Below are 72,089 nucleotides of genomic sequence, written 5' to 3'. Positions count from 1 at the left end.
ATCATTCAAGAGCTTGACAAATCTGTCATATAAATCAGTCAATGACTCATTTGGGTTTGAGTCAAAGTGTTCATACTCTTGAGTGAGTATTGTCTTCCTGTTCTTCTTGATTGAATCAGTTCCCTGACATCTTGTTTCCAAGGCATCCCATATCTCCTTTGCAGTCTTGCAGTTAATTACCCTATATGACATTACATTATCAATGGTACTATGCAGTAAGTGTCGTACCTTCACATCCTTAGCAATTGAAGCGATATCTTCAGCAGTGTAATCACTCTTCTCCTTTGGTACAGACTTTGCTGCTTTACCTGTAACTGCAACAGCGAGCTTTGTTGGATTGTGAGGTCCTTCCTTGATTCTGTCAAGATATTCTGGATCTGTAGCTTCCAGAAACATAGTCATCTCACCTTCCATATGGGATATTGAGACGGTTTCAATATGGGAACTCTAATAGTCTCATATCGACTATGGATTTGTGTCTTTGGTGGTTCTTCAGTTTTGGTGGGCTTGGTTGGAGTTTCTGCTTCAGACATGATTGTTTTTGGATCTTAAACTATTTGTGTGTTAACGGATAGGCTCTGATACCACTTGTTAGGTCACACACACTGTAGAGGGGGTGAATACAGTGTATAGCACAATCAAATCGAATTCTAATAACACAAGTAACTGGAAAACAGACTTTATTCAAAGCAATAAATTCTGTTACAGTATGGAACTATCCTCTCTCAGTGATGAACAAATATCACGAGAGCTGCTAGGGTTACAATGAATAATATTCTCGATGACAATAACACTTATAGTGTAAACCCTATGTTTGTGTTTATATACTACACAGTTACAAGATAATTGCTAATTGATATGGAATATAATTCTGCTTCCTAAAATATATCAATCAGATATCTTTTCTTCCAAGTATTCTATTCTTCATAGAATTCCTTCTTCATGCATATCTCTTCTTACGTTTGTCTTGATCTTCTTTTCCTTTCAATCAGCCGCCTTCCTTATCTGAACGTTTCCTTTAAGTCCTGATATTATCTTATGATAAATATCTCCTGAACCTTAAGTACTGATAACTTAAGTTCTGACTTCAGTATTGAAAGGCATATGCCATAGCCTATTTGTTTATTCGAGGATTTAACTCAACTCAAATAAGGATGTAACAAGTAAATAGTGGTTCTATCGTCAGAGAGATCTCTCAAAGTAACATATGTCAAAGGATTAAGTAACATTGTTCATCTACAGTCTTGAGGACTTGGTTCACTGGAAGAAGCTCAAGAAATTGATCAAGCCTCAGTGATATAAATCAAGATTGTGGATTTAATCAAGTGACAGAGATCTCGTCAGGGTATCAATTAATTACAAGGATTTAGTCTGAAGAAAATCAAGAGTATCAAAGTCAAGGCATGAAGAAACGTCACGGAAGTTAGTCACTCATGAACCAGACAGTACATCGAGTGTCAACATTGAAGTGTGGAATTGATTCATAATTATCAGAAGATTTTCAGAAGAATGGTTGTTGTTCAAGAGTAGTATTAATTCTCTATTAATTAATTAAGTCGTATAATTTAATTAAGAAAATAAATTATATATGTAAAGATTAATTTATTGATTAATTGAATTAATTGATTAATTAATTCTGAATTAATATTATGTATTTTCAGAATTGATTTTGAATTAATATTCTATATTAATTCAGCAAGACTATCTTTTGTATTAGCAAGACAATCGGTATGACAATCAATAGTCATACCGAAATTCATGCCAGTTCATTTGATTGTCTTGCCAGTTCAAATGGATTGTCTTGCCGAAAGTCTTTCCAGTTCAAATGAATTGTCTTGCCGAAAGTCTTTCTGGATCAAGTGGATTGTTTTGTTTACTTAACAACAGCAGCTGATTTTCAACATATAGAATTGAATACAGCCAACTACTCAAGAACACAGAAAGAAAAACAGAAAGCAGAGAACTTATTATTCTCAACTGCAATATCTCAGGACATTCATTTCTAGTATTTATTGTTAAATCTTAACCACTAGAAATCCTTTTCTTGTTCTTGTGTAACTATCTAGCGGATCAAAATCCCTAGAACTTAATCTCAAATTGCATTTAGCATTTGATCCTTTTTATTACAAAAATAGAAAAAGTTCATGTCGAATTTATTCTAGATTTGGAATAATTTATTTGAGATTAATCCCTTGTAAACGATACCGTTGTTGTAACACCTTTCAAGTTTAATAATAGTTTTATTTAACTTGAATTTTGTTTCACTTTTTTATTCCGCATTTTATTCGATTAAACGGTATTGTTTGTATTCAACCCCCTTCTACAAACATATTGAGACCTAACAATTGGTATCAGAGCCTTCTGATTAACGAACAAATCAAGATCCTAGACTTTTGTGATTCTTTACTCCTTGAATTTTTATTTACTCAAAAAATTCATAATGACTACACAAAAAGTTGGAACCGTTAAAATTCCACTATTCGATAAAGAAAATTATGTTATGTGGAAGAAGAAGATGATATTGTTTTTACAAGTTGCAAATTCCAAATATCTGGAAGTGTTAAAGAAGGGTCCAAAAATTCCGATGGTTATTGAACCAGAGGTAATAGAAAATAATGTGGTGATTACCAAAGCTAGAACTTATGTGAAAGATCCTGAGGATTTTTCTCCTGCTGAAAAAGAAGAAGCCTCCCTGGATGCTAGCCTTCAATTAATTTTAGTAGATTCCCTTGATCCCTTGATGAATAGACATGTGATGAACTGTAAAGATTCCAAACACATCTGGGAAACTATTGAGGTTATTAATGAAGGCACAGAGGAAGTTAGGGAGAACAAGTTAGAAATCCTAACCTCTGAGTATGAATACTTTAAATCCAATCCAGGAGAAGGAATTACTGAAGTGTTTGAGAGGTATAATGCATTGATCAACAACCTGAACATTAATGGTAAATACTATTCCATCAGGGAGGTCAACAAAAAGTTCCTTTTAACACTGCCAACTCATCTCGAACATAGAATCACTACCATAAGAGAAGCAAGAGATCTGAGTGAGATTTCTTTGGAAAGGCTCTATGGTGTGTTAAAGACTTATGAGTTGGAGCAGATTCAGCAGAAGGAAGTCTACGGGAAAGGAAGAGTGGTCAGCACGTCTACTGCTCTAGTAGTTGAAGAACAACAACAACAACAACCACAATATCAACAACAATCTCAACAGTCAGAAAGAATGGTACAGTCTTCCAAGGTTGAAGAAAATGTGATAGTAGCATAATTTGATCCTCCTACTACAAATCAATCAGGAGATGATTTTTATTCCTTGGAAGAATTGGAGCAATTGGAAGATGAGTCAATGGCCCTGATTGTCAAGAGATTCTCCAATGTCAGATTCAAGAGGAATCCCAAGTTCAAGTACAAGTCCAACTACAACAGATTCCAGAAAGGTGGATCTTCATCCTCTAACACCAGCAGTGGTGGGTACAAAACAGGGATGGTTGATCGAAGCACCATTCGATGCTTCAACTACAATGAATTGGGACACTTTGCCACAGAATGCAGGAAGCCAAAACAAGTTAGGAAGAACTCTTATGATTCTAATCAGAAGAGTAAATCTGAAAGGGCTTACCTGGCAAAGGGAAGAAGTTGGGATGATACTGACAGCGAAGATGAAGAAGTTGGGAATTTTACTCTCATGGATAGTGATGCAAACACCTCATCATCAAGAAAAGAGGTAAAATTTACTGATGCTGAATTAGTTTATCATCTAGGAGGTTCCTTAGATTGTGCTCGTCGTGATAATGAAATGTTAAATCAACAAATCAAAGACCTTGAGAAAGAGGTCAATGAATTAAGACTTGTGCACATTAATCAAGATAAATTAAAAGAACAAGTATCTTTTCTAGAGAATAGAGTTGACTGTTATAGATAACTCGAAACTATTCTCAAAGACAAGATCACCGGTCTTGAGGCTAAGGTTAAAGCTTACTTTAATTCTTGTTCGAAGTCCAAAGAGTTTTATAATAAGCAAGCTGTTAATCAAACATCTGGAATAGGTTATGATTACAATATTGCTATTGGAAAATTAGGCATAAAATCCCCTCCTCATGTCTGTGCTAAAGGTAGGGAAGTACCACATGTGCTTAAGGGTGTTGATGAACCCCTCTATAAAGAATCAATTGATGAACCATTTGATGAGACCTCATTTATTATTCAAGAAGAAATCCATGCTGAAGATCTTGCTAATGAGAAAGTTGTTTCCAAGTCAAGTGTGTCAAAGGTTCCAGTCAAAGTTGTGAAAGCAACTGAGACTAACTCAGACACACATGAGTTGGATTACATAAATGCCATGTCTACCATGCATAAGTTGCCTATTGTTAATCCCTCTCATAAAGCATGTGGTGTTCCTGATTGTATGTCTTGTGCTTTTAATTTGATGTATGCTTATTTTAATGGTAAGCATGTTTCTAATGATAAGACTACTCTTCGTCAGCATGTGAATAATAGGAAGCATGATAGGTCTAAGACTGCTAGTCCTCCTAAAGCTAGAAAGGAGACATTTGAGCCTAAGCCTAAACAGAAATTTGTCAAGGCTGTTCACAAGGTCAAATGTCCAGTCATTGAGAAAGTTGAGAACATTAAAGTTAAGAATGTTGTTTTGCCTGATAAAGGCCAATTTTTAAGTATGCCGGACCCAACCAAGCTTGGGTTCCGAAGAAGGTCTAATCCATTTGTATTGCAGGGCATTAAATAGGTACAACCGGTAGTGTGGATTCTTGACAGCGGATCGTCAAGACATATGACCGGAGATAGAGCCCTGCTATCAAATGTGGTTGAGAAAGTTGGCCCAGTGGTTACCTTTGGAGATAACAACAGAGGTTTAACTGAGGGATATGGCTGTTTGCTAGCTGGAAATGTTATCATTGAAAATATGTATGTTGTGCAAGGACTTAAACACAATCTGCTTAGCATTAGTCAGTTCTGTGACAACGGCTACAATGTTTTATTCGAAAAGCTGAAGTGTTAGATTCTGCACAAGAAAAATGAAAAACCCTCCTTGATGGGAATCCGGAAAGGAAATCTGTTCGTAGCTGACATGAACTCTGGAAGCAATCCTGAAGTCAATTGTTTCTATGCAAAGACTTCGTCAGATGAGAGTCGGCTATGGCACAAGAGACTTTCTCATCTCAATTTCAAAACAATGAATTCTCTTGTCAAAAGAGAATTGGTCAAAGGTCTGCCTCAGCTGGAATTCTCCCCAGAAGGACTGTGTGAGGCTTGCCAGAAAGGAAAGTCAAAGAAAGCAAGTCACAGAGGCACTGACACATCCTCCATAACTGGTGTTCTGCAATTATTGCACATGGATTTATTTGGACCAGTTAATGTTCTTTCGATGTCAAAGAAGTGTTACTGTCTTGTGATAGTTGATGACTATTCCAAGTATACGTGGGTTGTATTCCTTCACTCTAAGGATGAAACACCACAAGTTGTGATTGATCATATCAAGTTGATCGAGTTAGATTCTAATGTCCCTGTTAGAGCAATAAGGTCAGATAATGGAACATAATTCAAGAATTCACTTCTCAATGGATTCTGTACAGACAAAGGGATTACCAGACAATTTTCAGCTCCTAAAACCCCTCAGCAAAATGGAGTGGTAGAAAGGAAGAATCGTACATTGATTGAAGCTGCAAAAACGATGTTAAGTGAATCAGGTCTTCCAATGTACTTTTGGGCTGAAGCTGTCAATGCTGCATGTTATACTCAGAATCGAACTCTAATCAACAAAGACTTCATGAAAACTCCTTATGAGATTTTGAATGAACAGAAATCTTCTATCAAATACTTTCATGTATTTGGTGCTAGATGCTTCGTGCTCAAGGATGGAGATACCACTGCTACTGACGGAGAATCTTCAAGTCAACATGACAACAACTCAGGGGGAGATGCTAAGGATCAACTAGTAGGACACCACATCCCAATGAATTTCAAGGCGAATCATCAAGATCAAATCTTCCAAGACAGACTGTCTGGAATAAAGCTCATTATTTTGAGTTGATTATTGGTGATCCAGATGTTGGAGTCAGAACTAGACGTGCTACTCAAAATGAGTGTCTGTTCTCAGGATTTCTTTCTGAGATGAAACCTAAGAAGATTGAGGAAGCACTGACTGATCCAGATTGGGTGATTGCTATGCAAGATGAACTCAATCAGTTTGAACATCAACAAGTCTGGAAACTGGTACCTAGACCTACACACAAGAAAGCTGTTGGTACTCGGTGGGTATTCAGGAATAAACTAGATGAAGATGGTGTGGTTATAAGAAACAAAGCAAGACTGGTAGCTAAAGGGTATTCTCAAGCTGAAGGCATTGATTATGATGAAACCTATGCTCCAGTGGCTAGACTAGAGGCCATCAGGATATTTCTGGCATTTGCAACATTCTCTAACTTTAAAGTTTATCAAATGGATGTCAAGAGTGCCTTTCTGAATGGAAAGCTGGATGAAGAGGTATATGTAGAGCAACCTCCTGGTTTTGAAGATCCAGATCATTTGGATTTTGTCTACTTTCTTTTCAAGGCTATCTATGGACTCAAATAGTCTCCGAGAAAATGGTATGACACTCTCTCTGAATTTCTTATTGAAAATAGCTTTATTAGAGGTGTCATAGACAAAACTCTCTTTTCTAAAAAGCATAAGAATGATACTATATTAGTCCAAGTCTATGTGGATGATATAATATTTGGGTCTACTAATGATAATCTCTGTAAGAGATTTGCTAAGTTAATGCACAGCAAATTTGAAATGAGCATGATGGGAGAGCTGAAGTTCTTTCTTGGATTACAAGTAAATCAAAGGTTAGATGGAACTTTTATTTGTCAATCCAAGTATCTCAAGGAACTCCTCAAAAAGTACAATCTAGAGGATTCTGTATCAGCAAGGACTCCGTCAACTACAGCTGTCAAGCTTGGACCATGTGAAAACTCCATTAAGGTAGATGTCACAAGCTACAGAGGTATGATTGGCTCGTTACTCTATCTTACTGCAAGTAGACCAGATATTATGTATGTTACATGCTTATGTGCAAGGTTCCAAGCGGATCCTAGAGATATTCATCTCGTTGCTGTTAAACGAATCTTGAGATATCTTAAGGGAACACCAAATCTAGGTATTTGGTACCCTAAAGAATCTAGTTTTAACCTTGTTGGATATATAGATTCAGATTATGCAGGAAGTGTTGTTGATAGAAAAAGCACCTCAGGGAGTTGTCACCTAGGTAGCAGACTAGTCTCATGGTACAGCAAGAAACAGCAAACAATTTCAAATTCAACGGCCGAGGCAGAATATATTGCTGCTGGAAGCTGCTGTGCTCAGATCTTGTGGATTAGGAATCAGCTACGGGACTATGGCTCTGTATTGAAACAAATACCTATTCTATGTGACAATACAAGTGCAATAGCCATCACCAACAACCCTGTGCAGCATACAAGGACCAAGCACATTGATATCAGGTATCATTTTATTAGAGAGCACGTCATGAATGGTACCGTTGAACTATTTTTTGTTCCAACAGAAGAACAAATAGCGGATATTTTCACTAAACCTCTTGATGAATCCAGATTTACCAGATTAGTTGGTAAATTGGGTATGTTGAATAGCTTTAGTGATTAGACTTGTGAATATCTGAAATCTGTTCTTTAATGAATTTACAAATGAATTTTTAATAAATTAAAAATTCATTTGCAAATTTATTTTATCATATTTTTCATAATTTCTTGCTTATTTCTATGTAAGTTTTATTATCTTATCTTTTTTATTTATTCAACTTGTTAATTTTAATGTCTCGAAATATTTTATTTTCTCTAAAAATATTTTTCTACGAATTTTATTTGCTAAAATTCAAAAGAAATCTATTTTTGGACTGAAAATATAATTATCTCTGAAATATTTTAATTGTGTAAATATTTTCTGCCATATCTATATTAGTATTTATTGTAGTTTTCTGCAAATTTTTAATATGTTCTGTATTTGTTAAAAACTGTTTATATTTGTTTTATATAATATATATATATATATATATATATATATATATATATATATATTTCTTTTTATTCTATACTAGAATGACAATCGGCAAGACAATTGAAATTGTCTTGCTGAAAGTCATTTCAGTATATATATATATATATATATATATATATCTGTTTTAATTTTATACCTGAATGACAATCGGCAAGACAATTGAAATTGTCTTGCTGAAAGTCATTCCAGTACATATAAGTGTTTATTTTTATATATTCAGTTTAATTTTATAACTAGCAAGACAATCGGTATGACTATTGATATTCATGCCAGTAATAAAATTTATTTCAGATAATATTTGTTTTATTTAGTACTGGTATGACAATCGGTATGACTATCAGATTGTCATACCAGTTATATTATTAGTATGTTTGTTTCTCAATTTCCTGGTATGACAATCGGTATGACTTTCCTCGATTGTCATACCAATTGTTCTACTTATTGTTTTTTTTGTTTTTTTTTGTAATTCATTCAGTTCACTCTTTCAAAATTCCAACAGTTTTCTCTCTTATTTCTCTCTCTCTCTCATTTCGAACAGATCAAAACCGCCTCCATTGATACTTCTTGCTCGAGTTTTTACTCAGCAAACAAAACTTCACTCCTGTTATATATACATACACGTATATACATACAGAAGTGCTGCCCATTTTTTTTGTTTTTATACTTCAATTCGATTTTTCCCCAAAATCAGTTTTTTTTATGTATTTCTATTTGGTTTTGTGTCTTGTGATTTTGCATATCTGCTTTTGTGAGTTAAGAACTTTAACGAGATACATTACTTTCTAAATTTTTCAGATATAATTGATTTAATTCGAATTATTAAATTAATTTAATTAATTCGAATTTTCTTAATATTACTCTTAAAATTCTGAAAGTGTGTGTTTTATTATATTTTTTAATGGCTCTCAATTTCCAAATTGTCTCGCATAATCTTGTTGGTTATTTTAATCCAGATAAATGTGATGTGGAAAAATTTAAGCCATGGATTAGATTTTTAAATGACCATTCGATTGTTAGCTCGGCTATTAAATCAAATGTGATTTTAAATGTTGATCTGCTCAGACTGATTTGCACAACCTCTACTGTGGTCAATGATTTTAAATCTTTTTCATTCACCGTGGCAAACACACAGTATGTAGTTGATGAAACAGTCGTCAATCATGCGTTAAATTTTCCATTGGACAATTTCTGTAATTTGCCCTCTGAAAATGATATTTCAAACTTTTTCCATGTTATTCACTATCAGGGGGTGATTAACTTAACCAAGTTGTCTAAATCCAATTTGGTTTCTGAATGGGACATTTTCTTCGATACACTTTCTAAAGTATTTGCCAACTACACTAAATCCAACTTTCACAACATCACTTCCACTCTGCAGTATATTGGTCTTGCGGTTGTTTTCAATCAAAGGATCAATTTTGGCAAACTACTTTTACCCATTCTTCTGAGACGTCTCACTACTGCTTTACGTGATCATTCTACAAATCGTAGGGTTTCGTGCTACTACGCTCGTTTTCTCATGCTCATAGCAGAACATCTTCTCTCACCTGAGCATAAAGCTCTTTTTGCTAACTCTTCAGTAACCGAACCCCCTCCAGTAAGCAAAAAGATTTACACACGCCAAGACACAACCTTCAAATTCATGCAAGTTCCAGTACTTGTATCTGCTTTCATGGCCACTTACATTCCTTTACCTATCTTCAATCTTCCCGGTCATGAACAGCAAGCTCAACCTCCAGTGGTTCAAACCACCCAGGCTCAAACATCAGATGCTCTTCCTCTGCAGGTAATAATTCCTCAAACTCAAACTATTCCTCCTTCTATTGAAAGACCCCTAGTGGTTGATAGGACTGACCATGAAGTTGTAGAACCACAGCTTCAATCCCAGGTCATAGAGCCAAACACAGAGTCACAACCTATCTCAACCTCTCCCCCACTGTCTAAAATGTTGCCTAGAAGGTTAGTAGGAAGTAGTATGTTGTTGGATGTGAATGAACCCTCAGCTCTGCCTCCACCCAAGAAAAGAAGAACATTTACTGAGGCATCTGAAAGCCCATCCTTGTCCTCCCAACAGGACATGGACTTTGATATGGCCAGTGAACAGTTACTAGAGACATTCTATCAACAGGATGAATCTATTGAAATTCACCATAGGGCCATGGCATCTTGTACTGAGTCAAGCACACTTCGATTACTCACAATGGAAGCATACAGACAAATAGATGATACTCAGGACACGGAGCGAGGAGTGCACATTGAGTCGGTTACAGTGCCTGCCATAGTTACGGCAGAAGAGCAGTCACATGCTTCTGAGGGAAAATCTGACTCTCAGCCACCTTTAATAGAGTCATTTTCTCCCCTCCCAGACCCAAAACCTCTGGCTCCCTCACGGGATTCTCCACTCGCAGATTTATCTGGAGAAAGTGGAGGGCAACTCGGTCAATCTATCCCTGAAGCAATTCAAACATCTATTTCACATGAAAAGATAGGTTTGACTGAGGATCGGGACTCACGAATTCCCGTTGCACCACCACTGACCTCTCTTGAAGAGGCTAGGGTGATTTTAAATGCAGGTACAGAAGATCAGCATCAGAAAGACTCCTCACGAGCAATTATATTGAGAGATACACAAGCACGTGAGTTGAGTGAATCAAACAGAAGAGATATTCAGGTGAGCGCACACACAGACACAAACACTGAAAATCTGTTAGCTCAAATTGCTGATCTCAAGGAACAACTTGCAAAAAGTCAGGCTGAAGCTAAATCATTCAAAGCACAAGTGGTTGAACGGTCTTCTTCATCTACCTTTGTCAATAATCAGCTGGCTCTCATCAGGACTAAAATATCAGATTTGAAGACATCTGTTGTACCAAAGCTTAACTCAATCCAGGCATCTCCAACGTTATCAGCTGAAGACATTTCAAACTTCTGCTCTCTCCATACAAGAATGACTTCTCTTGAAGACTTGGTTGAAATGAATCATTCACTGGATTCCTCCAGATTTCTGAAGATAGAGACGGGTATGGAACATCTGAATGAAGGGATGAAGCACTTGTACTTCATGATCAAAAATTCTCACTGCCCTAATGAAGAACAAAGGACTTTCTTTGAAGGGCCGTCTGGTGAAGGCTCAGGCTCTGGAGGTCATGGAGGTCATGGAGGATCTAAGGGAAAGTCTGTAGAGGATTCCTCAACTAAGGGGGAGAAGAAAGGGAGAAGTGGAAAGGGAAAAGAAAAAGATTCTTCTACTGGAGGCACATGCAAGGCTGATGATGTCTACTATAGTGGAGAACATGATGACTTTGATATTTGTGACGTTCCCGCTGAATCAGTCTTGGGAGATAAAGATGGTTTCTTTGAAGCTGAGGAGGAAAGTGATTTTGGAGAATGGGAAGAGGAAGCACAAGTGGATCCTATTTTTGAGAAAGAGTTTCAGCAGCAGCAATCAGAGTTGAAAAGAAAAGAAGTTGAACTCAAAAAGGTATCCCAGATCATTGACATGAGAAAAGACATCCAAAGAACGGAAACTCTTCAAAAGCAACGTCTTCATGATATTAAAGCTAAAGAAAGGAGAAGAGATGTCAGACTGAAGATTGGTGAAAAATGGGATGAAGCTAGGAGAGTACTTGATATGCCTCAGCTAAGCACAAACAATGATAGACAGTTTCTACATCTTCTGGACAAGCTGGAGATCTCTAATCCAAACAATGACGTGTACATGAATGCTATAAAGACTGAAGTCTCAAGGATCACAGCTGCCTTTGACAGATCTCTAAATAAAATGAGCATATTTGTATATTGTCAGAGCGAAGGATCCTTCAAGGTGTCACTTCATCTGTTTGAGAATCGTTCTTTATCAGAGATTTGGGTTCTTCTCAACAAAGGCAAGAGAAGCTCAGAATTGAATGAAGTTCTTCGAGAAAGGCCAAAGAGTTTGCCAGCAGAGCTAGTCCTCAAGTGGTCAACAATCATCATCAGGTAAGATTCTTTAAGTCTGACTGTCTTCAAATCTGCCAGCTCGATTCACAATCTCTTAAAGACTACTCAGCTAGGCATCTTGTCTGGATGGAACATCACTTAAGAACTGCTGGATATTCATCCATGTTGAAAACTCAAGCAGCTGATCTGATTCAAGCTTATTGTGAAAAGAATATTAAAAGGTACAATCAGTTCAAGAATAAGCTAAAGTCAGTTGGAGTTCAACCAGTCAGGCCAGCCAGCTTCACTTCTGAAAAGGATTGTGTCTTTGACAAGGAGTTGCTTCAAGATTTGGAAGAAGGTGAATTCGGAAGGGAAGACAACTGAATTCAATTAGCTCAAAACTCAATGTAATATGATTAGAGCTTTATGAATCAAGATAGACTAATGTAGTTATATGTTCAGTCTAGAGGAACATCTATCTTGTATTCACTTGTAAATTTCTTTTGGAATCTGGAAAATATTAAATATAATCCAGAACTTTTCTGCTATTTACTTTGCATTATTGTTTATATCTTTTTCTTATTTGTTAGTTGAGTTATCCTCTAGGTATTTGTTGTTATTGTCTAACAAACAAATAGGGGGAGATTGAAAGGCATATGTCATAGCCTATTTGTTTATTCGAGGATTTAACTCAACTCAAATAAGGATGTAACAAGTAAATAGTGGTTCTATCGTCAGAGAGATCTCTCAAAGTAACATATGTCAAAGGATTAAGTAACATTGTTCATCTACAGTCTTGAGGACTTGGTTCACTGGAAGAAGCTCAAGAAATTGATCAAGCCTCAGTGATATAAATCAAGATTGTGGATTTAATCAAGTAACAGAGATCTCGTCAGGGTATCAATTAATTACAAGGATTTAGTCTGAAGAAAATCAAGAGTATCAAAGTCAAGGCATGAAGAAACGTCACGGAAGTTAGTCACTCATGAACCAGACAGTACATTGAGTGTCAACATTGAAGTGTGGAATTGATTCATAATTATCAGAAGATTTTCAGAAGAATGGTTGATGTTCAAGAGTAGTATTAATTCTCTATTAATTAATTAAGTCGTATAATTTAATTAAGAAAATAAATTATATCTGTAGAGATTAATTTATTGATTAATTGAATTAATTGATTAATTAATTCTGAATTAATATTATATATTTTCAGAATTGATTTTGAATTAATATTCTATATTAATTCAGCAAGACTATCTTTTGTATTAGCAAGACAATCGGTATGACAATCAATAGTCATACCGAAAGTCATGCCAGTTCATTTGATTGTCTTGCCAGTTCAAATGGATTGTTTTTCCGAAAGTCTTTCTAGTTCAAATGAATTGTCTTGCCGAAAGTCTTTCTGGATCAAGTGGATTGTTTTGTTTACTTAACAACAGCAGCTGATTTTCAACATATAGAATTGAATACAGCCAACTACTCAAGAACACAGAAAGAAAAACAGAAAGCAATGAACTTATTATTCTCAACTGCAATATCTCAGGACATTCATTTCTAGTATTTATTGTTAAATCTTAACCACTAGAAATCCTTTTCTTGTTCTTGTGTAACTATCTAGCGGATCAAAATCCCTAGAACTTAATCTCAAATTGCATTTAGCATTTGATCCTTTTTATTACAAAAATAGAAAAAGTTCATGTCCAATTTATTCTAGATTTGGAATAATTTATTTGAGATTAATCCCTTGTAAACGATACCGTTGTTGTAACACCTTTCAAGTTTAATAATAGTTTTATTTAACTTGAATTTTATTTCACTTTTTTATTCCGCATTTTATTCGATTAAACGGTATTGTTTGTATTCAACCCCCCTTCTACAAATATATTGAGACCTAACAAGTATAAGTGATGATTTCAGTTAAGTACTGATTTGTCCTGTTTAAGTAAGATCTGAAAACTAAACATAAATCATATTAGTCATGACATTATCAAATATATCTAACAGTTATTTATGCTCACTTCAATATCTCTGCAAATTACTAACTGCTTTATTCACCAAAATCCAAACAAGTTTTAAAAAACACAAAATTACTCAAGAAACACATTCCCCCCCCCCCGTCTGTGTTACATTCTGAGCATTTAATATCTAACAAAGGATTATAGATGCGGAGTTTGATAGTTATAAGTTAGAATCAATAGACTGTTTAGTGATTATAGTATTGTCTTATTCTCGTAAAGGATCCGGACGAGACGTGCAATACCGAAGACATACAGAAGGTCAAATGGTGTCACAAAGCCAATAAGGAGTAATTCGAGGAAGCAACAATGTGTTGTAGATAAAGTATAGTCAGAGGTTATCTGTGAATTATGATATGCATAGATTGTGGAGTATAAAGTATAAGGTTGAGTTGTGAGTTTGGAATCGAATTTAAGGCAAGTTTCCTAAATCATTTCTTATATATGTTGCACAGATTGTGATGTTTCTTTCAAGATTATTGTATCATGTTTATGTTGTGAACTACATCTGGTAAACCTTTACATCTGAGAATGAAACCCATGATTCCTTTCTACCTTCAAGTTCTGAAAAATCAAACACTTTATCACATTCTATGAGCACATACCCTACGATACGATACCACGTCAAAATCACCAAATACCTTTCTTTCGATGAATACACACCCTTGTATACCTATTTTCTTGTCATAAATACCAAACCTTTGTTATTACAAAGTTGAAACTCTTTCATACAGGATTTGATTATCAAATGAAAATATTGTTTTAGTTAAATGTTTTTATAACTGTTGATTATGATTCTGTTTATGGAAATGAATGTTTTTATTGAATTGAATTATTAGAATTGGATTGTATTTATAAAATATATGGACCAGATTCGTGGTCAAATGTAGGCCAAATTGTGCCTTGGATCAAGTATAGAGATCATGGTTGTGAGCCATGTTCGGGGTTAGTGCGTGACTGATCAGCAACCTAACCTTGGGTTTTTAGTTAAAACTAGCTTAAAACCCGTGTCATGCACGGATGGCACAAATATTTTTTTAATATTATATTATATTTAAAAAGCTATTTTGAATGAATTTTTAAATTTGTTTATTTAAAATTTTAAAAGATATGACTTAATGATAATTACATTAATATATGTATATGTTTATAGGTTTTTTTAGAACATTTATATCTATTAAAAGTAATAGCATCGGTACCAGGAAAAAAGTATTATTCTAGCGAGTTTATTACTTAATCGATTAACTATCAGAGCTATTTGAAAAAGATAATATTAATGTTTGAATGATATGAATTATGTTTTGTCTAATATTAGTGTGATTTATCCTGGATCAGTAGTTTACATTTTTATTTTATTTTATCCAGCGGCCCATTACTCCGGCCAAATCCAACTAATTATTTTTAGTTTAATTTTAGTCTTTTAAATTCCAGGTCAATAAGATATTTTTGTTTTACCACAATTAATTATTATATATGATTTTATTTTAGTTGGTCGAATTATATTTTGATTTGAATTTTTAATTTTGTGTTAGTTTGGATGAATTATATAATATATTTTTTTTCACGGATAACTAATATATATTATTTTATTTATCTTAGTTCAATAGTAAAAAATATTTAGCCGAGTCAGTAATATTTATTATTAATTTGTCTTAACTTGAGGCGCATTATATCAACAAAATCCAATATATTTAGTTTGCCTAAATTGATTTTAGTCTGAAATATCAATTAGAATAATATATGACTCAATTTGAATTAAAATTTAAAACTGGTAGAAGAGGTTGACTTTTATATCAATTATAAAGATATAAAATTCGATATGAAATATAATTAAAATTGATAGAGGAAGTTGATTTTAATATCAATTAGAATTAGAATTGACTACTCAACTAACTAATCAATTAGAATAATAATTATTAAGTAAGGGTACTTAAGTAATTTCAGCAAGTGCCGACGGACCAACTACCAAACGTTTAATGTTTCGTCTATTAAAATATAGTATAGATGAGTTTTATAATTCTTTTGAACGATTGAATTTCCTAGTTTTCAATTGATACAAAGATTGATGAATCATTTTGTATAATACCCCGCGTTTATGAATTCTTGATAAACTATTTCTGATTGTTATTGTTATATTGGTACTTGCTGAGCATTGTTGCACACCCTTACTTTTCTTCTAACCATTTCAAAAAGGCGTAAAGATTAGTTGTTCGAGTACGATAACATTTAAGGCTAAGGTTAGGCGAAGAGTATGAGTGGTTAAGTTATCCAGAGGTCAAATAAGGTATCCAGTGATATTGATGAGGATGGTTTGAGTTAGAGTTGTTTATTGAGATTCAATTGTAAATCAGGTTTGTAAATAGAGAAGTAGTGATTCTTCTTATCAAATATGACTTCATGTTGTAAAAGATGTTAGTTATTAATAATAGGGGTTGATTCTAATTTCAATGCTATAACCTGTATGCGATCCTGTTTTTAGGTGGTTAAACTGTTTTCTGTTAATTTTTTTACTAAAGCTTTCAAGTTTTCAATTCTTTGGTTTTATTATCTTTTCAAAAATACAGGTTTTCAAAAGTGTTTTAAAAGGATTTTTGTGGGATAACGTCAAATCCAGACACCCGAATTTAAGGGACGTCACAACACCGGTACAAAACCGTAAAACCAAAATCCCCTTACTCCAATTTATATTTTAAGAAGAACTAGCTTTACAACTCGTGCACGGGTCGTCATTAATATTTTTATATTATTTAAAATTATAATAAATTTCTTTTTGAATTATTACCTTGTCAGTATATTTATAATAATATAAATATTTGTTGTTGGGTAGGTTCGAACCTATGAGTTTTAGTATTGTGTAAATAATAATATAAATATCTGTTGTTGGCGGGGTTCGAACTTGGGAGCTTGAGCAGTGCATATTCTTAGTATTCGAATCTAATGGTTCTGATCAATTGATTAAAAAGATACAACAGTCATAATTGGGGATAACCAAACTAACCAAAAAAATACATGCAATATTATACCGATTCCGATTATTATAGTATAGTACAGATATAGTTTTGTTGAATAAAATTGAAGAAAAAATGAAAGTAATAATTCGAAAAGACATCCTTGTACATGCGGAAAAAGGATGATGAACAAGATTGAAGGTAGGTTGGTTAATTATCCTGGGTGGTGGCCTTATATGTCACTTTGACATAGAAAATGGTCTAAATTGTCATTTTCGAAAAAGATGACCCTATATGTCACTTCTTAACGGAACATCGTGTTCCGTTTTGATTTTTTTTTTATTTAAAGGTAAAACGGAACTTCGTCTAACGTTTTAGCACTTTAATTTTTTTTATATACGGGAAAACGGAACTTCATGTACCGTTTTAGCACTTTGATTTTTTTTAGGGTAAGACGTTAGATAAAGCAGCGTTTTGTAGCAAAACGTCACATAAAGTAACGTTTTTACCCTTTTTTTAAAAAAATATAAACAAAACACTATATCTTGTAATTTATTAATTCATAAATTAATAAAAAATATTTTAAATTATTTTCTAAAACCCAAAAGGGGATTGTTTAACACTAAAATGTTAAAAATTATTAAATTGAGTTACATCCTTAAATTTTATAATTATTTAATTCAAAATTAATATTTCTGCTTCCTAGGGTTTAGATTAAATTAGGGTTTAGGTAGGCCCTAAAACCTAAATCCTAAACCCTAAATCGGTGTAACATTTATTAATTTCTTTTTAAATGTTTCTAAAATCCAAAAGAAAATTGGTGAACCTTAAATATTAAAAATTGTTAATTTTATAATTATTTAATTTAAAATTAATATTTCTGGTTCCTAGAAACCCTAGATTAAATTAGGGTTTAGGCTCTAGGGTTTAGGGCCTAAACCTAAACCCTAAATCGGTGTAACATTTATTAATTTGTTTTTAAATGTTTCCAAAACCCAAAAGGGAATTGGTGAACTCTAAATGTTAAAAATTGTTAAATTATGGTATTATTTATAAATTCTAAAAATATTAAATAAATATAAATATTGAAAAACATAATATTAAATGATGTTTCCGGAACCCTAAATAATACATCAAAACAAGCTTAAAATAAGAAAACAAAACAGAAAATAAAGGAAATACAAAACGTGACTTGAAGTCACGTTGCTACTTTATTAAAAAAATAAGAGACAAAACGGAAGACGATGTTCCGTTTTGTATATATTAAAAAACGGAACATTATATATGAGATGACATTTTGGGTCTTTCTCCCGACAATTTGGGCATTATTAACTGAAATAGCAAGGGCCTTTGTTCAATCATCCTAACACACTGAACAGAACAGAGTTTGACTTGATTTCATTCGTTCAACTCCTCCTCGTATTCAACTAATCCTTCACTTCCAAGGTAATTTTTTGTGTCTTCTGTAATCTGTTATTACTATTGTGTTTGTTCTTTTGTCCCTCATATCTTGATTTCAATTTGGATGCTACAAAACCCTCATATTTATTTCCTTAAGAAATTAAAAATGATAGTAATTTGGAATGGATTTTTAGTAGGGGTATTGCGCAAATTATAGTGATTGCTTTTCTTTTTAGCATAGTTATACCTTTCAAGTTCACTGGATTTCGTACTTTGTTTCATGCCTGCCTATATATTAAGTTGCTGTTAAACAAGGTTTCTGTTCAAGAATATTGTTTTGCTAAGATTACAATTTGTGAAGAATGCCAAAATTTTGAGATTTTGTCACTTGCATTCTTTCAAATTGAATGCCACAGCCCTCTCTCGCACCATGTTGAGGTATTGGGTGTGTAGTAAGTTGCCTTTGAAAGTTACACGTTTAAGGTTAGAAGATACCTTTATATCTCCTACGCTCCCTGTGGGGTTGGGGTTGAAGGACTCCCTGCTAGTTTTTAGTGCTTTCTTAAGTACTTGCTCTCATTGCTTTATTCCTTGTGTGCTAATTTGCCATTTGACCCAACAAAGATCTTTTGGGCCACCTCCCCAAGTAAATGGGTAGTGCTGTCGGTAAAAGTTGTATGACTTTGTAATTAGTCCTATGTTTGTTAATAATTGTGGTGTAACCATCGTGCTTGTTCTTTTATCTTATATTTTTATTTAATCATAATTACTGATATGTTAGTTTTGAAATTCTATTATTAAAGTTAATTTTAAAGATGCAGGTGAATACTTTTAACTGTATTATCCTGACCATGTAGATTTGCTCAAATTTTAGAGTTGGAATCCAGTGGATGGATGATGGATCATACTCTTAAGTTGGCTTTGCTTCTGTTTATTGTGGTTGGTATGTACGAATTCCTTACTCCCACACTTCCCTTTAGCCCAAATATTAAATATGTAAAAAAAAAGTAGAAGGAAAGAAGTGAAATCATTGTAGCTCGTCAAGGTAATGATTAAAGTTTTTTAATTACAACTTTGTTGGAAAGTAAGCTATGAGGTTTTCTACATTCAGTGTGTTGATTAAAAATATGTAATCTTTTTCTTGGCATTGTATCTATTTTATGTTGCTTTGTTTTAGATAATGCAGAGATTGACATTGCACAGTTCTAGCCGCTTTAATATAGAGTTGACATTTTTCTGTACCCTGTTCCATTATCCTTGTTAAACTGTTCAATATCTAGGAAATGCTAACGTGCTTCATATAGCTATTATAATTCCAACTGAACTCTCTACTTATGGGACATGACCTACTTTCGCAGCTTGTGCCATAAAGAGAGCATCTTCCAGCGAAAATGATTTTGAGCATTGTGAAACTACTGTCAAGCAGTGGGCATCTGCTTCTCTAGACCCAGATGTTGAAGAAGATAAACAAATACTACGGGACTTGTTATTCTTCCTTCATGTTCCAAGAACAGGAGGGCGGACATATTATCAATGGTATATTATTATTTCCATGTGGAAATTTGTATCCTTATTTATAGGTACAAGTTCAAATAAACACCTTGAAAGAAATCTAAGTCATTATTTACACTTATATATATTGTTTACAGTTTCTTAAAAAAGCTGTACTCTAGCTCTAGCTCTCTGGAGTGCCCTCGTTCTTATGACAAGTTGCGGTTCAATCCCAGGTGACTTAAATTCTCATGTTTGTTGTTATTACTTACATGTTACGTTGTTCATTTTTATTACATGATACTGGCAGTTAGCTATTTTGTCAGCTAGCACTGCAGGCCAGGTCATTGAATTGACCATCAGCCTTCCTCAGTGTTCAACTTGGCCTTAAGTCGTCTTAATAAATAGTTTATTAAGAAAAACGGCAAAACAAAAGGTAATATAAAAATGAAGGTCTAAATTTAAAGTAAAAATTGGGAGCATGATTCTTCTTTCTTCCACAATTTTAGACATAGTAAGGAGTGATTTTAGTCCAAATCTGCATAATTTAACAAGGAAAGGAGATTAAGTTAAATACAGAATATGAATTTTGACTTGCTTCCATCGTGCATGGTTTCAACTTTTAAGTACTCAAAATAAGTTAAATTTACATCAAGGACCTTGAATTTTTATACATGACACTTGCAGATTGAGGTATTGATGTGAATAAATTGAAACTTGACCTTTTTTTATTGCGTCGATCAACCTATTACCCTTGAGGCCACCATGTCAAAAGTCAGGCACTAGGGAATAAGGAAAACATTTTTTTTGGCATGCTTTTCTAATTCACACTTTAGATGAGGTACCCTTGTTATGACATTACACAATACACAGTAAGAGGTTAAAATATATTATCCTCTTCCTACTGCTTTCTGTCATCGAGTCAGACACTGTCGAGTTGATGCATTTGAGAAATTTCAAGATTCAATGTATTATAATAATATATAAGATTTGCAGTGTACACATCCAAAAATATCTATACAAGTTGCAAGTATACAAGCTTTTAAACATCCAAAATATTAAACTTTCATTCACATATTTATAGCCGAACATTTAGAAGTGAACGAATTTTTAAAATTTTCAAGTGTTTGGTATGTCGACTTGTGTGAACCTTATATATTTTCATACTTCGTTCTTAGTAAAACCGAAAATTCTACCTTGTTTAGGGGTTTTACTACTTTCTGGAACAAGATTTTCCTCTTTTAACTATGGTTTGCTTTAAGTGGAGTTTGGAAAATGTTCTGTTGTGGTATAACCGTGACATTACGTCTTTTTATCTCATCTTATTGTTGTTAATGTGGGAAGGTGATCACTTTATGTAAACTAAAAGACCTTAAAGCTGATGATAGAATGTATAGTGAATGGACCACCTCATATGAAATTGTTATGTTACCCTCTTATTGTAGGTGGAGTGTTCTGACTCTTTGGTTCTTGCCTCACTGTGTTTCTTGTCCATAAAGGTTTTTGCTTTTTTTTTTCTTATAAAAAATAGATAAATACTTAGAGTTTTTCCTTAGGCTCCACTGACAAATAGAATTAAGTGACCCTTATTTTGAGTGCTCATTATTGAGTCCAAGATGGTGCCTAAAGAAGTTTTGCATATGTTTCATACAGTGATATGCTTGGAACTCTAGATTACAAGTGCTTGTCCTATACATTCGATGAGATTAATGAGATGCAAGCATATTATGATCAAGCTCTGCTGTGTTTTCTGAGGATTATAAAAGAACTTGTGAAGAGGCTCAGATTAGTAAAAATGATTAGTAATGAAAATTATTGTCTTCATTGTTAGTCTCTGCCTATGCGGATACTTTTATCGTTTTGTCCTTCCCAAATAGTCTTGTGTTTTATGCTTTATTTGTAGTTATATTTGGAGATTTATTCATTTGAATTTGGAAGATGCGAACACAGGAAATGCCTGGAAACATGTGATTTATTTCCAATATTGTCACATAATCAACTAACAGAGTTTTAAATGCCAGACTCTCTCTTTTACCACTATTGTTTCTGTGATCGTGCCTATGTTTTTCTCCTTGCAAGAGGTTTTGGATAAGATGCTCTTTCAGATATTCAATTTATTGGATAGTCTTTATATGTTAGCTTCAATTGTTATTCTGCTTAACTGTCTAACTCAAAATGAAATTCGTTAAATAAGTGTGCATGTCGTCCTTTAAATGTAAAGTTGTTTACATGATGTGGAAGTAATCTTCAAATAAACTTTTAATTAGAACAAAATGCTTCATTTGTTATTAGCATAAATTTTGAAATATGGACTCTAAAGTTCTGATGATCTAAACGATCTTGACTTTGTAAATTCTCTTAAGTTCCCTATTAAATTTTGATTATTTTCTTACTTGCAGAAAAACAGATTGCAGGTTGTTATCTACTCATGATGATTATAGCATCATGTCCAAACTTCCAAAAGATAAAACTTCAGCAATGACCATACTAAGGAACCCACTTGACCGTATTTTTAGCACTTATGAATTTTCAATAGAGGTTGCTGCTAGGTTTTTGATTCATCCAAACATAACATCTGCCACAAGAATGTCTGCTCGCATACGCGCAAAGAGAGCTGGAGTTAGCACACTGGACATATGGCCTTGGAAGTATTTGGTTCCTTGGATGAGAGAGGATCTATTTGCACGGGTATTTTTGTCTAGAATATTCATATATCTTACCTTGTTGATTCTTTATCTTTTCACTGAATTATCTGTTGTTACCCTATTTTTGAATACCTTGTGTGGGAATTGTTTTTATTTTGATTGACTTGTGAATGCTATATGCTTTACTGGTCTTCAAAATAAACAAAATTTCCTTGTAATATTTCAAAAAAGCAGAGTTATAATTTTAAAAGATTTGGTCGATTCCTCTGATTTTCTTGAGTTTCTCGAGGATAAGGGGAGATAAATGACAAAAGATGTTGCTCTTTATTTTATTTGGGGAAAGGTGTTCTCCTTTTTCATATGAACTCCAATGACGTTTAATTGCAAAACATTTCAGTCTTAATTTTAATTACCAATACAAGTGGAAAAAAAAATCAGTTTTCCTGCTGGAGTTAGCTGAGAAACAATGACTACATATGCATCATGTGACCTTAAAGGATTTTAACATCGAAGGTTTAGGATAGCAATATAGCATAAACTGTCGAAGGCTAAATTTTTGAAAAATAGCAATGTAGATTCATGAGGCTTCAATACATTGATGTGGTGAATAAAATTATGTTAATCTGTAATTTAAAGTTGAATACTCTTCTAGTCAGTAACGAAGAGATTTTAGATTTATGATTTGGTTTTGTGCTTCATGTACCCAAGGTGTTTTTTATACTTAGCAAAAAAAGTGATTTTTATAGAAAAAACTTATTAGAAAGGAAGAATCAGTTAAATTATAACTAATCTAGACTTTAGGGATCCTTGTGGGCAAGGATTTGTTCTGCGCTGACAAAATTGTGATTTAAGATTTAATGGTGACTTTCTGGATTAATGACCTCTTAGGGTTTAAATTTAAGAATGTAGTTATTCGTAAACTACGATTGATTTAAGATGTGTATCTTTTCTATCACAGTTTTAGCTATCACCCTCCCCCCCCTCCCTCCCTCCCTCCCTCCCTCCCTCCCTCCCCCCTCCCTCCCTCCCTCACTCCCTCCCTCCCTCTCTCCCTCCCTCTCCCTCTGGCTAGTATTTTTTTATCTGATTTAATATCCTACATCGTCTGGAGAGTAATCATTGACTGTGGCTTGTGATTCGCATTTTAGAGTCGCTCTTTACTTGATTAAGTTAAGTATATATGTGTACGCTTTTTTAATCCTTTTCTTCGTTTTCTTTTTTAGGCAATTAAACTTTTGTTCTACTCTGTCATGAACTAGATCTTTTGGAGTCTGTAATTTGATTTGAATACAATATCACTTTGTTTACAGAACTCTAGGTGAAGACTCACTCAACCCAGAAAACTCAATAAGTGTCGATTTCCCCATCGTGCTTAAAAAATTATGCCCATAGTAACCTCATTTTAGAAGTACAAATAACTATTTGGCACATCTGTAGCGTACAAAGAAGTAGTTAAAACTATTTTGAGTTGGCGATGTCTAGTGTAAATTCAGTATGAGCTCAGTGGAAAAGTGATATTGGACCTGATGTGATTTTGATACTTAAACATATTTTACTTGCCCATTCTGTTCCTTCCCAGTGCACCATTATATTAGCTCATCCAATTCAATGTAAGTTAAAATAATTGGTGAATGGATTCTTTTATGTTGAAATATTTAAGAGAATTCATAACTTGCATTGTTATCACGAAGACGATTAGTCGACGACTAGTCGACGACTAGTCAGCGACTAGTCGACGCGAAGGTACTCAGGCGCCGAGAGTCTCAAAGCCCGACTTATCGTCGTCTAGTTGACGTGAAGGTCGCCCAAAAGTCTCGTAACCCGACTTGGGGTCTTCATAACAATAATTGTGGTGTACCGTGCATATTTTGAACTTACTATTCTATTACTTTTGATTTAAATTATAAAACTAACATGTTCAATTATATTATATATTAAATCAAGTAATTATATGTATAATGAACATTTTGTCGACTTTTTACGACTAATCGGACGACTTATCGACTAGTCTTCACGAAGGTACTCGGGCGTCGAGGGTCGACTTGGCGCCGTGATAACCTTGGTAACTTGTTACGTTCTTTGCTTCTATTTCACTATCTTACAATAGATGTGATCTCTCTAGTTTATTAGCTTGTTGCTTCATAAATATACATGTTGAATTTCACCCTTGTTTTGTGTCCATTATACAACTGCCTTAAAAAAAGTTCAAAAAAGTTTCTAGGTGGGAGCCTACGCTCTAGGTGCTTGGCTTATGGAAGCATAGAAATTGAGATCACCATGCGTTGTCCTGGTCATTGTACAATAAGTTCAGTGCTAAAGGCTACATTTAAAGTTTAGGTTTACAAATTACGAGGGAACACCTACTCTCCAAAAAAATATATAGTTGCTTCTCGGATATTGGATTGCAATCAGGTGCTGGTATTAAGACAGCACTGAAAAGTCAGGTCAAGTTTTGGGTCTGTATGAGACCAAGGTTACCTCGACGCCCGAGTACCTTCGTGAAGACTAGTCGATAAGTCGCCCGACTAGTCGTAAAAATTCGACAAAATGTTCATTATACATATAATTACTTGATTTAATATATAATATAATTGAACATGTTAGTTTTATAATTTAAATCAAAAGTAATAGAATAGTAAGTTTAAAATATGCACGGTACACCACATTTATTGTTATGAAGACCCATGTCGGGTTACGAGACTCTTGGGAGACCTTCACGTCAACTAGTCGACGACAAGTCGGGCTTCGAGACTCTCGGCGCCTGAGTTCCTTCGCGTCGACTAGTCGTCAACTAGTCGCGGACTAGTCGTCGACTAGTCGCGGACTAGTCGTCGACTAGTCGTCTTCGTAATAACATTATGACCTTGCGTCGGTAACACTGGATGAACTAACATCAGACTGGTATTAGTGTTAATAATCATGGCCGGAATCTCTTATGTTTTTCAATTGTATTTTTTTCGTGGAATCCTATATTCATAGCCAACGGTTCTGGATCTAGAAGTTGAAGTTTATAGGAAACGACCATAGATCATTATATATTGGAAGCATAATAAAGTGTCATCACTAATTTAGTATGATATATAACATTACGTATTCCGTTATAATGAACTGACTAAAATAATGTGCCATTTGCTTAACTTGTACCTATATGGCTCTATAGTAGTGTGCCGCTTGCTTAACTTGTGTTCATATAGCACCATAGCAGTGTATACTGTTAGTATACATTTCCGGTACTGTTTTTGGATTATATATGCCTAATGTTAATTTTGCATGACAGCGAGAAGCCAGAAAGCTCAAGGGCTCAGCTTCTACTTTAAGTAACCAGTCATACAGTATGAAGGACACAGTAATGCCGTTACTGGAATACATACATAATCCAATAGCTCAGGACATTATTCATAATGGAGCTACATTTCAGGTATCATAGCATATGCCTGTATTTCAAGGCAGACCGTCCCAAGTTTTTTAAGTTTCTTACTCAGTTTGCCATATACTTGAAAATGTTTGACTGTAAAATAATGGTAGCACTGGTAATACCACCCATTAGGTCTTCATGGTTATTTAACATCATTCAAACCATAGCGAAAATGTCATAATAATGTGTGTAGAGGCACAAACATGTAATGGTTCTCTTATAAGAATGAAATGAGTCGTGATTATGATCTCCATTTTGTTCATCAGCCAAAATTCTGGTCAACTTTTCGTGGCTATTGTATCTTTATATATAGTGCTACATTGTGACAGTCACAGAGGACAACAGAAGAACAATGAATTTAATTGCACATAGATCTTATAGGATTGTGATCATAAGTATTAATCACTTCCACTGTTTTCTGATTGCAAATTTGATTCTTAACAGAGAGGAAAAATGAGTAATATTCCATACGTAACTGTAACCTGATATGTCATATTGTCTGACGTATATATATAAAAGGTAATAAATTCAACAAGACAATTATGTGTCTGGTATGTTGTGTGACCTGAGTTCTGAAGCCAATGTTGTGTGACCACCTCTCCCAAAGGCTTAAGATTTTAGCAGAAGCCACTAATTAGATATATACTTTTAACAGGTCTTATTTATTGCACTCATTGATTACTAAAAGATTAACTTCTTTCTCATATATAAGCAGTATATGTTGCATTGTTTCGCTAACTAATATTGTAATAAGATTGCAGGATTGACCAATAACTCTAATTTAGAGAGTTCACATAAAGTACGTGATTGCGTTGTGAAGTATCAAAGTCTTGGTGAACATGTACTCGTAGTTGCTAAGGTAACAATGTGATGCTATGTTACATACATACAGTTAGATGATAGTACGCTAATTTGCCATGTGCCTGCATGATGTTAGATTCTTCCAAATCTTGCAGAAGAGGTTGGACAACATGTTGTTTGTTGGACTTACTGAGAAACACAAGGAATCTGCCACTTTGTTTTCGAATGTGGTTGGTGCACAAGTGATTACCCAATTGATGAAATTAGACTCAACTGCTGAGCAGACGATTCACAGTGATTCAGGTACATATAGCTAGTGAACAGTTTGCAAGCAAACAATTCCCTCTATAATATACATAAGCCAATTAATATTATATATAAGTATTCTTCACTTTTGTTCCCCATCTTTGCTGCTCTAAAAACTTTTGCATGTGTGGAGATTGGAGATGTTACTGCTAACAATTTTCAGTTACCACATTTTGGGTGCATAAGAAAATTGTAAGATATAATCCTTGGTTCCAAGGATCATTCTAGTTGACTGGCTTATTAATTGTTAACTATGAAACTAATCCGTTTTGCTGCATAACAAATACTCTCACTTCCAGATTCAGAGTCTGACACTTCGCTTCATCAGGTAAAAGCTGTCAACCTTTTGCTCTTTACTGGGATTTGTTTAGATAATTGTCATATGCGATTTTTTTTTTCAATTGAAAAGTGGTTAAGATTCCTGCATGATGATTTTTTTTTGTGCATTGCCTTTGTAACAGAATAGTAGTTCATACCGAATGGTGAAGAAGATCTCTCCTGTTACAACAGTTGAAGTCACAAATGAAAATGTAAGCACAACACCCTCCTTTGTTCTAATGTGCTTGCTAACTTATGACCATTGTAATATTAAAGTTCCACTCAAGAGCCCTCTGTGACCACGTCAGATGACTGTGGAGGACCTTATGGAAGCTTATGAGACCTGTGTTTCTAACTTACGTAAAACCCAAGCACAAAGACGGAATATGTCATTAAATAGAATCTCTCCTGCAAACTTTACGAAGGAGGTGATATTTCTTTTCGTCAAATGGTCACAATTTCAATTTCTATGGATCATACATATTTTTTGTAAGAGAAATGGTCACTAGATTGTATCATCCTAAATAACAACTTATGTGTACCACGGTTGCTATCTCTATTGGATCCACCTGTTATGGGTTGTTCAATCTGTTTCGCTTTAGAGCAAGTCTAATAGACTATCTATTCATGCTCCTAAATTGAAATTTAAGGAATGAGAGTAATAAATGTGCTCCAACAATCTCCAAACGGTTCATCAAATCACTAAGAGCATCGATTCACTGCTTATTTTTTAAGTAACATCCTGCTCCTGTTAAGGATCTCCTAACCAATATTTTATAATAAAATATGAGAACCACTATTTTCGTCTCTCTTATAGATTGTACTTTATGTGAAAGAGTCCACTTTTGATGATAAAGTATTAATTAAGTAGGGGTATAAGGAGTTTATTTGGAGACTAGAATGCTTGTTTGTATCCTAAACTATTATAGCATCTTCAAGACACTCTTGGTTTACTCTTTACAAATAATATAAATTATTGGCTCTTAATGATTTAGTATTTGTGCTCATTTCCAACAATTCTCTTTATATTCACTCCTCAATTAATATTTTATTTTTAAAAACATTTTCAATTCATTAGAGTATAAAAGGAAGTGGAGAGAGAAAGATAGTGTAGCTATGAATATATAGTACTCCCTCCATACCACCCAACTATTAATATATGGGTGGGGCATGGTAATTAAGAACGGTAAAGAAAAGTGCGCAAGTTAGTGGGACATACTAAAATTAGTGAAGAAAAATATATTATTTTAAGAAATGTTAACAATTGGATGGGACATTTCAAAAAGAAAAGTGTTAACAATTTGTTGGGAGTAGGACGGGGTGAGTGTAATATTAGTTTTTAGTTGAATTATGCTCTTATAGTTGAGAGGAGAGGTTTAGCAAAAAAAATGTTGAGAAGAGAAGAGGTTCTTAGTCATTTTAAGAGTCACTAGGAGCCTCTTGGAGCAACAATTTTGTTCACCCTCTATTTTTGAGTTAAGAATGCATAGTCTCTTGGAGATGCTCAAAGAGCCATAATTTATTATTTTATATGAGTGAGCTAAGAGACATTATGACTTGCTCTTAGGCATGTGGGCTTGGTCTCACAAGATAATTGCAAGAAAATCTTAATTATGTTGTACCCACATCTCCTGGATGAGCTGCGAAACAGCTATTTATTTAATTAAAAATTAAGGCTATGGTTTGAACGGGAACCCCCTTGGCATGAGAACCGCGAATTTTTTGGTTTATACTGTATTCTGCAATATTTGATGCCAAAACGTCAAACTATATTTTGAGAAAAACATAAAATTTATATTTTAATAACAAATTTGCAGAACCAACCACCGCAAATTTGTTATTGCAAATTTGTTATTGAAATTATTGTCAAGGATTTTTTTTCTCAAATTATAACTTTAATGAATTTGGATCAAATACTGCAAAATACAATATGAACAAGTGCAGAAGGAAAAGGTCGAGACCATGCAGCTAAGCCTCGGGAGAATGCTTAGTCAGATGACTTTAGTTGGTACTTCCGAGATGAGAAGAATTTCCTAACAAATTTAAGTGTTGATTAACTCAGTACTTTACTTGCAAATTGATTTTGAGATAAAAAGCATAGCCTAGCAGGAAATATATATTACAGTAGAAGTTAAGCTTCTGCGTCAAGTTGCTGTTCTTGTGGTTTACATAGTTCTTACGAATTCTTACACCAAGGTGGTTCACTGGATCGGACTCTGTAAATTAATTCCTCCAGAAAGAATTTTCCTTTTGAGGAATGCTTGCGCTAGCTTACACAGGATAAAGTTTACCTAGAGGACTTGGCAAAAATATGAAGCTTGATAATTTCCACCAATTCTAGTATTGCAAATCAAACTTGAAGAGAGTATGGGTCAACAATATTGTTATTCGACTTTCTTAGCCATTCACTTGCTAGAATCTTCATGTTGATGTGCATATAAAAAGCATTATAAAACTTAAAGATGAGCAAGTATGATAGAATGATTATAAGGGGCCACGGTTCTTGAGTTCACACTCATCACTTTATATATGAATCTAAGCATGCATTTATCTTCTATGATCATGTTAGATAACAGATTTACCCTTCATATAAAGAATTTCAATTAAATTAATGATCCACTTAATAGTATTATTCAAAAATTATCATTATTTACATCTAAGACCATCTAGAATGTACGATTTAATTATTTGGAAGGTAAGGAGGGAGAGATCTAGGTATGGTTCAGTGGCAACGTTGTCCACACAGCTGCAAATTGTTTTGTAGTGGCAACTGGGAAGCTGTACATTTTCAGACTTGATTTTCTATATACAAATATGTTCAACAGATAAAATATTATTTCTATACAAATATCAGAATCCTAATTTTTGAAAATTGTCAGGCGCGTCTGCATGTTCCCAAACTAGTACTCGAGGAGATCATGTCACTTAATATTCTAGACATGGAACTGTACAAGTATGCACAGGGCATTTTTGCAAAGCAACATAGACATATGCCGCTAAAGTCGGCTGCTCCAGTAAGTTCCTCCTTTCTCAAACTCTACATAAAAGTCTTAGTTTGTGATTCAAATTCTTCTGCCTACTACAGTATGACTACAAAAGTAGATTGCATATTAATTTATTTGCACTTTGGCAGCCAGAATTTATTTTTTATCAACTAAATGGCCCAACAATTCATCCCCTTACATGTAACGTACTTCTGTCAAATTGCTTGGACAGCAACGAAAATTAAGGGCGGAAAGTTTATCTATTTCTCTAAAGTGTCATCACTGGAAGTCTTTGGATGTCATTAAGATTGCAAAAGAGCTCCAACTAACCCTAGTTCGTGCTTAAGCATCTTCAACCATTTGCCTGTTGATCATCGGAATCCATAAATTTCCTCCAGATTAATCTGTTCTTGATCAAAGTCATCAAGTACGTGAAATTAAGATACCAGTTAATATTTGTGAAATTCAGGAATAGTTAAGTTCAGTTGTCAACGTCAAAAATGAGTTCCCGAGTCAAATTTGTCAAGGGAGGGGAGGGGAGGGGAGGGGGTGAATGAAATTTATGGTTTAGAGGGTTTAAAATAGGAGGTAGGGAGAAGAGACCGTGGAGTGTCAGTCTATAGGAAAAAGATATGGAGGGGTTTAGAGTTGGAGAACAAGGAGATAAAGAGTTAACAGTATGGTTGAGAGAACAAAACTTACATCACAGTTCATAGTTGATTGTAGAAAATATGATAATACATGATCGCTTAGCTGGTCTGAGATATAACATAAGCTTTTAGGTTTTCTAGTTATTGAATTTTTGATGTTGCTAATGACAAGTTATCTCGATCAAAAGTACATGTGTAATTTAGGTGTCGGTAAGCATTTATCATTACCATCACCAGCCATAGACCGAGTATATATGTTATTTTCGTGTTTCCTTGGTTGCACTAAATTAATATGTACATGTATTGTTGTTTAATGTTTTGAGTATCAAATCTTATGAATCGCAGGACACAAAGGAGAACCGGTTAATATCTCCACTTGGTGCCCTTCACTGGAAAGTAGCCTTTTTATCCAGCATTTCGCTGCTTGTGTTTGTTTCACTAGTTGTAATTGCTAGAAGAAAAAAATTAAAAATCAAAGTATGACATTAAAGTTTAAAGTGATGAGAATGCAAGATTTAATGAGAAAGGAATGGAAGGATACGCCTATTTTTAATATCCCCTAGTATTTAAAGCCACTCATGGCAATTTTGTTGAGAATGGGGTAATCCAATTATTGTTGTAATAATATATGGTCATGCTTTATTAGTAGTACAGTATGTAGTTATTGCTTCGTGATTGTTTATGTATGTAATCAGAAAACAGTGACATGATCTAAGAGGGTTGTTGATGGAGAAATATATTTTATGTGAAAATATAACCAAACTTCTAAATTTCTCTCTCTCTCTCTCTCTATTCTTATCTCTATCTTTCTTACTATTTTTCTTAGTTATTCTCTTCAATTCTTTGTACTAAATCACTGCAATTTGTTAGTATAATTAGCTTCCCTGCATCAATGGTATCAGAGCTAAAACAACGCATCTTATTTGCGTAATTGTGAATTCTGACTCCTAATAATACTCGGAAAACTTACGCGGCTGCTGTGAATATGGAGGAATAGTTTAAGACGTATTCTTATTCCATTGACAGTAAGATCGAGGAGCAATCGCGTGTAATCGCGAAGCGTTTAGAGGAAAATGATAAAAAGTTTGATGAAATGATAAATGATGTGTGAGATGAGTGTTAACCGTTTGATAGAAGGCCTGAGAGATGATACTACTCGTTCAACGGCCGAAACAATCAGAATTGATACTACTGGAGATAATTACTTTCCGAGAACTCTAGGTTTTACTCCTAAAGTTGAATTTCCTAAGTTCGATGGCAGTGGTGCAAGAAATTAGGTTAAAAAATTGTGTGAAGTACTTTTCCTTGTGTAAAATTCCTATATATGTGATAAGGCTGAAGTTTGGGTGTTTAGTTATCTGTCAATTAAACGAAATGTGGATTGGTCTGAGTTTGTAACCGACTTGAGCGCCAGGTTTAGAGATGAAACAGGCCTCATTGTTGTGGAACAATTTAATAAAACAACAACAAACTGGTTCCATTGAAGAATACATTGATGAATTTGAGAATTTACGATCTCTAATGGAAGAGTTTAATCATGTGTTACCTGATACTTATCTTCTGGAAAGTTTCATTGGAGGACTTAAATCAACACTTAAGCCCTTCGTTAAGGCCTTTAAACCAAGTACTGTTAGTGAATCTATCATATATGCTAGATTGCAGGAAGAGTCTATTCTGGCAAATACACAAAAGATCCCTAAAATGACTTATTCATCATCTGTTCAGAAATCTTTTTCACCTTCTATTTTCAACTCCAATGTTAATAAACCACCTTTACTACCAACTCCTCAGTCAAAACCTATACAAACTTCGGGGTTCAAGAGTAACAACAAACCTTTTAGATTTATTTCAGCTGACGTGAGAGCTGAAAAGATAGCCAAGGGTTTGTGTTATTACTGTGATGAGAAGTATGAAAGAGGCCACAAATGTCAGTTTAAAGAGTCTCAGTTGTTTACAGTCGAAATTCCAGGGGAAGTATCAGTTTGTGTTGAAGTTGACAGTGAATTAGATGATGTTGTCTTTGATATATCTGAACCCTGTATTTCTGTGAATGCATTGGCTGAGAGTCAAACTTTTTCTACAACGAGGGTTAAAGGAATGGTAACCAATGGAATAATGACAAAACAGGCATTACATATTCTCATTGATTCAGGAAGTACCCATAACTTCTTGAATATACATTTGGCTTCAAGTTTAGGATGTAAGATTGAGAAAATCCAGGATCAACAAGTCACTGTAGCTGATGGTAATCACCTAGTTTGTCAACATGTAGTTAAGAATTTCTGTTGGAAATTAAATGGTCATGAGTTTTCTGCTAATGTGTTGTTGATAGATCTGGGCAGTTGTGATATGGTATTAGGTGTACAATGGCTTAGTACGTTGGGTACAGTGAGATGGGATTTTAAGAATTTGATCATGGAATTCATGTTAGCAGGGAACTTGTTTAAACTAAGGGGAATTTCCCCAAAGAAACTCAAAGTATTGAAAGGTGATTATTCTTCCAAATTATTCAAAAATGCTGCTCAGTTGTGTTTTGTGCAAATCAATGAGATCTCTTCCCTTGATGATGAGTCCAGCAAAGATTCTATTAATGTTGGGGTTCAGGGAAAATCAGTGGAAACTATTAATGCAGATCAGGGTCCTATCAGTGATCTCTCCAAGTTAAAGGAACAAGATGTTGATATCTTTAGGGAACCTGATGCATTACCTCCTACAAGAGGGATATTTGATCATAGGATTCTTCTGCAGGAATGGGCTAATCCTGTGAATATTAGGCCTTATAGATACCCATTAAAACAGAGGGATGTGATAGAACAACTCATTGAGGAAATGCTGGAAAGAGGTATTATCAGGAATAGTGCTAGCCCATTTGCCTCTCCTGTTGTTTTAGTAGGAAAGAAGGATGGTACATGGAGACTTTGTGTGGATTACAGGGATTTAAATATGAAAACAGTCAAAGATAGATATCGTATTCCAGTAGTTGATGAATTTATTGATGAACTAGCATGGGCAACTATTTTCAGCAAGATTGATCTGAGAGCTGGGTACCATCAATTAAGAGTGCATGATGAGGATATTTTCAAAACAACTTTCAAGACTCATAGTGGTCATTATGAGTTTTTAATGATGCCTTTTGGGCTTACTAATGCACCGGCTTCTTTTCAAGGATGGATGAATTCTATCTTCAAACCTTTGCTCAGAAAGAGTGTGTTAGTATTTTTTTATGACATTCTTATATACAGCAAATCTGTTTCTGCTCATTGTCATCATTTATCTTTAGTATTTGGTTTGATGAGGCAACATTCATTGTTTGCAAAAGAAAGCAAGTGTTGCTTTATGATGGAGAAAATTGAGTACTTGGGACATTTTATCTCTGCTATGGGAGTTGAGACTGTTCCTAGGAAGGTGGAGTCTGTTGTTATGGATTAAAAACTAATATATATAATTGCTGTATTTAATATTAAGGAACGTGAGCTTTGAGGCTCGATTTGACTGCTCTTGTGTTTCGTGACTCAATCTGTCTTAACAAGATGCCTACGTACCTTGCTGATTGCCAAGGATCAAGTCAAAAAACGTAGTTCTGATTTGTGGGGTGAGGCCCCTTATATAGATGTTGGTGGTCCTTGAATTGGACTTGGTATAGGAGACTTGGTGGACAAGCCTCTGAATTAGGATAGACTTAGGATACCTAGGAAGTAGGAAGCTGATTCCTTATCCTTTTAGGTCCCTTTGAGGCTAATCTATAAGGATTTATATCCTTATCGGGACTCTTCTCAATAGCTGATTTTTCCCTTATTAATTAATTACGAAATTAATTAATAATCAGGGCTTTTGGGCCTTTTTTATTCCACCAGGCCTGATCTGGTCCATCAGGCTTAACCTTTCTGGTCTGAATATTATACATCTTATTATTGGGCCTAGCAGCCCACAGTTTGTACAATTAATGCAGTATTTAATTATACAATCATAATTTATTTATCCCTATCATTTGCCCCCCAACTTTTGGGAAACATTGATTAGGTTTCGCAGAAGTTAAGTCTATTCGTTCCCTTACAGGGTTTCGTTTTTGCGTAAAGTGTGGAGCGACCTACACATTTACAATGAATCTTCCTTTTATTCAGAAATTATCTTAATTTCCAGGAATTTTTCCCTAATTTTCTGGGATTTTCCCTAATTTCTGGATTTTTCCCTAATTTTCTGGGATTTATCCTTAATTTCTGGATTTTTTTTCTAATTTTCTGGGATTTATCCTTAATTTCTGGATTTTTTCCCTAATTTCCGGGATTTTTCCCTAATTTTCTGGGATTTTTCCCTAATTTCTGGATTTTTCCCTAATTTTCTGGGATTTATCCTTAATTTCTGGATTTTTTCCCTAATTTTCTGGGATTTATCCTTAATTTCTGGATTTTTTCCCTAATTTCCGGGATTTTTCCCTAGTTTTCTGGGATTTATCCTTAATTTCTGGATTTTTTCCCTAATTTCCGGGATTTTTCCCTAGTTTTCTGGGATTTATCCTTAATTTCTGGATTTTTTCCCTAATTTCTGGGATTTATCCTTTATTTTCTGGATTTATTCCTTATTTCTGAAAATATTAACATTTTTCAGAAATTATTTTAAGGAATTTCCTTATTTTTTTATAATTTTCCAGGATTTTTTCTTCCTTTTCTTTTTTTCTTTTTTCTTTTTTTTTTTTTATACAATTTTCGACCAGGAATCCATTCGACCAGGATCCTGGTCGAATTAGCCTTCAGATTGCCCTGGTCGACAGGGTTTCGAGCAGAATGCTTTCGACCTCAATTCCTGGTCGAATTTCGGCCAGGATTTTTACCCCCTTTTTCCCTTTTTTTTTTTTTTTTTTTTGTCGACTAGGAATTTTTGTCCCTTTCGGTCAGGATTCCTGTGTTTCTGACCGAATTAACCATCTTTCTTGCCTTGGTCGAAGCTATTTCGAGCAGGATTGGTTCGGCCAGGATTCCTTCGTATTTCTTGGTCGAATGGGTCTAAATCCTGATCGAATTAAGTCTGGTTTTGAGCCTTGATCGAATTCTATTCGACCTTAAGTATTTCGATCAGGAATTCTTTTGATTTCTGGTTGAGCTGGGTCAAGAAGCAGGGTTAAAAACTATTCCAGTATTTTCGACCAAGAATTTTGGTCAGAATTCTTTTTCTTGACCGAATTAGCCCCTTTTTTCAGCCTTGGTCGAAGGAAATTCGACCTCAATGCATTCAGCTAGGATCTTGGTGCAAGTCCTCCTCGAATGGGGTCAAGAGTTCAGAATATATTTGTTTTGACCTTGACCCATTTGACCTGGGCCCTTAATTTGGGCTGAATTTTCTGGGACCAACCCTTCAATGGGTTTTTAGTTGATTGGGCCCCTCCCTTATTGGGCTAACTTTTGTTTTTAACTGGGCCTAATATAAAGGCCTTTTTACCTGGGCTTTTTAAACACTTTGGGCCCTTAACTGGGCTTGATTTTTTCAAGTTTTTCTAGAATTGGGCCTTATTTCTGAGCCCAAATTCCAGGTTCTTCTAAGGGTTTTCTGGATTCTTCCAGAATCTTTTTAAAAATTAAAATTTTTCACTTGGTTTTTCCAGGAATTTCCAGGATAATTCCAGAACCTTCTCTTTGTTGGGCCCAAATGGGCTTTTTAAGGCCCAAATCACCTCTTCTTTGGCTATATAAAGGTGGGTGGGGGGAGTGTTCCTACTCACACTCTTCACTCCTCATTTCACATATTTCCTCCAACTTCCTACTCTCTCTCAACCTTCCTCCCCTAGTTTTCAGCCTCCTTCCTTTCAAAGTTTCCAGGCTTTTCCCAGCTTTACTAATGGCTGACAAGAGTTCTGAGAGGGCGGCCAAGATAGCCTCTGCTTCAAAACGAGGTAAGGATATCGAGATCCGCTCTTCATATATGTCTTTAATTGATATGATTAACACTAGGGGGGATGAATATCCCTCCACTGCACATCTCGACTCTTTTAATCATTGTAATACTTGGCACAACATAGATTTCAATAAACTAAATGCTCGTTATAACGTCCTTCCTCCTCTTAGATTAGTTCCAGTCTCTGGTGGTGATCGTACTTGCCACTGGAGACCCGATACTCTCTTCATTTACACAGATGCCCTTAATGCTGGGCTTAGGTTTCCTTTTCACCCCTTTATTCCTCATCTTTTGGCTGATTTACAAATCAACCCGTGTCAGCTTCCTCCAAACGCCTGGAGGAACATTCTATGTTTTATGGTCTGCTGTCTTAGGGAGGGCTTTCCTCTTTCTGTAGCTGTTTTTAGGAAAGTCTTTCAGTGTTACAATAGTTCTTCCAATATCTGTGGCTGGGTCTATGTCAAGCAAAGGCCCAAAAGCAAACATGTCTTTAACAGCGCCTCTATTCCTGATAATAATCAAAATTGGAGGAATAGTTTCGTTGGGTTACGTTGGGAGAATGATGACTGGGGCACACTTTTTCGATCTTCCTTTGGGAAGGTCAGTGATGGTAGCCTCAAATCCATTCACTTAACTCCTAAAGAAACTATTATTTATAATGGGCTTACTCAGGATGATGGCACCACCACCAGCTGGACTCTCTTAGAGGAGTTTTCCCTGATTCATGTGGGACTATCCTCTGTTTCTCAACAGGGTATTTTTCTTCCCTTCTCAATTTTACTTCATTTCATGCATTATTAACATCACTTATTTTGTCCTTTGCTTTGTTTCAGCTGCTAAGGAGATTAACGAGGACAATGTTCATTTGGTTGAGGAAACAGCTAGGATGAAGAAAGCTCGGCTCGCAGGCCTAGACACCCGGGGAAAGGCCACGGAGCCTATCTTTTTGAAGAAGCACAAAGAGCCTATAGGGGAGGTTTCAACTGAAGGAGCTGGAGGCCATGGTGCTCCTATCACTGCTGCTGCCCCTACTGCTGCTGCCACAGGCGCCTTTCAGCCTCTCTGGGGATTCCGCCGAGGGGACACCGTAGTTGGTTCCACGAAACATGCTTGGGATTGGTCCTACCATAGCGTGACTCCCAAGGATTTTACTGATGTGGTGGCCACCCCTGATCTTGAGAGGATTAAGCTCATGGGAGCTCAGTCTCTGGCTTCGGTATGCCTTCTCTTTTTTAAACTTATTTTTCATTCTTGTAGCATTTTCTTGCCTTATACTTTGTTAATTGCTTTGTTTCAGTCTAACGCCTATTTTCAAGGCGCTGTGAGGCAAGCCGAATCATGGAAGCGGGCTTCTGATAAGGCCGATAATGCCCTCAGGAGGCAACAGAAGAAGTACGCTACCCTGGAGAAGAAGCTCAAGCGCAAGGAGGAAGAACTCGGAGAGTCTAACGCCGAGCTGGTGGTACTTCGGGCGGAGAAGGATAAAGCTATAGACAACTATCTGGACTCGGAGGAGTTTGCCCAATCCATGAGGATTAGGGATGATTCAGTCTTTCCTGGGTTTTTTAGGACTGGTTGGGACACGGCCCTTGGGACCGTGAACGAGGCTTGTCCTGATATTAACCCGGCGGACTATATCTGCATTGATGACGAGGCTTTGCTACAGAGGTTTCGTACCCGAGTAGTTGTCTCGGACCATGTTCCTCAGGATCCACTCCTTCCTCCTCCCGAGTCTTCTTCCAGACCTGCTGAGGACGACAGCTCTTCCTCCTCCTCCGAGACGACAGAGACATCCAGCGAGAGTGGAGAGGACGATGATATGGATGCCGAGGGTACTTCAGCTCCTTAGAGCTTTTTCAGCCCTGCGTGGCTTGTTTTTTTTTTTTTTTATTTTCGAGACTTTATTTATCGAACTTTTGTAACATCTATCAGATCTATTTCATTTATCACCTTTTATGCTTGCATCCATGCATTTGATTTTTATTTGTTAGGCCACAAACATACTTTGAAGAACTCATGAATTTCATAAAATTGTCTGGGATTCGTCCCTTACACAAGTCTTAATAAACTCCGTAATAAAACTAAAACATATAAATCCTAAGCAAGCAAAGCTTCAAGGTGCTTTTCAACCTACTCGCCATCCTGACGAGTGAGAATCGTATCCGGCTTCCCTACACATAGTAAACCTTCAGGTTTTGTGCATGCCAAGTTCTCGGGACTTCAAAACCATCCATAGTCTCTAGCTTGTAGGTTCCTCTACCTTGAACACTCTTGACTTTGTACGGCCCTTCCCAATTCGGGGCAAGCTTCCCTTTTTGTCCTACACCAGATGCTTCTATCTTCCTCAAGACTAGATCGCCTTGTTTAAAAAACCTTTCTTTAACCCTTAGGTTGTAGTAAAATGAAGCCTTTTTCTGATATTCTACTATCTTTGCATGTGCCTTATCTCGCACTTCATCGATCAGATCCAGGGCTAACCTCTGCCCTTCCTCATTTTCTTCTGCGTTGAAAGCCTGAATCCTTGGAGAGGAATGTGATATCTCCACGGGAACTACTGCTTCTGCCCCATATGCCAACATGAAAGGAGTTGCTCCTGTCGTGACTCTACAGGTAGTCCTATAGGCCCATAATATGGGAAGTATCTCATCCACCCAATTATTTCTTGACTTCTCGATCCTCTTCTTTAGTCCATCCAGGATTATCCGATTTGCTACCTCTGCTTGCCCATTGGCTTGCGGGTGAGCCACAGAGGTGAATCGTAATTCAATTTCATTTTCTTCACAATACTTCTTGAATTCCTCATTGTTGAATTGTGCTCCATTGTCAGTGACGAGGATACGTGGAATTCCATATCGGCACATAATGTTTTCCCACAGGAATTGTGCAACCTGCTTAGTAGTGATTTTGGCCAAGGGTTTGGCTTCGATCCACTTGGTGAAATAATCAATGGCTACAATCAGAAATTTCCTTTGTGCCGTGGCCATAGGAAAAGGCCCTAGAATATCCATCCCCCACATGGCAAAGGGAATAGGCGAGTTGATAGAGGTCAGCATCTCGGGGGGTTGTCTAACAACTGGTGCATGCTTTTGACAGCGATCACACTTTTTCACATATTCTTTGGCATCAGCCATTATTTCTGGCCAATAGAAGCCTAAACGGGTTATCTTATGAGCCAAGGCCCTGCCCCCCAAGTGCTGCCCACAAATACCTTCATGTACTTCCTCAAGAGCCAAGCGTGCCTCGTCGGGCCTGAGACACCTCAAGTAAGGAACCACGAAAGATCTCTTATACAGAATTCCATCTATCAAGGAGTACCTTAGTGCTCGAATAGTTAACTTCCGTGCCTCAGTTGTATCACTTGGCAACCAACCGGTCTGAATGTGAGCCTTGATGGGATCAATCCATGACGTCCCCAAGCCTATGGGAGCCACAAGCTTAACATCTATGCTCCGCAAAACACGGAAGTACACACTTCCTGAACTTTCTTCAATCTCAGACGAAGCGAACTTTGATAGCGCATCTGCTTTAGCATTTTCTTCCCTTGGAATGTGTTCAACATGGCATTCATTAAATTGGGTCATCACAGCCCTTACTAGGCGAACATACTTAGCCATCGTATCATCCCTTGCCTCAAATTCTCCCTTTACCTGGGATATGATCAGTTTCGAGTCTCCACGGACCTTTAAGTTTTTGACTCTAAGTGTCCCAGCTAGACCAAGGCCAGCAATCAGGGCTTCATACTCTGCTTCATTGTTTGTGGTTGGGAAGTCTAGCTTCATAGCATACTCAATTAGGAATCCATCAGGGCTTTGCAAAACCAACCCTGCTCCACTGGAATTTGTTTTTGATGCTCCATCAAAATAGAGAACCCAATATTCTTTCTCCTTGTCCCCATTGTCGACTCCCTTGTCTTGAGGTATGGTATCTTCCTGCCCCCCGACTTCTTGGTTGGGTATGGTACATTCCATCACGAAGTCAGCTAGTGCCTGGGCTTTTATGGCCGTACGTGGCCTATACTTGAGATCGAACTCTCCCAACTCTATTGCCCACTTAATCAGTCTCCCACTTGCCTTAGGACTGTGAATGATGTTTCTCAGCGGCTGATTTGTTAGCACTTCAATCTGGTGAGCTTGAAAATAAGGACGCAGCTTTCTTGAAGCCATTACCAAGGCTAAAGCGAATTTCTCAATAGTTGAATAATTCAACTCTGCACCATGCAAGATTTTGCTGACATAGTATACGGGTTTCTGGACTTTCAGTTCCTCCTTAACCAACACCGCTCTCAAGGCGCTTTCTGAAACAGCCAAGTACAAGAATAAAACTTCACTCAGAACTGGCTTGGCCAACAACGGGGCCTGGCCCATATACTTCTTTAACTCTTCAAATGCCTTCTGATTTTCCTCACTCCATACAAAGTCTTTAATGTTCTTTAATGACTTGAAGAATGACAAGCACTTGTCTCCTGACTTGGAGATGAATCGTCCTAGCGCAGCAACCCTTCCTGTGAGTTTCTGAACATCCTTGACAGTTTTTGGGGGTTCCATGTCCAGGATTGCCTTTATTTTATCGGGGTTAGCCTCAATTCCCCTCTTTGAGACCATCAGTCCCAAGAATTTTCCAGATCCTACTCCGAAAGCACACTTCGTAGGATTCAACATCATCTTGTGGTACCTCAGGACCTCAAAAGCTTCCCTTAAATGGGCTATATGATCAGTCTTTACTAGACTCTTGACTAACATGTCATCAACATAGACTTCCATAGTCTTACCAATAAGATCCTTAAAAATTCTATTCACCAACCTTTGATAGGTGGCTCCTGCATTCTTGAGACCAAACGCCATAACAAGATAACAATAAACACCAAAGTCAGTGATAAATGATACCTTTGGAATGTCATCCTTATGCATTTTGATCTGGTTGTATCCGCTAAACCCATCCATGAAACTCAGCATCTCATGTCCAGCGGTGGCATCAATCAAGGTATCAATTCTAGGCAGCGGAAAACAGTCTTTGGGGCATGCATCATTCAGATCGGTGAAGTCTATACACATCCTCCACTTTCCATTAGCCTTCTTCACCATTACAGGGTTTGCTAACCACTCCGGAAATTGAATCTCCTCAATGAAACCAGCCTCTAAGAGCTTTTCCACTTCCTGCCTTATAGCCTCTTGTCTTTCCGGGGCAAAATTTCTTTTCTTTTGTTTCACTGTCTTCCGGCTTGGATCCACGTTTAGCTTGTGAGTAATTAACTCCGGGTCTATGCCTGGCATATCAGCTGCTGACCATGCAAACACATCACTATTTTCTTGCAAAAATTTCACTAACTTCCCTCTAAGGGGCTCCTCTAATGTGGCTCCAATGAAAGTCATCCTCTCAGGATTCTTGGGATCTAAAGGAACCGAAACCAATTCTTCTGCTGGCCTTCCTCTATTCTCATCATTTTCTCGAACATCCATATCTTCAATAGGAAGAACCTGCCCCCCGACTCCATCTGCCCTCAAAGAGGCCACATAACAGCTTCTAGCCATTTTTTGATCTCCTCTTTCTTCTCCAATCCCGTTTCGGGTGGGAAACTTCATGACTGAGTGGTAGGAAGAGGGGACTGCCTTGAAGGCATGTATCCCTGTTCTTCCCATGATAGCATTATAAGTCGAACTAGCCTTTACCACCACGAAATCCAGCATCTGCGTTGCTTGCCTTGGCTCCGTACCTATGGTGGTTGGCAATTTGATTATCCCTTCCACAGGACATTCTACTCCAGCAAATCCATATATCGGCATGTCGGTTGGTGTTAACTGGGAGTCGTTATACCCCATCCTTAGAAAGGTGTCGTGGAGCAAGATATCCACAGAAGCACCATTATCCACAAGGACCCTCTTAACCGGGCTATTTCCTATTATTGGTGTTATGACCAGCGGGTCGTCATGGGGAAACTTCACACCCTCTAGGTCGGAATCATCAAAAGCCAATGTTACTTCTGTCCTGGCCCTCTTCGGGGCTTCTCCAACAATATGCATAACCTCTCTAGTATATGCCTTTCTGGAATTTTTGGACAATCCAGCAGCAGTTGGACCTCCAAAGATCGTGTTTATCACAGGCCCTCGAGGTCTCGGCCCTCCATAAATGGTGTTTATAACTGGTCCTCTAGGCTGGGGGTTTCGCCCCTGATCGTCTTGGTCCCTCCTACGATCTTCAAAGTTCTTCCTTCCATTATTATTTCTGTCCCCTCCATCTCCAGTATACTTGTTCAATCTTCCTTTTCGAATCAAAAACTCAATTTCATCTTTCAATTGCCTACACTCATCGGTGTCATGGCCAACATCTTTGTGAAACCTGCAATACTTGCCCTTATCTAGCTTGGCGGGATCAGCCTTCAAGGGCTTAGGCCAGCGAATATCTCTGTCTTTCTCAATCTCCATCAAAATCTGACTTCTGGGAGCATTCAGCTTAGCGTATTCAGTGAACTTTTGCCTAGGTCCTCCCTTCTTGGGGGTTGAATCAGGATTTTGTTTGGTTCTAGGATATTTGTCCTTAGCGATATACTCCAAATCAGTTTTTCGTTTCTTGCCTCCAGTGGGCTCATTACTTACTACGGTCTTCCTCATACTTTCTTCAACCTTGATATACTTCCCTGCCCTCTCTTGGAGCTGCAACATGCTCTCAGGGGGTCGTTTGGCCAAAGACATCTTGAAAAACTCATCCCTAGTTCCTTGTTGCAGTGCTATCATGGCTACCTTATCATCAAGGTCTGGGACTTTTAAAGCCTCCTTTGTAAAACGATTCAGGTAATCTCTTAAGGATTCCTTAGCTCCCTGCACAAGACTCATAAGAGATGCTGAACTTTTCTCATGGACTCTTCCACTGATGAATTGCTTAATAAAAGCCTGACTTAATTCTCTGAATGATCCAATAGAATTTGGGGGTAGGCGACTGTACCATCTTTGAGCCATACCCGACAGGGTTTGAGGGAAGGCCCGACATTTTATAGCATCATTCACGGGTTGCAGCAGCAGTGCATTAGAGAATGTCCTAACATGATTAGCGGGGTCTCCCGTGCCATCATAGGCTTTGATAGTGGGCATCTTGAATTTCCTTGAGATATGGGCATTCATTATCTCTTCTGTGAAGGGTGGAGTTGGATCGTCAGGATCTCCAAGGGGAAGGAGATTGCTTGGATCAGTTCTTGGGACAGCAGCCCTTCTTCTTACCGGACCATCCAGGTCTATGATAGGAGGAGGATTTCTCCCCCTAGAAGGTATGTGGGGTCTGGTGGCTTGGTGAGCCTCCAAATCACGCCTCAGCCTTTGGATTTCAGCCTCATGAGCCCTGATCTTTTCCTGCACTTCTTGGGGATTCGCCCCTGGGGTGCTTTGGGGGCGTTGCCTTCCATCGGCCATTGACTCTTTTCCAGGACGCCTCCTTCTCGGGGCCACTTCATCATCCGAAGATTCGGAGTCTCTCTCAGTGTATGGACCAGAAAATTCCCGATCCTCAGGGATAGGATCCAAACCTCGTATATAGGGGGGCGACCGCCCTCGTGCTTCGCTTCGCCCAGCATATCCGCTTCCTCCAACCTCAGGGTGAAGGGGCATCCCATAAGGGGGATTAGTAGTAATAATAGTTGAATATTCATACCCGACGGGTCGAGAATTCACAGGTATATGTATTTGTTGAACTTGAGGATTCGTACCTTGAATAGTCGGGGGAGTTGTCCCTTGTGGCTGAGGATGAGTTGCCCCTGTCTGGGCTTCCCCCTGAGTAGATGCATAAGTTGAATGGGGAGGAACCTCCACGGTTGATGAAATCACCTGGGTTGTCTCTAATGGTGTTCCTTCCTCTAGAGCTCCAATTGTTCTCCGTGTTCTCGCCATGGTTGTTGTTGTTGTTCCCACAGACGGCGCCAAATATTATGGATTAAAAACTAATATATATATATATATATAATTGCTGTATTTAATATTAAGGAACGTGAGCTTTGAGGCTCGATTTGACTGCTCTTGTGTTTCGTGACTCAATCTGTCTTAACAAGATGCCTACGTACCTTGCTGATTGCCAAGGATCAAGTCAAAAAACGTAGTTCTGATTTGTGGGGTGAGGCCCCTTATATAGATGTTGGTGGTCCTTGAATTGGACTTGGTATAGGAGACTTGGTGGACAAGCCTCTGAATTAGGATAGACTTAGGAGTCCTAGGAAGTAGGAAGCTGATTCCTTATCCTTTTAGGTCCCCTTGAGGCTAATCTATAAGGATTTATATCCTTATCGGGACTCTTCTCAATAGCTGGTTTTTCCCTTATTAATTAACTACGAAATTAATTAATAATCAGGGCTTTTGGGCCTTTTTTATTCCACCAGGCCTGATCTGATCCATCAGGCTTAACCTTTCTGGTCTGAATATTATACATCTTATTATTGGGCCTAGCAGCCCACAGTTTGTACAATTAATGCAGTATTTAATTATACAATCATAATTTATTTATCCCTATCATCTGTAGCTAAGTGGGCAACTCCAAAATGTGTTAAAGATTTGAGAAGTTTTCTGGGCTTAGTTGGATATTATAGGAAGTTCATCAGGAACTATGCTGGAATTAGTAGAAGTTTGACTGATCTGATGAAGAAGAGTATTTTTCAGTGGAATGAGCAGGCACAAGTAGCATTTGAGACATTAAAGAATGCATTGGTTTCTGCTCCAGTTTTAGCTCTTCCCAACTTCACCAAAATGTTTGTGTTGGAAACTGACGCCTCTAAGGATGGAATAGGTGCAGTTCTGATACAAGACAATCACCCTTTGGCATTTTTAAGCAAATCTTTGGGGCCTAGATGGCAGAAACTTTCAGTTTATGAAAAAGAACTCTTGGCTATTGTTACTGCAATTCAAAAGTGGGAGAAATACCTAAGTGGAGCTCATTTTATTATCAAAACTGATCAAAAAAGTTTGAAATGGCTTTTACAGCAGAGGATCTCTACTCCATTTCAACACTTCTGGCTTTCTAAGTTGATGGGTTTTGATTATGAGATTCAATATAAAGGAGGAGTTGATAACAAGGTTGCAGATGCTTTATCCAGAGTACAAGGATCTGAAATTTTATGCTTAACCATCTCTGTTGTGAATTCAGATTTAGTTCAACAGATTAATGCTAGCTACAATCTTGATTCTGAGTTGGCAGATCTTGTTGTTAAACTTCCACAATGAATGGTTCATGACAAGTTCCAATGGCAATATGATTTTTTGAGAAAGAAAGGGAAGATTGTGGTGGGTCCTGATGTTATATTACGGAAGAAAATTATGGAGTGGCACCATAAAACACCCGAAAGAGGTCATGTAGGGAGGGATATTACTTTACAAAGGGTAAAAAGTTTGTTTTATTGGACTGGTATTACTCAAGATGTCAGATCTTTAGTCAGGAACTGTGTATTGTGTCAAGCCTCAAAATATGATATTAGTGCCTCACCTGTTTTGTTGCAGCCTTTACCAGTTCCAACTGAGGTTTGGGTGGATATTTCTATGAATTTTATCACTGGTCTACCTAAATCTAATGGTAAAGAAGTGATATTTATGGTAGTGGATAGATTAAGCAAATACTCACATTTTATGCCATTATCTCACCCTTTTATTGCTCCAATGGTAGCTCAAGTGTACTTAGATCAGGTGTTTAAATTGCATGGTTGGCCTAGATCCATTTTCAGTGATCGTGATCCAATTTTCTTAAGTCACTTCTGGAAGGCATTATTCACCTTGCATGAAACTGATTTTCTGCTGTCATCTGCTTATCATCCTCAGACTGATGGCCGACAGAGGTGGTCAACATATGTTTGGAATCTTACCTGAGATGTATATGTGCAGATTCGCCCAAGAAATGGTCTATTTGGTTGCCTTTAGCTGAATGATGGTTCAATATTCACTATCATTCTTCTTTATTGCTGACTCCTTATGAAGTAGTGTATAATTAGACTCCTCCCCTTCATTTACCATACTTACCGGGAGAATGTGATGTTGCTGTGGTGGATAGGAGTATGCATAAACGACAAATGATGATTTCTGTATTAAGGGAGAATTTGTTGAAAGCTCAAGTCAGGATGAAGAATTTAGCTGACAAGCATAGATCAGATAGAGTTTTCCATCAAGGAGAATGGGTTTGGTTGAAATTACAATAGACAATCATTATTACAAGTAAGGTCCAATCAAAAGCTGTCTTCTGAGTACTTTGGACCATTTCAGATCGGTGAATGTGTGGGCATGGTTGCCTATAAACTAAAGCTGCATGTGGATGCTAAGATACATGATATTTTTCATGTATCTCAATTGAAGAAGTTCAGGGGAAATTCACCTGTAACTATCAGTTGTCCTGATTGGATCACTGTGTCTGGTACAAATGTGGTTCCAATTCCTTGTGCTATCTTGGATACTAGGATGATCAAAGTTCATAATGTTCCTCAGGTTCAGTATCTAATTTAGTGGTAAGGACATTCTATTCATGAAGCTACTTGGGAGGTGGCATCTGATTTTATTTCCAGATTTTCGCTGAATTCCTGTTATGCAGCAGACTTGAGGACAAGTCTGTTTTGGAGGGGGAAGATTGACAGAGTCTGTCAACTATAGTGAATAGTCAAAGTCGGTTAAATGGTCGAAATTACTCTATTAGTTAAAGTATTACGAAAGAGCGGGAAATTCTGTACGATTATCAGTGTATAAGAGGGTTATTAGTGAAGAAATACATTTTATGTGAAAATATAACCAAACTTCTAAAAATCTTTCTCTCTCTCCTTATCTGTATCTTTCTTACTATTTTTCTTAGTTATTCTCTTCAATTATTTGTTCTAAATCACTGCAATTTGTTAGTATAATTAGCTTCCCTGCATCATTCAGACTTGTCTTGACATGAACATTGCCAAACAATGTAAGAAGACTATAAACAAATTGTAAACAAAATGATATGAGTCAAGAGGAGGGGAAGTATGGTCGTGATTGTGAATGGGATCGAACGAATTCATCAGATTTAGATTATTCAGGATGTCCCTCCCTATTTATGGAGTGGAAGGACTTTTTAATGAGGGCTCTCGATCCATGGACCATGATCCAAGAGTTTCACACCAACAAATATGGGCCAACCAATCTCAGGTGTAATTTATTTTCCCGCCAGTTCAGTCTATTCTTACCCCTCGGGCCTAGGCCCATTGCCTCTCTTCCCCAAAAATCCCCAATTTTTTATATTCATCAGAGTCACACACTTTTGTATACGTGGACAAAAGAATTAATAAAGTGACACTACATTTGTCCCCCCCTCTCTCTCTCAATCACTTTCCACCAACATTTTCACTTAAATTTTCATTCATTCACATCACAGTTGGGGTTTAAAAAGGGGTTTTTGTTGTGATGGCCGCCACCTGAAGTAGAACCCCTACTATTACAAGTTTCCTTTCTATCAACCATAGCCTACACTCTCAAGGTTCTCTCTCTCGCTCCCTCTCTCCCTCTCTCTCTCTCTCCCCCTCTCTCTCCCCCTCTCTCTCTCCCCCTCTCTCTCCCCCTCTCTCTCTCTCCTCTCTCCCCCCCTCTCTCTCTCTCTTATCTCTCTCTCCCCCTCTCTCTTATCTCTCTCTCTCTCTCTCCCCCCTCTCTCTCTAACACTCCCCCGGACACACAAAGCTTTTGACTCAAGGTTTACTCCCCTCTTCCTAGACCCTCTATGTACACACACAATGGTGTTATTACATTAATATCCACACACTCTCTTTTATTTTATATATATGCTCTCTCTCTCTCTCTGTTTTGCTACTGAATAAAAAGAATCAAAGAATGAAGCATGGAGGGGGTTTCACAATTTTTAGCTTCTGGGTTTTGTTATACTTGAAAAACTAACAAACCCCTTCCAACTACACAACATTGTTTTTACACTCCTTCAGATTATCCCAATTTCTCCGTATGTATGTATATATGTGTGTTTGAGCAGCCCAAGGGTTTATGTAATGTCGGTTACATTTGTGTTATCTCAACTCAAAGTCTGTTTTTTAAGGAGGGAAAAAACTAAAAATAAAATAGGAGGGAGTATTAGTAGGTTTTTAGTCAAACAATGTCGTAAATCACGTGCTATCAGCTTTCTTAAGCATGTCTTAATCCCCTATTATTAAGAGTTTTGATTTACCTTAATTTTATCCACAAAATTTAATTAGTCACACGGTTTTGACTACTTTGACCCTTCTAGATCCTTCTCCAACATTATATTGGATAATGTTATCCTCTTCTCTTTTTTTCTAATTGTAATATGAATATATAATTAGGGATTTTTTGTGAATCCTATTTACACGCGGATAATAATAAAATAATGGTATTTTTTTTATTTTGAATAAGATAATGATTTATTTTTTTTGAAAGTTGAATAAGGATAATGATAATTTTATATAAAGATTCCTTACTCAAATACTTTATTAATAATTCTACTTTTAAATGGATTAGAATCTTAACTTGTAAGTATTTACAACTGTAAATTATACAAGTCAATTTCCACAAAACTTAATCGAAAACAAGTCAAAACCGCGTTAAATTTTATGGTGTGCGTCTATAAATACTAAGTTGTCATAGCCATGTTTGTGTTAATTTGTGTCTATAATTTGCATGCTGTGAATTCAAGGAGCAAGTGTTGAAAACATTAAAAAAAACAACCTATTCCTGATAATCTTTTGATTTTATATTCAGAATTGTAACTGTAGTATGGGTGGATGCACTAATGATGGCATGATAGATGGTGATGATGATATTCTTAATTTGCTTTCGGATTTACCCGAAATTTTCGAAGAAGGAGAGAATAATATTGATGCAGAAGAATGGGAGTCTTTGTTTCAACGCCTTGGGCCAATCCCTTTGGATATCCTGCAGGGGACTTGCCAGGTCTGGGCCCTTTCTTTTTTCTTATTAATGCGGCGTTGTTTAGTTTTGTTTCTTTGGCATGACAAGATAAAGAATTTAAAGAATTTAAATAATTTTACGGACAATTTTGGCGTATGTTGTAAGGAGTAATTATCTGACATGTGAAATTGTGGTAATAGTAACGTAAGTTCTTATCACGTAGGAATCAAAGTAGGCTCGGGTCCTCGGTCAGTTAATTGACATGTTTTGGTCTTACAGATATAGTCACTGAGCACCTCAGATATAGTTACTGAGCACTAAGCTGAATAGAATTTGTTGCTTTGTTACACTTTAGTGTTATCTGTATCCATGCTGCTCAAGTGTATGATATATCAAGTATGTACCTGCATTATGGTGTTCTTTTAGACCATATAGTGTATGTTGCATCCATTTGCATCTATGGGCAATCTCTGAAATATATTGCAAAACCAGAGGTCCATATATATAGGTCATGGTTTTGTTTGGTCTTCTCATATCAGTATATGCATATTGCAATAGCAAGGACAGTATTTTTGCTACTGTAATGGGTTAGCATTCAGTTAAAAGTTTGAATTATATAATATGCTTCTTCGTATTATTAATAAATATATTGATGCCCTGTTGATAAAAAAAATCCTTTCAGAATGATGCAAATTCTCATTCCAATGAATCAAGTGGCTTTCAAGCACCAAGCCCAACTTCTGTCCTTGATAGCAGAAGCTCTTGTTCAAGAGTAAAAAGCACATCCGCCAGCCTGGAACTTCTCATCCCAGTCCGAACTCGAACGAAGCCTCCACGACATTCAACTACCTGCAAGTGGCATTCAATTACTCTCCCAACCCCTAACCTTACAATGAACAAAAAGGTCAAGGAGAAGAAAAAGAAAATAATGCAAACTTCATATGCCATAAAGGACAAGGAATCTTGGTCTAATCAGGCTACAAGTGGCAGAATATGCTCCCATTGCCAGGTGACGCAAACCCCGCAATGGAGGGCTGGACCTTTGGGGCCGAATACCCTTTGCAATGCATGTGGAGTTCGTTATCGTGCTGGTCGTTTACTTCCTGAGTATCGTCCTGCAGCCAGCCCTACTTTTGTTCCGTCGGTACATTCAAACTTCCACAGAAGGATTGTACAGATGAGGAACAAATCTATCCAGGAATCTTCTGTGCCCCAGATGAACCCTGCAATATATTCAACACAGGCAGAATTGTTTCCAGTAGATGTATATTCGACACAGGCAGAGTTGTTTCCCGTGCATGTTGAATATGTAGGCAACAAAATGGTCCCCGAAGCTTTTGTTCCTGAGCAGCACCCTTCTGCAATGTCACCCCCAATAGAGTTTGTTCCTATGAGTAGTTACTTGTTCGATCACATATAAGGACCTTTTATTTTCCTTGTTCAGTAATGTGTTCAACTCTGTACAAATTTGAAGTGAAGCTTATTAGAGGATTAGGAGAGACAGATGCATCAGTTTAGATCATTGAATAGAAAATAGTAGAACAAGTAATGAAAGGTGTAGACTTTGCTTATCAACGCATGACTGTCTATAGACATTTGATTTTCCTGGCAAACATTTATGTCAAATTTTTTCTGTTTCATCTGAATTTCTGAATGCTTACTGCTGCTTGTGAGGGAAAAAAAGTTAGGGAGGTTGCAGGTAATTTAATGTGGTTCATAGCCCATGCTTTTTACAAGCAGGCTTCAGATATGTGGTTCAGGCAGGAAACTAAGCAATGTTGGTCCTTTTTGAATTAATGTATTGTTGATGCACGTTGCTGACATTTTCATAAATCTTCTTTCTGATCTATTATGTTATTAATTATAAGGATTTCTTGCCGGGTGATAAGTAGTGACCTGGTCTGAACAATCAAAAGAGATGAAGGAACACCTGCACTTGTCCAAAAAATGTAAACAAAGTTAAATATGTTTATTTAAAGAAATATGCATACATAACATGACTCGAAGGATTTTATTTTTAGTAAATAAAACTTTAAAACATTATCTCCAATTCGTTCTGTTTTATTAACTCATCCAAGATTGATTTATGATATCTATTTCTTATTTTTGATAATAAAAATTTCCAAGTTATTCGGTAACAATCATAACCCAACCTATAAGAAACTCTATCCTCACATTGGGACAAAAAATATACTGTACATGTCTGATGCATTAGATCAGTTAAATGACAGATGTGGTTACTACTACCATGTCAAAACTTTTGAGAGGTCAAATGACCCAACATCAATAATTATGTTTTACTCCAGCACTGCAACCTCTTGATCAACCCTCCAGTAGTTGGCATCATTAAACTCCTTCAATTTGATGCCACTGTCATCAGAATTATCTTCGGCTACAATCATTGGGATGCTGTTCCTCTTCAATGGCCCTGCCTCACCAACACTGCCCTCCTTTAGAGCCTGTTCCATAGCTTTCTCTGTACCCTCTAATTCAACCCCTACAAATTCAACGTCTTCTTCAAACAAAGAGTAAGCTGCGACAGCAGTCCTTTGGCTTGAATTAGATTCAGCTGATGTTTCACTTGAAGTCGACGTTAAGGTACCATTTGGTAGCATTACTGCATTTGACATATAACTAACAGGTGGTGACACCTTCTCAACTGCATTAGCAAGATCAAGGCCTGAGTTGCTATGATGATGAACTTCAAAAGGATTCAAGCTTGGCCTACGATCTGCTAAACCATTCGAGTATCCACATCCCATAGAATCAGGTATAGGTCCATTTCCAAATAGATCATCACTAGCAGATGTTTTAAACCCCAAGTGTGTGCCGCCAGAAGCACTAGACTTGTCATTCTGGGAATCCATGTCTGCAGTAGTTGTTGAAGTACTCCCACTAAGTCCATTTTGAGTGGTGGTGGTGGCGGAACTGGATATACCATCGGCAGGGTTCTGGCTTTCGGGCAACTCTTCCTCTCCAACCACCACCTCATCATCACTGCTGCTGCTGCCTCCATTTGATGCTCCACCCAAGTTGATGTCATCAACCGCCTCAGGCTGTCTATTGTGGGCTGCACCAGTTCCATCGTCTTGGAAAGCAAACCAGTTGGAATTTGTGAACAAACTTCTGTAGCATAGTAACGAAGACATCAATGTAAAAATAAACAATATTAATGGCTTTGCTTATTAAATTATTAAACGACACCCAGACTCACCTCCCTTGATCGTCACCCAGCCTCAGGGATGACATCACAATTTCAGTAGATTCATCGTCAAAATAACCATCCTGCACAATAAAAATGACAGATGCCATTAACCTATCTTTCCTTTCTTTAGCTGAGAATCGCTTGTGGGGAGGCGGAAAGTGTGGGTCTCGTAACAGTAAATGGAAAACTCTATGTGGTTGACTAAACATACATGCCATCATGTTCAAAATCATGTGTCCTTCAAGTCTGCAACTTCCTAAATGAGTACCACATGCATATCTACTGAGTATTTAAGAATTATAATGGTACAGCAAAAGACACAATTCATAAACTAGAACAACAGCAGCAGAAGCAGACAAGATATTTAGCTGTTTAAGCAGTTGCCTTGTTTAGCACCATTATTTTGGCAGTACAGATAGTGCAATCCTCGGGAAATATGGAAATAACATTAAGGGGAGAAGGGGATGTGGGTTTTAGTGTGGAAGTTGGGGTACACAAAGCTGGGGGTGTCTATTCACCAGCTTTTTGTTGAAGGAAGAAACGGTGTACATAAAAGTTAGCACTTAATATTACCTCTTCATCATGGTCGAGAACTCTCTGTCCCTGAAAAAATAATAAAGAGTATGTCACAATAATATGATAGAATATTATATATCATATTGGAATGGAGATTAAATAATTTGAAAGAGCTACATTAACAGATACACCGGCCTCCCAAAACAAACTGATTAAAAAATTGCATACCTCTTCAGAATCATTGTTATCATATATAGAATATCTAAATGCTTGACTTAGATTATTTGCCAGAGCTGCTACGTCATAATCTCGGTCTTGAATATCGTCATCATCACTATCCCTAGTCCTGTCATGCAGTGCAGTTGGACGCCTGCATTTGACAGCAAAGAAATTAAGGCATTGCCATCAGCCATCAGTAGAAAGTCAAATATACCAAATTTCCAGCACACCCTAAAAGTTGACAAGGAAATACATAACAAACAGAAAGACAAGGGTCCAGATACTAATGAGCATTTTGAGACGAGGCCTGAGACATACAATAAGCATTCGACCTAAAAATATCGAGTCTATTGTTACCTAAAATTGTCTTTGCCTTCTGTAATGACATTATTAATAGTACACATGGAATGAATGAACACCAACTTGGTGTCACCAAGATATCATGTTTAAAATAAGGAAATTTAAAAAGAGAATGTCGGAAACATCTTGTTTAAACTCGTGCAAATCCTGAGTTCTTTGAACAGTTATCTGCTAGCTAAGACTAAAACATGAAGTATCTATATTTAGTAGACAACACCTATCTCGATTACTGAAAATTGATCTCTTGACACTTGGAAAAATAATATGCTGAAGATTAACTTTTACTAACACCAACAAACACTATGAATTATGTTAAAGAGTATAAGATCTTGTTCGGACCTTCCTCTACCACCTTAAGGTTTTAGTGCGACTAGTTACTTAATATGGTATCAGAGCTCGGTTTAGGGAGGGACTCGGGTTTGAGTCATCCCACCCCTATTTATTTAATTCAAATATTTGTTGTTGGTATGGTATTTGTTATATTTGTTGTGATCAATCGTGGTGAAACACGTACATATATTTCTATATATACACACAGAGTACGATTGAGGGGGAGTGTTAAAGAGCATAAGATCATGTTCGGGCCTTCCTCTACCACCTTAAGGTTTTAGTGCGACTGGTTACTTAACAAATTCTTAAGCTAGGACTCAAAAAAACAGAAGGATTGTATTTAGATAAGAAGAAAAAAGATAGACTCCAGTGTTTAGATGCAATTACAAAGATTCCGAGACTGACAGCCTAACCAACTTTCAGGAGGTTAACATCCCACTAAAATTTTAATACTCACAAAATCCCATGCCCCTTTCCTTTCCTTTCTCTCTAGTCTCTACTAATAAGCCGTTTCTTCTCTGATTACCAGATTAACCCTGCTTCATTTTGATAAGACTATATTACCCTTGACACGTCTTCTAGAATAAGTCAGCAACACAGGAGTTGACCTATGTTGTCTCAGCAAAATACAGAAAAAGACTGGACAGAGACATACCCACAAGCCCAATGGTAAACATTCTCCACCAAGTTACGCTCCTGCAAAGCACTGACCTGCCAATCATCCCATTTGCTATTGTCCTATGTAAGAACAGATGCAGTCGTCAATAACAGATCAAACCATTACAATTGTTAATACATGCCATTGACAAGAAAAACCAGATGAATATAATGTCATTGTCGGACTCAATAGAAAGCTGAGAAATGAAAAAGTTACTTTCTTTCTTATTTCTGGTATGCACATTTATCATATTTCTTACATTTTCTTTTTTTCGTGGCTGCTTAAGGGAGGTTATTTAATAGTCGTGCTTGAATTCTCACAAGACAGACTTATATTCATTGTATTCTACTATTATGTGTCGAGGAACCTCATCCAAGCATAGTTTAGATGACTAAACATGCTAGTTATATTTTTCTTCTTCGTGAATATATGAAACAACAAAATGCAAAGTAATACAAGTGAAAGAGCATATGCCGTACAAAATTTGATTTGAACTCTAGATTAATTTAAAATAAAAAAAAAAAACTATATCACATACCTGCAAATGCACCTGAATGCGACTATCAGTTTTCCCCAGCTGAACAAGTTTGTTTGATATACGTGTAATGTGCCCAAGGTTACCTAACCGGGGTCCGCATCTTCCAGCAGCAGCAATAGTTGGCTGAGTTGTGTAAAATATTATACATTTAGATTTTAAATATAGCAAATTAAAAAGAAAAAACTCATGTCAAATCAAGTAGATGAACTGAAAATGGTCGGATGTGACAAGCCATCGAAATTATCACACAGCTAATAAAGATTTATACATGCATGCTATTAATATGTATGTTTGTCCAGGCCCATTTATTAGTTAAATTATACATATACCTACCTGATTGAGTTCACCAGAAACAGTAGGACTTCTATTGGTCTGCAGAATCCTGAGAACCAAACCACATTCTTGAAAAACATGGTCAACGATTGTAATATTCTTGCTTTCTAAGCATGAAAATATGATACTTTCGACATGATGATGCAACGCATTGTTGTATGGGTACCTGAATAAATTACAACATATAGATACTAATGTTAACTGTAATACATCAAAACATAAAACATTATGATAGGACATTAGTGTATTATATATTTGTTCCAAAAGAAACTTACTCGAAGAACAGATCAAGGACTCTTTGAATAGTTCCTGAGCTGACTAAATCCTTCTCCGCAACTTCATTGCCAATTTTCAGTAGAACAGCAATGAACTCCACAATCTAAAAGCAGGTTGACTAGTACAAATTAATAATGACAGATAAATGTATAACAGAGGAGGTAGTCATGTCATGTCGTACTTAATTGATAAATCAGAAGAGTTACAACATCCACGATAAAATTCTAGTGATATTCACTATGCATTAAGCTTACAGGAACGAGCCCATGGAGAAACTGCACACAACTCAGGGGGAAATAAATCATCATCCTTTTTATCAAATAGACTAGTGGTATGATTTGACTCAAAAGCAAACTTGTATTGTATAGTCGCATGATAACATCAACATTGTATTTACCTTACCAGTCTTACCCTCAGTAAAATATATTCGTAAACTTTCAAATGGGTGGCTCTTTACTACTCCCTCCATCTCATTTTAGTTGTCACCTTTGGATTTGTGCCGGTCAAATTGACTTAAGTTTGACCGAAATTTATTAATAATTTATAATTGAACAAAATAAAAAAAGTAAATCACCGGAAAGTAGATTTAATCTACTTTAATATATAATTTTTAGTTTTTTAAAATTATATAAGAGTAATGTTTAATCTTTGGTCAAAAATTGGTCAATTTGACTTCTATAAAAGAAAATGTGACAACTAAAATGGGATGGAGTACTAAACAAATCTTAAAATGGCCAATTTTCGTGTACTACTCTGTTTTGCGGTAAACTGAGTTCTTCTAAATGCATAGTGATGATGACTACTTCACATCAGCAGAAACACGAGTCAAATTTTAGCTTGACTCTGTTAACTGTCTTTTTTTAGTAACAGTATATAAAGTGGCTCCAAATTTATGTTTATAATAACAACCTTTAAACGATACTTGCCAAGTGGAGGCCTCAGTTCTCCATAGGTTGTTGGCAAAACCTTTTCATCAGAAGAAACGTTCAGTAGCATCAACAGGTCACCTGCACAAATAATTACTTTAAATTAAAATTTTGAATTAAACGAGTTAACACTCGTATTGACTAATATAAGACTGATTATTCGCATATAAAGGTATGAACTAAGTGGGCCATCGATACTACCCAAATACATGGAAATACACAGAGTTTCTAAAATTTAGTCCACAAAGCAACCCCTTGGACTTGTCAAATTGAAGAGTAGAGCAGTAATATAGAAAGGTCTTGGTGTATCCGATACAGCTCGCCTTCTTCAATGGCCTAATAAATGGTCATGCAAGTACACCACTCAGTCAAGGTTTCACTACACATTCCACTATTTCTTCTTCCCACATTCCCCGGGTAGCTGACTAGCTTCGCATAGGAGACCACCATAATCCGTATCAAGTAAATAGTATTGTAAACTCAAGGTGGACAGTGAAACAGTTGTAATATAATCAGCATACCACTTTTCCCTAAATTAGTTCCTTTAACAATAAATACAACCCTACAAAGGTAACAACAATAATCAGCTGATAATAAGCTACCCGAGTTTCACCGACAGCGCAGAAACAATGTCATACATTTATATAGGGCCTGTTTGACAAATCTATTATTGGCTCTTATACGAGGTAAAATTAAAGGACCTAAAAACCCATCGTGAATGCTTTAAAAGCTCAACATTGAACTATGACAGCCGGTTAAAGCATTTTTGAATCATAATTGACATGATTACTGATGTATAAAAATATTGAACAAAATTAGATAATCAAAATTTGCTGCTCAACGTAAGTATTTATATATTACAGTTTGATCATATCAAACAAGTGATGCACTTAAGAACAAAAAACACTGGTGCTGCCGACAGAGAAACATCAAACAAAAGAAATATAAAAACCAAAGTATTGGGAAAAAAATATCTAAAGAAAGGTTTCCAAAATCATTACCAAGTTTCGGTAGCATCGCACCAACTGTTTCAGGGTTCAAAAGTACAGGTGCCTCGTATACATGACTTCTGAAGGAATGAATAAAGGGAGAAGGAAATGATCTTTTAGGATCAAGCATCGATATACAGACAGACAATGAGTGAACAAGGGCCGATTTTGAATTTGAGTCTTCTAGTGCATGACCTAATATCCTAGCAACAAAACTGCAAGAAAATAAAGGCTTCAATTCTGAGTACAGTCTGCCATGTGACATTGTAGCCTAAAAATCCTATAGCATTTGCATTGAAAGACAACAAAAAAGACAAAGCTTTTGCATTATATGAACCTTGAGCTAGAGAGTTTAGTGTTCAATGGTGACATTAGATTCCGAGTTATAGCACATAACGTTTCAGCTGCATTAGCATGTACTTCCGGAGAACTCTGCACCATCAAGAATCATGTTAAGCTTATAATCAGATCCTTACGGTCTATGGAGCTGAAATCTAGGGCCCCATACATTTGTGCAGTGAAAGCATCGTATGCTTCTTTTGAACTCGAAAGTCTATCGAGTATCAAGCATCTACCTATTACTAATAGGGATAAATCTTTAACATCAATGTGTGTAAAAAATTTAAACTGTTATATTATCGAATTGTGAATTTCTGTTTGACTTGATATTTCTAGATTTTAGAAAGATGACACAGATGTCAATTTATATTAAAAGGCATATCACATTTCTTTTACAGGCTCGTTCACCGAGTAACCGCAATTAATTTATGAAATTATCCTTTTTATTCGTCAAACATCTATAATAAGAAAGTCAAAATGTAACACTGAGCTTTTCCAATCCATTTTGAAAATTTAAAATAAATGAAAAGTACATTTTTGAAGAAAACTTTATATAAATGTTATTCATTTACACACCATTATTTGCCACAAGTTTCCAAATTAAAGCAAATGAGAACACTTATTGTTACTTAAAAATCCGGCTACTTCTTAAATCAGAAGTTGCAGTGCAAGTCTATTAAAGGAATCATATTTTAAATATAAGTATTTAACAAATATAACAAAGATTACATATATATTAAAAGTATAAGACAAATTCAATCATAAATAAATAAACTCAACTTATATTTTCAGATTAACAGATATAAATAACTTAGTTGAGTAGAATAGGTAAAAGTTGAAATGATGTGATAACTCTTCTGCAGAATCGAATAAAGTTTTTGGATTTTTTTGCGACAAATTACTTAGATATAACAATCTACATATATTTTACTGATTTTACGATTCGATTTAATAAAAATTACTATACCTGAGTAAGATGTTTATCTAACTTAAAGTCTGGAGATGTGTAATTCAAATTAAATGTAAGAGAAGAGAACAACCATTTCTGGATGCATCATATAAATACATGTTTTCTATTAATAATGAGGGTTTATTGCGACAGGAAAAAAAACCTAGTATCAATTAATGCACTACAATCGGAAACTACAAAATGTATTATTACTTAAAAAAGGTCCTCGACCAATCGAGTTTTCATCGCAAAGCTATAGATACCAACTAAGATATCAAACTTAAATTATAACATTTACCCACCAATGGACTGAGTTTATCCACAATCATTTCCAGTAAATTGCTATTTGCCAACCAGTGCATCACATCCAAAGAATTGGGAAACATGTGATCATCACCGCCAACAAGTCGAATCAGAACCTATCACAAAAGCTCAGTAAGAAAGATTCTTCATGAAATATAAGTTAATCAACCTCAAACCCCAAAATGTCAAAGACGACAATACTAAAGAACTTAATGAAATCTTAATAGCAGATCTTGAGCGCTAACCTCCATGATGGATGTAATACCTATCAAGTCAACCAGCTGCTCAAAAACATGCTGATGGGACTGCAAAAGGGCCATTTCTGATCATGTAAGGTCTACGCATTAAAATATAGAAGCTTTTAGTCAATGTGAAAAAGATAGCTCTAAGTTAACCAACCTGAACATAGTTCATAAGCGGTATCGTCTTCCGCATCATGAGACAGATCACAACCTACAGTTTGGCAATAATCCACTATATGTTGCAACTATTCATAATACTAATGGATAGTTTCAAAGAAAAGGGCTACATACACTCGCACAAAATATCATATATGTAAATATTGTGTAATACAGCCATACCTTGCTAAAATATCCGGCCAGTAAGGCAGTATGAGAACGAGTCGGATCCAGAAAGGAAAAAAGCAATTCCATGAGCTACAGTTGCAACAGTTGAATTTAGATTACAACAAATATCAAAGATTAATCAAATTTTAGATACTTATTAAGCATAACACATAATCAAAAGTAGATTTGTACCTCTTCTTCTTCTACCAGAGTTTTGAGGATAACATCAATTTCACATGTAAATATTTCACAGGCAATGAAGGGAAACCTAGGAAGAAATAAAATCTGAGCTGTCAGGCAGGGGACTTTTTTTAATTTTACACCATAAATGAACAGCTTATATTTTTTATAATAATGTAATAAGCACTGAATCTGTAACATACTTGAATATACGTGTGCTCTCAGCATCCTGTGGTGGTTCATTGATGATGTACTGCAATAACTGTTTCACCTGTGCCCTATCTCGCAAACTGTAACATGTGTGTGAATTTAGTTACTAAACACAAATTCGTAACTTACGTAACTAGAAGTTTTCGTGAAAATTAAAACTATTTGACAAAAATGATACAACTAGATTACAAATTAATGAGACGACTGTTTAAAGCTTTGCATTCTTGTATTATCTCCTCCTCGTCCAGAAGCTCTTCTAATGTGAAATTGTCTTTGTCTAACACCAACTCGACCTAACAGCGGCAGTTATAGGTCAGAGGATATTATGAAGAAATACAGTGAACTAATAGCACATAGTTAAATACTAACTGTTTTTTAAATTTATGTTATTATGCCGAAATTAACAACTGGATGAATAGAGAACACAACTTATAAGAAATTATTATATATGTAAAGAGAGGTTTTATTTCTGGTAGCAGAAATAAAACGCATTTAATTTTCCCTCTCTTCCATAGTTATAATGCTAGACAAAACGTCTGTCTACAATTCATTCATTATAGATGTTTCTACTGCTTTCCTGTACTAATTATTACTATTATTCCAACTAAATCAGTGTAGAGACCACACTTGAAGCACCTATTACGATCTAAAACCGGAATATTACGGAAACTTTTTAACACGAAAAATGCTACATTATTCAATTCATACATTAATCGTAACAATCAAACTAAACTAAATTAGGAAGTGAGCTCACATAACTAACAAAACAGTAAAAATAAGGTACAATTTGAAATGATAACACTACATACACAAAATAAAAGGCAAAAAATGAATAGTAAGTAATAATTGAGCTGAAATAGACTTACAGGTGAAGAAGCAGAGAGAGATGCAAGCTTCCAGAACATGGCGAATTATATGTAAGTAAGCGTGTAAGTATTGTAAGTATTTTAAGAGAGTGGGGGATTGGATCTGAAAAGTGAGGGAGGGAGGGAGGGAGGGAGAGATTTAAAAAGGAGGTGGGCTTTTGAACAACTAACAAAACCAACCCTAATTTATGTGCCTCGCAACGAGGGAAATTTATTATAAACATTAAATAGTTCTTTACTCAACCGTGGATAACTATTAATTTTATTATAAAATTTCATTACAAATGTAAATTTTTATTTTTAAAAAATATAAAATTTTAATTTAATTTAAAATAATAATTATATTTGAATATAATAAAAAGATTAATAATTAAAATTTTAAAAAATTATTTATTTTAAATTTAATTTTGCAGTGAAATAATTTTTAATAAATTTGATTCTACTATACAACCAATTTAAATTTTTTCTTTAAATTTCAATGATTTTTAAATAAAAATTATGTAATTTCAGTTTTTAACTTGATAATTAAAATTTGTAACTATATACGATGAAAACTGAAATAAATTATATATTTTATATTTTTAAAATAATAATTCTTCATGTTTCTCTATATAATAGGGTCCCGACCATAATAAATACATCCATTCCATTTATGCAAGTTACGTGTGCTTGGTGTGGCGCCCTCCAAACCCGGGGTCTAGATTTGGGGGTCACTTGCCACTAAATTATAATAAAATAATCACAGCGGAATAATATAATAAATACGACCCCATTACCTGCACTGGATCGATCACAGGTTATAGTATGGAACAGGCACTACTACAAATCAAGTGTTATTACAAACCATAAGTCTAATTAGTTTTACAGATTATTCAAATTTTATTACAAACCTCTAGACTATCCAAGCGTCCCAAAACAGTCTACCCGGAATACACACCACTATTTACAAGCACTCGACTTCTGACCAAACCTGGATCTCAAGCTTGCTCTGGCTTAGCTGAAAGATTAGATTGATAAACAAGTATGAGCGAAAGAAATGCTCAGCAAGCAATATAAAATGTACTTGTAATGATAAACCACATTCCAATAATAACTGAACAAAAGAATAAAAGCAGTAATATTTGATCATTAATAAAAACTTCACAAACTATCAACAATAAATGATAACTTTTAGATTGGAATCTAACTCCGACGGACGTACTATCACATGCTGATCAGCCCGTGTGATAGCACAAGGTCATGATTCATAGAAACATGTCCCCAAAATACGAGTACTCAATTAAAAAGGCAATATACCTGCCTGTGGCAAAAATGGTGTCATAGTATTTCATACAACACATAGAAATAGCCCTCCGCTGGACCGTCCGTCCCGGTCACTTACGCATTCATCCAATCCATAAAACATTTTGATCAAAGGAGCCGAATCAAAGGACATCCTTAACCATATAACTCCCCATTTCTCATGGTCCCGAGTTATCTCAACAATCGATGGCGAAATAACTAGAATAATTAGTTATTCGCTAATCTCAATTCAATGTTCCACTGTATAGAGTGATTTATAGCGAAATATATAAAACGTTTAACTATTCTGAACTTAGAATAGTATGTAAATCGAAAGAATAAAGTTCAGAGTCAATATCAATTGAATGATAAATGAAGATAGAGGTACTTGCATAATATAATTCAAAATAAACGTCACCTGAACAATAAGTGAAGTTAGGGGTACTTGCCTGGTATGCTCAATAACCTCTTACTTTAACTCTGTTTCTAACTGCTGGCTACTATCTCCGTTTAACCCTTGACTGCGCTCCTTGCTACTCGATTCTATAAACAAAAGGACTATCTTAATTGACAGAACTAAACTCAATCAACGTAACTATACGTCTTGACATCTACCCGATCGTTTATAACTAGCATGGCATTTTAAAACTGAAACAGATAGCATGTATATCACGTAACATGTAATCATGGTATTTGTATAACACGTACTCACATATTTCATGTAACACATAAGTCAGATCATTAAAAGGTACGTCTCAGTGCATTCAGAATGAAAATTAGGTCAATATTAGCATTTACCGATCAAATACTGACTTAAACTGATACACAAATCAAATGACATTGTAATATAAAAGAAATTAGGTCTCAAAAGTATTTTTATTGGAAGCGCAATATTTTTTTGAGTCTGTACGCGTTCGTTTCGTATTAAACGGACGAACGGTTTAATTGTTATGAATAAAATAAGAAATAAATAGATTTAAATCAATTAATAATAATATTAATTGATTTTTAAATACCCAAAATATAATTTTTAAAATTTAAAAATAATTTTTAGGAATTATTTGAGTTAATTATAAATAATTTACATTTATTTAACTATTTATAAATAAAATTAATTGATTAATTTATTTTTAATCAATTAATTAAATTTATAAACAATTAACCAAAATGAATTATAAATAATTAAATCAAATGGTATTTTTGAAAATAATTAAAGAAAATAATTTTTAGAATTTTAAATAATTATTAAATGAATTTTTGTAGTTAAAATATTTGATTTTTAGAATTTTAGAAATGAATTTTGATTTAAATTTAAAAACAGAAAACCAGAAACATAAATCAGAAAAGGAAATGGCCGGAAAATGGATCAAAGGCGGCAGGGGAAAGGGCCGGTGACCGGTGGACCAAGAACACGGTCACCGGATTCTGGAAAAACCCAGAATACGGCGCCGGTTCCGGTCACCGGAAACCAGGTCCGGCAGCCCCCAAATTCAACACAATCGATACGGTTTTACCCGTATTTTCACCCCAAAACAATCCCCCACTCTCCAGGCGAACAGAAAATGCCCCAAACAATCACAAACAACGAACAGAGCTCCGATTCCGGCGAGAATCGAGCTTTATCCGGCGAGTTCATCGGAAAAGTCGAAACCACACAATTCTAAACGAAATCTAACCTTCTATATACGGAAATAAAGCTGGTAATCCCAGGAATTCATTCGTGTATTCATAATCATCAACACATAATCAATAAGAACAGAAAATTCAATCAAAATTCGATTTCTCAAATCGAATTCGTACTACCTAATTAAATTATCATTTGATACGTTTTTATATACGAACAGGTTCAGAATCATCCCAGGAATCTAATTCAAGCATCAAAATCAACTGACAATTAACAGAAATTAAACACCCAATTCAATTAAAAACGAAGAACATCGTTTTTATAAAATACTGAACCTTAGTTCGAGATGTTTGTGCCAAAAGAACGGCCTTGAATCAAGCTTCGATTTGCAATTAAAATCACAGCAAACAGATGTCTCTAGCTATATCAATCGATCGACTTTGTTCAAGAACAAACCCTAGAACCCTAAATCCCCAATTTTATAATTTCTGATTTTTGGGCTATTTTTAATAATTTCTGAAAATAAAATAAAAATAAAATAAAATAAATCTGGTATTTATATATATACATAACTTAATACCCCAAAATAAATTAAGGGTGTTTTTATCCCCTAATTATAATAATTAGGCCCCAAAATAATAATTACGGGGAATATTTTTAAAAACGATAAAATACAAAATTAATGCCAAAATTCCCCGAAAATTGCGAATAATTTAAAAATACAAAAATAAAGGGTATTTGAAATACGAAAATTTTTATAAAAATAAAAACATCGATTTTGTGGGGTTTGTCGTCCCGGTGGGGTCCCGGTCCGTTGATTTTTGAAAAACGGAAACGATCCCTAAATTCCCCGAAAATTCCAAAAACACGTAAAATACAATCAAACACGTATAAAATCAAATAAAACAGGTATCCTAATAAAGATGCTGATAATTACGCGTCCTGATTGTAGATAAGTTCTTATAATTGCAATTTAAACATATTTTAATCAACCGAAAAATTTTCTGGCCCGCACAGAAACACACATAACAGTTATAACATCTCATATCATAGCAACAATTACTTTAAATTTATAAAACACACAATATTTATTTATTTAACATATAATATTCACATAATTTTCCCGGATATTACACTTGGGCACTTTTATCCGACCACAAAAATTGCCGAAAATGTCCAAAATGGCAAAACTCTAAAAAAGAAGGCGCGTAGAGCGCTTTACGATGCTAGCCTTAAATTCAAAACGCTAGCCATCTAGCGTCTTCAAACGTTGTATATTAGGTTTTGTGGGATTGGGTTCCGCAAAACTTACTAGGCCTCGTTTGTTTCGATTTAAGCCAATTACGTAATATAAATTTCTTTGGATTAGAGAATACAATCGGCTCGGTCGAAACGGGTTTAATAAAAATCAAACATGAACCCGAATTTCTTTGTCAAACACGAACCCAAACCCGAAATCGAAAACACTCAAATCACTAAACCCGAATCCATCGGGTTGTTCAGGTTCAAATTTATAGATCTCTCCCAAATTGCACCTTGATTCCCACAAACCCTAGTGAAGGAATATCAGGATATGATTCGAGAAAATGGGTTACAGGCCTGACGATATTAAAATTGTTGGGGTTGATTTATAGGTTCAGAGAAGGCACTGGATCAGACTTCTAAGAATGAATTTTTTGGTGAAATAAGATAACAATCTTGGCCTATAGTACACTTGTTTCGAACCCTATTATTGAAAATATGCTTAACAATAATAGAATGTTAGACTTTAATACAATAATTTATTCAAAGTATAATTAGTTTAAGTATTAATATTGGTAATGTATTATGTTATATATTATAATAATACTACTTATATATGTATATGTTTTTATAGATTAATGCGGGTTTAGGGTCAGGTTCGGGTCGGAACGGAATGTGTTTGAAGTATTCCTTAAACCCGAACTCGATCTGAATCTAAATTCGAAATATTCGTGTTTGGTAAAACCCGATCGGATCAGTATAGATCGAATATCCATCAATTCTATACAAATTAACATCCCTACCTTGGATTGTAAATGAGTTATGGTATTTGTTAGGTATGAAGTGCAACACAGAGAAGGGTGAATGTGTTTTCTTGATTTTTGATTAACTGTGATAATTTATGACTTATGGAACAAAACAGTTAAATGAATTTATAGTGATAAAAATGCTAGATACAAACACACAAGCAATTTATCAAAAACTCACTTGATTTGTATTAAATCAATTTTGTCTTTCTACAAATTTGTATTTTTGAAAATAAGAACTGTTAGGTCCCAATGTGTTTGTAGAAGGGGGGGTTGAATACAAACAGTACCGAATAATCGAATTAAATGCGGAATAAAAAATATGAAACAAAATTCAAGTTAAATAAAAATATTATTAAACTTGAAAGGTGTTACAACAACTGTATCGATTACAAGGAATTAATCTCAAATTAATTATCACAAATCTAGAATAAATTCGACATGAACTTTTTCTATTTTTGTAATAAAATGATTCAAATGCTAAACGCAATTTGAGATTAAGTTCTAGGGATTTTGATCCGCTAGATTGTTACACGAGAACAAGATAAAGATTTCTAGTTGATTGGATTTAACTTTACAATCTAGAAATTGATCTTGAAGTTGCAGATGAGATGAAATATTTGTGTCTGCTTCTTTTTCTTTGTTCTCGAGTTCTGTGTTCTTGATTGGATGAATATTATTCTTTTTGCTGCTTCTTTGTCTTTTTAATTCATTCAACAGAATTGAATTGAACTGAAATGACAATCCTATAGCTGGCAAGACTTTCGGTAGGACAATGAATTGAACTAGCAAGACAATCTGATTGAACTACAATGACTTTCGGTATGACAATCAGTTGAACTAGCAAGACTATCTCCTTCCCAATAGAACTTTCGGTAGGACAATTGAAATGACTTGGCATGACAATCGGTATGACAATCCTGATTGTCATGCTAGTTCATTTTCAATTGTCTTGCTGATTTAAGACTGTTTTTAATCCAATTTAAATTCTGAAAATTCTTAATATTAATTCAGAATTAATTAATCAATTAATTTAATTAATCAAATAAATTAATCTTTTGCAGATATAATTTATTTTCTTAATTAAATTATATGACTTAATTAATTAATAGAGAATTAATACTAATCTTGAGCAGCATCTATTCTTCAGTATATTTTCTGAAAATCACTGAAATATATGAATCAATTCCACCACTTCAATGTTGACACTCGATGTACTGTCTGGTTCATGAGTGACTAACTTCCGTGACGTTTCTTCATGTCTTGACTTTGATACTTTGATTTTCTTCAGATTAAATCCTTGTAATTAATGATACTCTGACGAGATCTCTGTCACTTGATTAAATCCACACTCTTGAATTATATCACTGAGGCATGATCAATTTCTTGAACTTCTTCCAGTGAATTAATTCCTCAAGACTGTAGATGAACCTTGTTTCTGAATCCTTTGACAGATATTACTTTGCGAGATCTCTTTGACGGTAGATCCACTATTTACTTATTACATTCTTATTTAAGTTGAGTTGAATCCTCGAATATACAAATAGGCTATGACATATGCCTTACAATCCCCCCTATTTGTTTGTTAGACAATAACACACAAATACCTAGATGATAACTCAACTAACAAATAAGAAAAAGATATAAAAAGAAATGCAAAGTAAATAGTAGAAAAGTTCTGGACTAGATTTAACATTTTCCAGATTCCAAGTAGATGTTCCTCTAGACTGAACATATCTTCAAGTAGTTACATCTTGATTTGTACAACCACATTTCCTGTTGAGAAGTCCATATCTCTCATGCTTCTCCCCCTATGAGAATCAACTGATTAAAGAAGATCACCTTCGTTTACCACCTCTCCCGTACAATAGGATCCGCAGATAAAAACCAATGGTACTCCCCTTTTGAAAACAACTTCTTCCCTTACTAGAAAATCACCTTGTGTTTACCACCTCTCCCGTACAATAGGATCCGTAGTTACAAACAACAATGGTGTGGTGTAGTGTAGTGTACATGTAGGATATTTTTCTTCCTCCCTGCTATTTCTCCCCCTTAGTTGAGGAATCCTCCAAACTATTACTTAATCTTTTATCTCCCCCTTAAAGAAGGAATGTATGCCGTCGTCTGAAGGAGTTCTCATATTTCACTTGGTTGGAAAAGAAATAACAAGAAGTTTCTCTTTCTTCCTCACTGTGAGTGTGTGATTCTGTTTAGTGTACCTCACATGTGTTTCATTCTTCTCTCCACTCGTGTTTACACTCATTCTCAGAAGTGTATCACTCTTCTCTCATAGCTCCATAATCCAGCTGTACCTGCAAGGAAAATCACCTTAGCCATCCTTAAGGAGGTCACAGGTGCAATGGGAGTTCACAAATCCCCATCCTTGTTAAACTCGTCAGATGAATCTGAGTCATAATCTACAAGTTGCTAGTTTCCCTTTTAGGGTTCCAGATTTGAATTCTGGGAAGGTAAACAATGATCCAACGAATTTAGCATAAAGATCAAAGTTCCCTTCTAATGTCTGTGAAGACATTACCTTGTGACTCATCAGGTAATATCTGAATCATTGTCAACAAGTTGCCGATCTGCACATATGTCAGATCCACTATCCGCAGATGCATCCAGGGGATTTAAGCCTGGGGAGGTAGACACTGACCACTGACATATGGCTTTTGGATCAGTATCCTCTCCTAACACCTGTAAAGGCAATTGGTCCATTAACGAACCTTGAACAATCGAATCTGACCTTAAAATGGTCGAAACTCTTGTTTCCGTCAACTCATCCTTTGTGTGTGTAACCTTTCCTTGTGCATTAAGAATTGTTTATATTTAAGGTGGTGACACTACATAGGATACCTTGGCCGACAGGCAAATTTCAATAGACGCACCCTGTTGAGAGAATGAATCTAGTAACTGTTTTTGTGCCTTTTCAACCATTACATCTTTTTGAGAAGATGTATGGGGGTTAGCAGTTGTCTCGGTTTAAATACTACTCATCTTTGTAGGAGACAGAGCTACTGGGTTGACTACAGAACCTTCCTTATGTGGTGCACTAAGGCACTATCTCCCTCACGCTTATTCATACTACATTTAGTGGTAAGAGAGTGTTGGTTGGTTCTGTTTTTGTGTTTGTCTTTACAGTCTGGGATAGACGTTGTGGGTTTTCAACCTCATGACTGTCAATGAAAGAAAGTCATTGGAGACTGAACCTGTAACACAGAATATATGGCACTATAGAGATAAAATGTATTTAAGATTTATAATGAATGAAAATTATACATTTAATCTTTTGAGAGTAATGATGTACAATAGTGATTTCAAAGGATTTTACATGAAATAAGAAATCACTAATGTAGAAAGAAGTTTGATTTTTTTTTAATATGAATGAGTTTTCGATAAAACATTGATCACTTAGGGTAAAGTCTAAGTAATTCTCATTCATGTCAAAAGCTTACAAATATCTGCAACATAATGTTAACAACATATCATTGACCGATACTTGTCAAGTACTTTAGATACTAATTGTTATGTTGCATAAAATTTAAAATAAAATAAAAATAAAATAAAAAAATAATACAATACAAATAATAATAATAAAAACAAATATCAATGAATTAAATACCAAATATCTATCAACAAGATATCAACATTCAATTTCATATATCATACAATATTTACAATTAAAGAAAATACAAATAAAAACTTATATAAATATTGCAAAAATATAGAAACTATTTACAAGTTCAATGATAACATTATCAATATATCACTGCACATATAAAACAATATGATTGTGCCTAGTGATAAGAGAGTTATAAATATGACGACTCTACTAGTTCATATAAAATTATAACTTCTGTTAGAGTGCCATACCATGTCCTTGACTATTGCTTGAGTAGTACACTAGTTCATACCAACCTGAAGTGAGATTGTGAAGAAGAGATTGCATAGTCCAATAGATCTGCAACTGCAAAGTCCATGAACTGAGGTGCATTGACTTCCTCTTTTGACTCACCAACCAGGAATACACTTGTACACATCTTACTAGAGTCCAATTCCAAGTGTAATGTGCATCAGGTGCCTGATATGTCGTAATATTCTCAAGTCTCATCACTGGTGCTATATGTTAGATACTGCTTCCTGATAATAACCTAGCACTGTATACAAAATTTCACTGATAACATATCCAGCTTGCAAACAGCCATATCCCTCAGATAAACCTTAGCTTTTATCTCCAAAGGTAACCATGGGGCCAGCTTTCTCAACCACATTTGATAGCAGGACTCTATCTCCGGTCATATGTCTTGACGATCCACTGCCAAGAATCCACACTACCGGTTACACCTGTTTAATGCCCTGCAACACAAATGGATTAACCCTTCTTCGGAACCCAAACTTGGTTGGGCCCGGCATACTTGTAGAACTGTCCTTTGTCAGGCAAAACAACATTTTTAATTTTAATTGCCTCAACTTTCTCAATTACTGAACATTTGACCTTGTAAACAGCCTTAACAAATTTCTGTTTAAGCTTAGGCACAAATGTCTCCTTTCTAGCCTTAGAAGGACTAGCAGTCTTAGACCTATCATGCTTCTTGTTATTCACATGCTGACGAGGAGTAGTCTTATCATTAGAAATATGCTTACCATTAAAATAAGCATACATCATATTAAAAGCACAAGACATACAATTAGAAACACCACATGCTTTATGAGAGTAATTAATAGTAGGCAATTTATGCATGACAGACATGGCATTTTTGTTATCCAACTCATGTGTGTCTGAGTTAGTCTCAGTTGCTTTCACAACTTTGACTGGAACTTTCGACACACTTGACTTGGAAACAACCTTCTCATTAGCATGATCTTCAGCACGTATTTCTTCCTGAATAACAGAAGAGGTCGCATCAAATGGTTCAGTAATTGATGGTTTATAGAGGGGTTCATCAACACCCTTAAGCACATGTGGTACTTCCCTCCCTTTAGCACATACACGAGGAGGGGAGTTTATGCCTAATTCTCCAATAGCAACATTGTAATCATAACCTATTCCAGATGTTTGATTAACAGATTGCTTACTGTAGAACTCTTTAGCCTTCGAACAAGAATTGAAGTAGGCTCTAACCTTAGTCTCAAGATCGGTGATCTTGTCTTTGAGAATAGTTTTGAGTTTTCTATAACAGTCAACTCTATTCTCTAGAAAAGATACTTGTTCTTTTAATTTGTCTTGATTAATGTGCACAAGTCTTAATTCATTGACCTCTTTCTCAAGGTCTGTGATCTGTAAACTTAACAGTTCATTATCACGACGTGCACAATCTAAGTTACCTCTTAGATGATAAACCATTTCAGCATCAGAAAGTTTTACCTCTATTCTTGACGATGAAGCGTTTCCATCAATAACCATAAGAGCAAGATTTCCTTCATCTTCATCTTCACTGTCAGTATCATCCCAGCTTCTTCCCTTTGCCAGATAAGCCCTTTCAGAGTTCTTTCTTACTTGCTTTGGCTTCCTACATTCTGTGGCAAAGTGTCCCAACTCATTATAATTATAGCATCTGATGGTGCTCCGATCAACCATCCCTGTTTTGTATCCACCACTGCTGGTGTTAGAGGATGAAGATCCACCTTTCTGGAATTTGTTGTAGTTGGACTTGTACTTAAGCTTGGGATTCCTCTT

The 72,089-nt window shown here is 35.8% G+C and overlaps 5 protein-coding genes across 10 annotated transcripts; 4 read left to right on the top strand and 1 right to left on the bottom strand.

Moving 5' to 3' along the window:
• The first annotated feature begins 18,267 nt into the window (after positions 1-18,267).
• On the top strand, positions 18,268-31,624 carry LOC141666715 (protein-tyrosine sulfotransferase). Of its 5 annotated transcripts, XR_012552332.1 has the most exons (14): positions 18,268-18,403; positions 19,216-19,301; positions 19,717-19,894; positions 20,008-20,085; positions 22,249-22,537; positions 25,772-25,912; positions 26,664-26,768; positions 26,866-27,013; positions 27,316-27,344; positions 27,478-27,546; positions 27,643-27,762; positions 30,214-30,348; positions 30,551-30,745; positions 31,314-31,521. XR_012552332.1 is itself a non-coding variant. In XM_074472872.1 (13 exons), the coding sequence occupies exons 2-13, from the start codon at positions 19,253-19,255 to the stop codon at positions 31,449-31,451; spliced, it is 1,479 nt and encodes a 492-aa protein (XP_074328973.1). In that variant the 5' UTR covers positions 18,268-18,403; positions 19,233-19,252; the 3' UTR covers positions 31,452-31,624. The 5 variants fall into 5 exon arrangements, 4 of the variants coding, with proteins under 4 accessions (XP_074328973.1, XP_074328971.1, XP_074328974.1 ...); XM_074472872.1 differs by lacking the exon at positions 30,551-30,745 and having other exon boundaries at positions 19,233-19,301; positions 31,314-31,624; XM_074472870.1 differs by lacking the exon at positions 30,551-30,745 and having other exon boundaries at positions 31,314-31,624.
• Positions 31,625-32,390: 766 nt separating this feature from the next.
• On the top strand, positions 32,391-34,397 carry LOC141665749 (uncharacterized). The gene has a single exon (XM_074471731.1). It carries the CDS (start codon positions 32,391-32,393, stop codon positions 34,395-34,397), a length of 2,007 nt encoding a protein of 668 aa, XP_074327832.1.
• A 1,923-nt stretch (positions 34,398-36,320) lies between these two features.
• Positions 36,321-46,045, top strand: LOC141665748 (uncharacterized). Its single transcript, XM_074471730.1, has 4 exons — positions 36,321-36,324; positions 37,688-38,070; positions 38,152-38,686; positions 45,348-46,045. Exons 1-4 carry the CDS (start codon positions 36,321-36,323, stop codon positions 46,043-46,045), a joined length of 1,620 nt encoding a protein of 539 aa, XP_074327831.1.
• Positions 46,046-48,156: 2,111 nt separating this feature from the next.
• LOC141663913 (GATA transcription factor 11-like) lies at positions 48,157-51,336 on the top strand. 2 transcript variants are annotated; one of them, XM_074469760.1, is made up of 3 exons: positions 48,157-48,299; positions 49,547-49,738; positions 50,379-51,336. In XM_074469760.1, the coding sequence occupies exons 2-3, from the start codon at positions 49,562-49,564 to the stop codon at positions 51,114-51,116; spliced, it is 915 nt and encodes a 304-aa protein (XP_074325861.1). In that variant the 5' UTR covers positions 48,157-48,299; positions 49,547-49,561; the 3' UTR covers positions 51,117-51,336. The 2 variants fall into 2 exon arrangements, with proteins under 2 accessions (XP_074325861.1, XP_074325860.1); XM_074469759.1 differs by lacking the exon at positions 48,157-48,299 and having other exon boundaries at positions 49,240-49,738.
• Positions 51,337-51,775: 439 nt separating this feature from the next.
• LOC141668383 (uncharacterized) lies at positions 51,776-61,611 on the bottom strand. Its single transcript, XM_074475253.1, has 19 exons — positions 61,460-61,611; positions 60,783-60,886; positions 60,587-60,673; positions 60,396-60,471; positions 60,219-60,293; positions 60,037-60,090; positions 59,883-59,942; positions 59,637-59,753; positions 58,384-58,478; positions 58,059-58,261; positions 57,041-57,138; positions 56,131-56,234; positions 55,856-56,021; positions 55,523-55,645; positions 54,982-55,064; positions 53,646-53,787; positions 53,475-53,504; positions 52,911-52,981; positions 51,776-52,822 (listed from the first exon to the last, which is right to left on the bottom strand). The coding sequence occupies exons 1-19, from the start codon at positions 61,496-61,498 to the stop codon at positions 51,994-51,996; spliced, it is 2,556 nt and encodes an 851-aa protein (XP_074331354.1). The 5' UTR covers positions 61,499-61,611; the 3' UTR covers positions 51,776-51,993.
• Positions 61,612-72,089: the final 10,478 nt, after the last annotated feature.

The sequence above is a fragment of the Apium graveolens genome, chromosome 6 (genome assembly GCF_009905375.1).
Source record: "Apium graveolens cultivar Ventura chromosome 6, ASM990537v1, whole genome shotgun sequence".
In the NCBI taxonomy this organism is placed as follows: domain Eukaryota; kingdom Viridiplantae; phylum Streptophyta; class Magnoliopsida; order Apiales; family Apiaceae; genus Apium; species Apium graveolens.
This window is presented reverse-complemented; position numbering and strand designations above follow the sequence as displayed.

Coding starts and splice junctions, on each gene's coding strand:
- LOC141666715 (XM_074472872.1), top strand. CDS start 19,253: ATGATGGATCATACTCTTAAGTTGGCTTTGCTTCTGTTTATTGTGGTT. Junction 25,913..26,663: donor ATAATGGAGCTACATTTCAG/GTATCATAGCAT, acceptor TATTGTAATAAG/ATTGCAGGATTGACCAATAA. Junction 27,345..27,477: donor CTGACACTTCGCTTCATCAG/GTAAAAGCTGTC, acceptor CCTTTGTAACAG/AATAGTAGTTCATACCGAAT.
- LOC141665749 (XM_074471731.1), top strand. CDS start 32,391: ATGAAACAGGCCTCATTGTTGTGGAACAATTTAATAAAACAACAACAA.
- LOC141665748 (XM_074471730.1), top strand. Junction 38,071..38,151: donor GAGCTCAGTCTCTGGCTTCG/GTATGCCTTCTC, acceptor GCTTTGTTTCAG/TCTAACGCCTATTTTCAAGG. Junction 38,687..45,347: donor CGATGATATGGATGCCGAGG/GTACTTCAGCTC, acceptor TATCATCTGTAG/CTAAGTGGGCAACTCCAAAA.
- LOC141663913 (XM_074469760.1), top strand. CDS start 49,562: ATGGGTGGATGCACTAATGATGGCATGATAGATGGTGATGATGATATT. Junction 49,739..50,378: donor TCCTGCAGGGGACTTGCCAG/GTCTGGGCCCTT, acceptor AAATCCTTTCAG/AATGATGCAAATTCTCATTC.
- LOC141668383 (XM_074475253.1), bottom strand. CDS start 61,498: ATGTTCTGGAAGCTTGCATCTCTCTCTGCTTCTTCACCT. Junction 58,262..58,383: donor ACTAAACTCTCTAGCTCAAG/GTTCATATAATG, acceptor ATTTTCTTGCAG/TTTTGTTGCTAGGATATTAG. Junction 53,788..54,981: donor GTTTACCATTGGGCTTGTGG/GTATGTCTCTGT, acceptor TGTCAAATGCAG/GCGTCCAACTGCACTGCATG.